This window comes from Rattus rattus, chromosome 11 (genome assembly GCF_011064425.1).
Source record: "Rattus rattus isolate New Zealand chromosome 11, Rrattus_CSIRO_v1, whole genome shotgun sequence".
Lineage (NCBI taxonomy): Eukaryota > Metazoa > Chordata > Mammalia > Rodentia > Muridae > Rattus > Rattus rattus.
In genome coordinates, this window is record NC_046164.1 from 69,968,328 (window position 1) to 70,029,275 (window position 60,948).

Genomic DNA, 60,948 nt, shown 5'->3' on the forward strand with positions numbered 1-60,948 from the left:
AATATGTTTTCAGTAATTGCTGTTCTGTGTCAAGTTTCAGCCTGGTGGGAGTTTCCTGTCAGAATTACTAAGTAGGTGTTCCTAACAGACAAGATAATCACCCCTGTGTAGGGGTGAGATGCTCAGCACTGATCCCTGATCCCCATGCCCAGGTGAGGTGCCTCCTGGGTCTGCTAAGACAGGAGGCTCTGGGCAGGGGGAGGTGCCTGTGTGGGGCAGAGGAGGCAAGGGCTCTGAGGGCAGCTACTCACCACAAGTGGAGGATGCAGCCCACACCAGTCCCTTCAGGTCCGCCATGTCGAGTCTACAGCATACTAGAGGGGGAGGGCTATCTGTTCTGAGAGGCCTGGAGGGGACTTCTCTCCCTGACCTCAACCCCATGGCTGGGTGACCTCTGATGGTTAAAGGAGACACTCGTCTTCTCTCACTGTCACTGGGGGCTCTGGGATTTTGTTTTATTTTGCTGAGATTTATTTTAATGTGTATAAATGTTTTGCTTGCATGCATGTATGTATACTTGCCTGGTACTCAAAGAAGTCAGAGAGGTCATTGGATGTCCTGGAACCTGAGTTATAGATGGTTGTAAGCTACCGCATAGATGCTGGGAATCGAACCCAGGTCCTTTTCAAGAGCAGACAATGCTTTTGACCCCTAAGCCATCTCTCCAGCCTCAGAACTGGGGGGAGGAGGGTTGGTTGTCTGTGGGTTTGTTTGTTTGTTTGTTTTTTGTTGTTATTGTTTGTTTTGTTTTTGAGACTGGGTCTCACTATGTGGCTCTGGTGGTCTACGAGCTTACTATGTAGATCAGGCTGGCCTCAAGTTCACAGAAATCACTTCCCTCTGCCTCTGGAGTGCTGGTGTTAGAGGTGTGTACCACCATGCCCAGCATGGCAAGTTATTTTTGAGGAAAAGCAGCATACTCTGTGACAGAAGTGGTAACAAGAGAGAAATTGAAAGTCTGTCCTGCCATCTCTCCATCTACCTATCTATCCACCCACCCACCCCCTCATGGATCCATCTATATATCCACTATCTATTCATCTATTATTTATCCTTTTATTTATTCAACTACATATCTATTCATCAACCAGTCAACCTACCTACTATCCACTACCTATTACCCATCCATCCACTCACCATCTGCCTACTCATCCATGAATCCATTCACCCATGAATCCACCCATGCATTTATCCACCTACTCATCTATCTACCCACCCACCCATCCATCCACCCACCTACCCATCCATCTATCCATTCACCCATGCATCCGTCCATTGATCCATCCATCCATCCATGCATTTATCTGCTACTCATCTATCCACTCACCCATCCATCCATCCATCCATTCACCCATGTACTTATCCACCTACTCATCTATCCATCCATCCATCCATCCATCTATCCATCCACCCACCCATCCATCTATCCATCACCCATGCATCCATCCATTGATCCATCCATCCATCCTTCCATCCATCCATGCATTTATTCACTACTCAATCTATCCACCCACCCACCCATCCATCCATCTATCCATTTACCCATGCATTTATCCATCCATCCACCCATCTACCCATGCATTCATCTTTCTACTCGTCTCTCAACCAGCTCTCCATTTCTGTACTCATTTATCTACTCATCCATCTGTCCATTCACCCACTCATCTATGCCTCATATCCCTTTCTGAGCAGCAGGAAACATCTATAGAAACATAATCCATGGGATGCTGTCAGAGAACACACAAGCTAGGAGGAAGAAGACACAGACAGAACCCACAGAGGAAGATACATAAGCGAGGACCATTAAGTCTACTGTGTGGCTGTTGGAGAGAACTGAGTAGCTTTCAGTTCAAACTCATCAAAGGAGAGCAGATGAGGGTTTTAGAGGCATCACCCAGGTGAGACTTGAAATCAAGGGTCGAAACGGTGCTAGAGAGAGTGACACTGTCTTTTGTATTTAGGTTTTAGGTTGTTTAGGGGCTTTTGTTGTTATTGTTGGTTTTGTTTTGATTTTAGTTTCTTTGAGTCATAGTTTGACTCTATAGCCCGGACCAGTCTGAAACTCACTCTGTAGTGTCCAGGCTGGCCTCAAATTCACAAGCCTACCACTTCAGCCTCCCAAGAGCTGGGGTTACTTTACAGATGACATCTCTACCCATAGCTTGTCTTTGAGAGATAAGACAGTACCAATATCCAGGTATAACAGGGTCAAGGGGGGGGCAAATGTTGGGGATATAGGAGATCATGGCTGGTCATGAAGAGTGTGGAAATTATAGAATACCACAATGTCATATGTTATTATAAAGCGGCCTATGATGTCCACCTGGGGTGCAATGGTCAGCGGTCAAAAGAGACATACAGGGTTGGAGAGATGGCTCAGTGGTTAAGAGCATTGGCTGCTCTTCAAGAGGTCCTGAGTTCAATTCCCAGCAACCACATGGTGGCTCACAACCATTTGTAATGGGATCTGATGTCCGTCTGGTGTGTCTGAAGACAGCTACAATGTACTATATAAATAAAATGAATGTCTTTATTTAAAAAAAAAAAAGAGAGAGAGACATTCAGAGCTGTGTGAGTTGGGGCGGGGGTAACCTTGAGGACCTTTACTTGACATACAGAGGGAGAAATGTCCTAGGATAGTCTGGAATGCTAAGTGGTGAGAAGCAGTGAGGGTCCCAGGTTGCCCATGAGGGAGGTCAAGGGAGGATAGCCTTATTTCAAGGATGCTCTGGGGTCCTGGTGGAAGGATGGAAGCTGGAAAGTGGGTAGTCAAGACGTGAGTCCTGCCTGTCTCCAGATGCTGGAGATGGCTCTGGATACTTCTGTCAGCCAGAGTCCCTATCCCCAGCTGCTCACAGCTGTCCCTCTGGGGAAACCTTGGCCAATGTCTAATCCTTCCCCATAAGCCAGTGGAGCAGCAGCATAAAATACCTAACAGTCCGGCCTTGAGGTGGGGAAGTGGGGAGTGGATTTGAGTCTCCTGCGCTCCTATTTGATTAGACTGAAGCTGGGTAGGTCACAACCTGGAGGGAATCTGAAGTCCTTTTTACTTCCACACATCCTCATTCCTCCCTCTCTTTCTTTCTTCAGTACTCTCTCTCCCTTACACCCCCCCCCACTTTCTTCTTGGGGAGAAATGGGCTTTGCAGTAAGGAGCTAGAGGCTAACTTGGGTATTCTTTCTGCAGGTTTAGGAATACAGCCTAGTGGTGATGCCAGTATTTGTTCTGTTTGTCCTTTGAGTCAGCTCTCTATTGGGCCACTCTCCCATTACTACCCTCTAAAAGATTCCTTCTACCCGTCTCTTCAGTTCTTTCTACACTGGGTCCTATACTTGCCTGCTTCTTTTTTGGTTTATTTTCCTACTTTGGGTGAGCACTTGTGCCTCGAGTTTATTAACCTTCTCTCATGACATTCTCTCCCATTTTCTCAATAGTTTAGCTAGGTATAGAATTCTAGGTCAGAAGTCATTTTCCTTCTAATATAAAATTGATACTCTGGTCATCTTTCTTTCATTTTATTTTAAAGGCAAAGTCTCATGTTTCCCTGGCTATCCTCAAACTCACTATGTAGCCGAGGATATCCCTGAATTAATGATCCTCTTGTCTGTAACCCTCAAGTGCTGAGATTACAGATTCTGCATGCCTTGGTGCATGCCAGGCAAGCACCTTAGCAGCTGAGCCCCTGCCTCTCACCCACTGTCTTTCTATTTTAAGTATGGTTGTTGGGAAGCCTAAAGACAGTTTACGACCTTTCTGTTATTTATCTTTCTCCTTTAAAAGAGTCTTTCAAAATTATTTTGCCTCCTGCATTACATACTTTTACAGTAATGTGGGTGGCTGTAAGGTTTATTTTCATTCATTCTAAGAGTCGCTTCATGGATTCTTCTGACAATTGTTCATCCCTTTTGGGTGTAGAAATTGTCTTAAATTATTAATTTTGTAGTATACTAGTTTCCACTTCCCCTGTGCCTTCTTGGGGGATAGGTAGGTGCAAACACTTTAAAGGGCACACATGGCCATCAGAAGACAACGTATGGCTAGATCCCTCCTCTCACCATGTGGATCCCATGGTGGGTTTGAACTCGGGTAGTCTGGCTTGGCAGCAAGCACCCTTACCTCCTGAGCCCTCTCACCTCTATGTTGTCTGAAACTTCTAGTAATCAAATACCAGGTCTCTTGGGTTGGAGATCATCCTTTTCCCTTTCTGCTGACCGTCTCCTTGAAACTTCACCCCACTTTCTCAGAGTTGTCTTCAATCATCTTATCATTGCTTAGGGTTGTAGGTAGATAGCTCTTTTTGCTTCCTACCATGTTTATATGTTTCACATCATTGTGTGTTATATGTGCCCTTGACTATGCCTGTGACTATGTCGGTGGATTCAATCTACGGTCTAACAGTTTCTGTTGTCTCTCTAAGGATACCATCTCTTGCCATTTTCTCTCACCGTGTGTATTTTAGTTCCTATTTACTCTTGTGTTTGCTTGTATCGCAGAGGACAAAAACCCAGGCATGCAAGCCCCCGACTTTGACCTTGCCACAGTCTTACATCCTTGCTGTTTTCTCCCAGTTGCTTCTCTGCAGCTGGCTGTTTCTCTCTTTCCCACCAGGAGCATCCCTTGGGTTTGGGAATCCTTATCTGATGGCACATGGTAAGGAGTGTGACGTTTAGAGACTGACAGGAAGCTACTTCCATGGTACCCATTTCACTGTGGGTTCTCTTCAGACTAAGAAAAGGACTCGCAGCCCTCTGTCCTTTCACACCCTCTCCCTTCAGAACTGCTACAGCATCCCCAGCCTACAGCACTCCTGGGAAGGATGCAGGCAGTGAATGCTGAGCAGAGGTAACAGGCTGGCCTTTCAAACACCTCCCTCGGCCTGTGGGAGGCAGTCTTGTGAGGCTTCAGCCCACACCTGCAGTGCATCTGCCTTAAGACTGGAGGAAGGTCAAGATGAACCTCTGTCCTCTGGGGCCTGTATGCATTGCGAGGCTTGTCACAGTTACACTAATCTGAGCAAATGAGCAAGGCTAGAGCATTAAACATTAACAGTCACGCAGCTGGGAGCCTGTGCTTCTGGAGAAGACAGACGGCTGGGGACTGGCTTCTACACTCCTATCTGAAACAACAACTGCCCTTAAGATCTCAGACAATTGGGAGATAGCAGCAGGTGGGTCTCTGAAAGTTCAAGGCAAGCCTGGTCCACACAGTTGAATTCCAGAGCTACTGAGTAAGATCCTGTTTCATCTAAACAAACAAACAAAGCCTAAAGCCATAACAAGAAACCGGAAAAACAAACAAACAACAACAAAACCCCTCTCCTATCTGAAAGGGAGACATTTTAGACCAGGCATAAGGGAGCACACCTTTAATCCCAGTACCTGGGAGGCAGAGGCATACAGATCTCTATGAATTTGAGGCTAATTTGGTCTATAAAGTGAGTTCCAGGATAACCAGAGCTACACTGCGAGACTTTGTTCGAAAATCACCAAACCAATCCCCACCCCCCTAAAAAAACAATCTCAGAAAACAGATGCTAACATCTGCACACCACCAGAGTTCCAAACCTGAACCCTTTCTGTGTTAACCCAAGATACAGCTTAAAACAAAAAACAAAAAAAAAAAACAAAACAAAAAAAAAACAAAACAAAAAAAAACAGCCAAAAAAAGCACTGACTCCCCCAAATGTCCCCTACTCTTGTCCTCCATGTCCTTCCCCGTTGGAGACCCTTTCGGGCCATCCTCACCAGATGACTCTTCTGCCTGTCCCTCCTAGGCCCAAACTGTGCTGGTGCCTGTATCAGAACCCTAGGTTCCTCGAGCACCAGGCTATCTCCAGGTCTGGCCACGCCCCCAACAGGCAGGCTGTGCCTCATTCTGTTCATTGGATTCTCTCTAGGGCTTCAGGTGGAAAGAGACTAGGCAGGTGCACAAAGACTTCCGAACAGAAACCGCGCGGAGGGGAAGTGTCTGGGATGTGTCCCAAAGACGGAGCTGAGATAGCTCCTCCTGTCTTTAATGGCAAAAAACATCTCCCACCGCGCTTCTTGCGTGATTTTAAGAGTTGGGCGGTGCGTAAGTGCGCAGATGAGACGGAGTAGCTCCAGTTCGGCCGCAGGTCCCGGCTTTCTCAGCGCTTCGTCTCCTTAGAGAAGCCCAGGAGCCCGACTGGTGAGCTCTAAAGGTTGCAGCCCCAAAGTGAAAACGCCTTGGGATCATTGCTCTCTGCCAGAGGTGGGCAGGGCGGAGCCAGAGACCGAAAAATGGGCCGTCATATGGGCGGGGCCTGCGGTGGGCGGGATCGGACGAAGAAGGGAGGCGAGGCCTGGAGAGGGCCTATTTGGTGGGCGGGGCTGCAGGTGGGCGGGCCTACAGGATCCAGGCCTGTCAGTCTGCTAGCTCTGCAGAGGAAGATGGCGCCTCATAGAGACAGGGTCTCTACGCTGCCCCGGCTCCAACTGCTAGTGCTGTTGTTGCTGCCGCTGCTGCTTGTGCCCCAGCCCATCGCAGGTCATGGCGGCAAGTACTCGCGGGAGAAGAATGAGCCCGAGATGGCCGCCAAGCGTGAGTCCGGGGAGGAGTTCCGCATGGAGAAGCTGAACCAGCTATGGGAGAAGGCCAAGCGGGTGAGCGGTGCCGGGGAGATGCGCGGGGATTGGGGTGAGGAGTTGCGAAGGAAAGCAGGCCCCTGATCAAGAAGCCGCTGGGACGGGGGACAGCCTACGCTTCGTACTGCCTCCCTTTAAGTGTCAGTTGGATCATCTTGACCTCACTTGTAATAAGAGATCCAGAAACCTAAAAGGAACTTGGTGCTGGTTGTAAGGGGCTGTGGTGCCTTTAGTGCAGTTGGGGACCCCAAAGAATGAGTGATATCCACCCTTCCTAGCTGTGCACACCTTTACCCAAAAATCCAATTTTTCAAAGAGCCAATTATTCAGGTGGAGATAGCTGAGTGCTCTCTATGTGGGGGCCTGGCTTGCAAGTCTTTTATCTGTATTTACCCCCATGAAAGAAGAAAAGCAGGTGACCTGAGATGAGACAATGCAGAAACTGCAGAAGCCCCAGTGGCTAGTGGAACTGGTTAATTAGGTAAAGCATTTCCCAAGGGGGTTGGAATTCCTTAGTACAGGTAGACCCTACACAAGACCTGTGGAATGCAGAAGTCTGAGTTAGCAGCCATGCTAATCTCTCTTCCTTTTGGAAAGAGATATCCAGAGTCTGAGGGGTGGCCTGGAACTTGAGTCCCTTTCCTAATTACAATGGTAGACCAGTACTTGGGCTTTTGTTTAGGTATTTACTCATAAACAGACTGTCAGAGCCACAGTATCTTCCTGGCTAGATTAAAGAGGGTCACCCTTTAGCCCTCCAGCTTAAACATTCCTGAGTTTGGGAGGAGAGTAAATAATTTGCAAACTAAGAGTGAGCTTTTAAAAAAAAAAAAGGTGGAGAACTTTGGCCCTGGAGGACTAGGATGGAGAAGTACTTGAGAAGTTGGCTTCTAGGAAAGGGGAGTGGTAGCTCACAGACAGCCCCACAGTTTAGTGCCCAGCCAGTATCTTTGAGAGGCTGCTGCAAGCGGGGGACAGTGTGCAGTGTCCAGCCTCAGTTTTCTGGAGAAAGGGGCCAAGAGCACAGCCGGGAGTGGATGTGTGAAGCGTATCAAAGCGGTGGGAACCATCTAGAGTAAAAGACGTGCTGTCCCTGACAGCTGTTTCCAGGTACCCACTGTGATGAGTGTGCCTCTCCTGGGATTACCCAATAAGATGAGAATAGGGCCAGGACGACATTAGCAGATATTGTCAAAGACTGTGTTGAGGAAACATAATCTGGTGTCCATAGATCCTGAGATCCCTTTTGCTCAGAAGGTGGCCCCAAGACCTTCACACGCATGTCCAAGTGACTTTCTCAGACCTACTGTGGCAGGTCACCAGTCCTCACTCTGTGCCTTCATGGTCCCTGGGTCCTCTGCCATATCCACTGATCTGTGGCAGCATCAGATTATATTTCTCCTGATCGTCCATGGTTCCGTATCACTGTTAGGGTGGCTGCTCTCATCCTGTCTAAGCCTTGGGCTGCATGTCCTTCCAGCCTCTAGCCCTAAAGTTCTGCAGGGGATGTGTGGTCACTTTTCCTGCTGAGCGGAGGGGACATTCTTCCAGTGGCTTCGTGTCTACTCCCTCACTTCCACGGAGCTTCATCCTTGAAGTCATAGGTTGAGTTTTGCTGCTTTTCCTTCTAGACATGGAGGCTTCCAGCTAGGTCCTACCTGCTAAGTCACCTCAGCTCAGGGGGAGAGCACCAAGTTCTTATCTTTCATGTAAACGGGTAAACGTGTGGGATGGGCCTTCTGTCCCTCAGGGTAAGGCAGTTATCAGCGGAATCGGCTCCCACCCCTACTGCTTCAGGTAGATAAGGTGCTTATCTAGGCCTTTCCTGGGTTGTAGCCTCTTGGTTCTCTGTGTCCTTCCTTCACCATCCAGGGGAGGCTTTATCCTTTAAACAGTCTGTTTCTTTGTTTTCCAAACACAAATTAACCACAGTGAATGGAATGTAGGTTATCAGGTATGAGTTGGGGGGCGGGGGGGGGGGAGCCATTTACCTTGCCTAATTCCCAATCCACCTTTAGAAGAACTGAGGTCTGTCTTGATACTCCAGGGAGCGGAGTATCACAGTCGGGTATGGGAGAGCTCTGCAAAGGCATGGAACCCACCTCCATCAGTGAGATTGGGCAATTTGAGATTGTGGGGGGGAGGGGACATTGCTTCCACACCCGTCTAACCCTTCATGCCCTTACTCTGGGATTACCCAGTTCCTGTTTCATAGCCATGCTTAAGACAATGAGTTGTGAGCCATTCAGTGGGGAACTTGACTCAGCGATTTGACGCGCCTAGTATGTTGCAAGATGAAGACTCCTGGTCAATGTGGGGAGCAAAGGACTCTCCTCAGAGTTGGGGTGGGGAAACCTCTGCAGGTTACCATGTACTCTCCGAGACCCAGTTTCATCCCCTTGGACAGAGCATCTTCGGGATGCAGGAGCTGGTTCTCTGGTTCCCTGGGAGCACGTCCTTCTGACTGATGGATTGAATTTGAGATAGGATCTCTGTGGTAGAATGCCTACTATGTATGCACAAGGCCCTGGATCTGGTCCTAGTACCTCAGGGGAAAAAAATGTAAGATTAGATTGGCAAGTTTTTGTAAATTTAATCTTCTACTATGATACTTTTTTTTCTTCTCCCTACTTCTTGAAAATTACTCCTTTCCTCACGAGAGTCCAGCCCTTCCCTGGTGTATCCTTTACCTGGTCCGCAGCTCTGGGTGTCAGAGTCAGGAAGGTGTAAGAGGCCGCAGGAAGCTACTGACAGCCCTGGGCTTCCTCCTGGGCCTGGGATTTCTAGACTGTGTCTCAGGCTAGGCTCCTGACATAGGGCATCAGTCTTTGCAGTATTCGTATGTCTTGTGAGTGACTTCCAGCCCTGTCCACTCTGAACTCCCAGTCCCCCCTCCCCAGGTCAGACTTGTCGCCCATGGTGTGTCACACAGTGGCTTATCCCATGTCCGCTCCTTTCTCCTCGGACAGCTGCATCTGTCTCCTGTGAGGCTGGCCGAGCTGCATTCTGACCTGAAGATACAAGAAAGGGACGAACTCAACTGGAAGAAGCTGAAGGTGGAAGGCTTAGACGAGGATGGGGAGAAAGAAGCAAAACTGGTCCACAATCTCAATGGTACCTTCTTATTCTCATGTCGGGTGCAGCCACCAGTCCCCAGGCCAAGTTGGGGGAGCAGGGGAGGGACATTGTGACAGCAAGTGTAGCCTGTGAGGTGGCTCACCTAAGGACAGTTGCCCTGGGTTGCACTCAAAGTTCCTGTGCTGCTTTATGAATGTTGGGAGGGAGTCAGGGCTAAGGACTTGGTACATTGGTGCCCAGGCAGCCAAAGGCTCTCGAGCTGTTTGGCCAGGAAGGAGACATAGAATGCTGTCGGCCAGATGAGGGGAGTAGGTCCGATCTCAGAATGAACGGACTGTGCTGGCAAGGCGGGTTGTGAGCATTTCCTTGTGTGGACACTGAAGATGGGCAGAGTCTCACATGCTCCATGCATTGCACATGCTCAGTGCACACATGGATCCTTAGGTCTAGAGGATGGGCGTGTGCTCCACTTGGATTCTCCTCACGTCCTCCTCACACCCTCAGCCCACAGTCAGGCATCATGTGCCACCTGTGGCATTCAGGACATAACCCATAAATTGACCACCAACCCTTCTGCATGCCCTGGGCAGTGGGGTTCTATCCCAACTCTGCCACCCACTGGCTGACCAGCGGCACGTTTGACCCCCCGTCACCCGCTTACCTCCACTCCTTGTGCTAACACGCTGCTTTCCACATGACATGGGCACGCCCTGCTTCTCGTGGTAGTTCCAAACTGAGTGTCATGCCCCCCATGAGGTACCACTGGCATACAGGGTGGGTGATGGGAGTTAATGCTGGTATAAGCAACTGAACTGTAGCCAGGGTTCATACAGGAAGCTTCCTCAGAACTAGTCCTCAGTGCTGTGACAGGAGTCGTCCTTTATAGAGACCCTTCCTCAGGCTTGGTGCTGAATGTGGAGCTGGCCCCCCAGGGGAGGAGGCCAGGAAGAGAATTGGTGACCACCATCCTCTGCCTAGCCAGTGTTTTAGGTGGACTTTAGCTTCTTCCAGCTTGACAGGGTCTGGCCTGCATAGAGCAAGGTTTTCTGTTTGAGTGATGCTTCCTCCTCACCGGGGCCGATGGCCCCGCAGCAGACCTAACAGGATTAAGAGCTGACACATGAAGTTGACTCTTCTGAGCACTTGGTGGAGCTCTTGCTGCTGGAGATGGATGCTTGCTGATGCTGGCCACCTTCTGGGTGTGGTCCCTGTGGGCCCTCCCTTCACTGCTCAAGTCATTGTCAATACTGGCCCTACATCTGGGGGACCGAAATTCAGAGTCCAGACCCAGAACCTGGTTGTAAGAAACTGATGCTGCTGGTAATCATATGAAGGATTGGGCCCCTAGCTATACCAGCTCTGTCCCAGGCCAGGCCAGATCCTTAAAGCCTAGTCTCATGGGAGGTGCCTCAACTAGACGCTCAGTTCCTGTGCAAAACCCCTAGATTCAGTCCTGTGGGGCAGCTGTTCAGGGACATGCCCACTGTCATCCTCAGGGCTACCTCGCTCCTGGGCCTGGGTCTGGATACTGCAGGGAACTATGTGAGATGTTCAGCTCTCTGGGATTCTATTTCATACAGTGATTAGCACTCCAGGATCCAGAGTCTTGCTTGGTCTTAACTGAACAGTCTTGAGCCATTCGCCTATGGGCCCAAGTCTGATGGAGTTTGTGTTCTCTTCTTCCCAAGCTCTCCTCCTACCCCGACCCAGCTCAGGCATTGGGGCTGCCTAGGTTGGGGGTGACAGTGATAGCCCTTTTCCTTGGTAGCAAGCAATGAGCAGGCTTAGGCTGGGCGGGAAAGCTGCAGAGGCAGCGCCAGCAAACTGGTTTTACTGTGTTGCCCGGGCTGCTCCCAAACTCCAAGACTCAAGCGTTCCTCCTGCTTAAGCCTCCCAAGGATCATAGATTATAGGCTCAAGCCGCTGCCCGCTTTTAAAATAGCTTTGTAAGATCTAAATTAGATCTAATGGAGTCCAGATCAAGTCACAGTGTGTGCACCCACAGACACCTCCTGATCTGTCAGTAGAAGTGGCTTTCTGTGGTCATCAGGAATGCTACAGCCCAGTCTGGGAACACGTGTGGGGCAGTAGGAATGCATGCCTCGCAGCACATTATCCCAACTCCGGGGATAGAGGGGTGTTCAAGCTTCCAGGGAGAATGAGGCACCATCGTTCTTAGGCAGGAGAAAAGGGTAGCCATCCCCTAAAGACAGGTGCAAACTAAGCAGCAGGGACACTTGCAGGGTTAGCTATGACTGAAAGCGGAGCCCACCAGAAGGGACGGTGTGGGGAGGCTGCATTGTGAGCTGAGTGGCCCCTCATCTACTAGGGCATGGAGACTACAGTGCCTTGTGGAACTGCCCAATGAGAGTTGTTGGATAAAGGCCCCAAGAAAAGGCTGCAGAACAGAGGGTCAGAGCTTGGATATGACAAAGTAACACAATAGAAGTTCTGTACCCTTTCTAGAGAGGACAGCGTCACAGGTGAGGGACAGATTCCTAGCAGATAAGCAGAAGTTAGGAGACTCAATGCCCTTAAGAGCAGGGATCAAGCAAGCCCTCTCACCAAGCAGGTATGGGTATACACGTGGCACGTGGCATACAAGTTCCAAGGTAGCCTGCCTGGCAGGGGCATGGTAGTTACAGAACAGTCACTTTTGAAGTCAACTGGCAGGTTTGCCCATGATGTGTTGGTGACAAAAGGTGCCAAGATCTCCAGAGTGGAAGGGCTGTGGGCCTAGAGCCTGAACACCTCAGAGGCTAGGCCTCTCCTAGCCATCCCCCTGCCACCCAAGAGACTGTTCAGTCCTGTTTGTTGATGTTGGTTTGGTTCGATGTGGGTTTGGTTTTTTTGTTTGTTTGGTTGGTTGGTTTTTTGTCTTTTTGTTTTCTACTGGGGTTTGGCGTATGCCAGAAGTGGGAGCATCAAGATACAGTCCAAACGTCAGCCCACACCCTCACTGCCCATGAGCTCCTTATTCAGGGGGACTGAAGCAGGGAGCGTCTGTGGAAGGTCCCAGGATGCCTTGCAAGCCCCTGGCCTTGAGCACCTAAGCTGCTGCATGTCCTTCCAGGTCTTGAGTAGCCACTCATGAGAGGGCTGAAAGGAATCTTCTAGACAATGAGAAGCAGACTCGCAGGCTCCTGTGGCAGGAGACAGCATCCAATAAAAATCAATGTCCCCTCTCTAGTCATCCTGGCCAGGTACGGACTGGATGGGAGGAAGGACACCCAGACGGTGCACAGCAACGCCCTCAATGAAGACACCCAGGATGAGCTGGGGGACCCCAGGTTGGAAAAGCTGTGGCACAAGGTACCACTTGCCATTTCCCCCCTTCTGAAACTTGTGCTGACCTGTGGAGAGCTACAGTGTGGGACTGGGATGCTCTGTCTCTGCTGTCAACCTTGCTGCCTCTCCTGCACCAGCTCAGGCTGCTGGCTGAGACATGATCTGTGTGCATATTGTCCTTCCCGTGAAGCCCGAGCTGTCCTGGTTGGTTGCTCTTGCTCAGCAGAGCTGCTCCCAGCTGTCAGGACTCCAGTCTTGGATGTGATCTTCACGGTGTGTGGCTGTCACACAGGTGTCAGGTCAGGTAGCTGTGTTTTCTTTGTCTGGCCTGTGGTCCTGCCTCTAGGCTTGGGAAAGGGCCATCAGCTGTGTGCAGATGTTGGCGTGGGTTTCTTGATACTGTGATTGGGAAAGTGGGCAGGACTGGGTCTGGCCCATCTTTGCTCTGTGGTGAGAGCCTAAGCAGAGAGCACAGGTGTGGGGTGGGCATGGCATGGCAGTGGTTCAGAACCACAGGCTTCCTTGGTCCAGCTCCTGGGATAGCCTGTCTGGGTTACACTGATCCGGTCCCTGCTGGACCATCAAGATGACCCTGCTGTTGTCAATATCTACGCAGCAGATACGGAAGAGTTACGCAGATGTAGGCACCTTCCTCAGAGTCCTTCCCTTTTCTTCTCTGGCCAGCACTGCCAAATCTGGGGACATCAAGGAAAAGAGACACTGCGCATCAGGAGCTTCCAAATTGATTTTTCTTTTCCTGGTGCACACCCCTAGCAGAGGGTCACAAGACTTGCAGGAGAACAGCCCCAAGCTCTCTGCCCTGGAGCAGGGATGCAGCCGATAGGCGGCTGAACTCCTTGGGGTGTGCTGATGACGGGACAGACATGGTCAGCCCAGGCTGTTTCCTCTTAGGCAAAGACATCAGGGAAATTCTCCAGTGAAGAACTGGACAAGCTGTGGCGAGAGTTTCTGCACTACAAAGAGAAGATCCACGAGTACAACGTGCTGCTAGACTCACTGAGCAGAGCTGAAGGTCCGTCCATGCCCGCGTGCTCTGGGCACCGTGGAGCACGGTTGCCTAGGGTTGTGGGGAGGCAAGGGGGACACTTCTTGTGTTTCCACCCATGTTCATGAATGCATATGGGTTCTGTATCCAATGTGACGTCAGTACAGATTACCTCTGAGGTGACTGAGGTCCCCTGATGGAGCAGGCCACCCCTCTAACGTAAGCCAGCCACCCTGAGTTCTGACTAGTGTGACCTTGCTAAGTAGGGGACCTGAGAAAGTTGGAGCCGTTAGGGACCATGGAGGACCCCTGGGCAGGCCTTTGGGTACAGACGCTGAGACATCCACACTTAGGTGTTTGTTTGAGAAAGCACAGCCATCAGCTAGCTCCGAGGGCTGCAGAGGTACGGCTCATGGGTGGCCCCTGGGATGGCGGTTCTTGTCAAACACTCCGTGTCTTGTCCCACAGAAGGTTATGAGAACCTTCTCAGCCCCTCTGACATGACCCACATCAAGAGCGACACCCTGGCCAGCAAGCACAGTGAACTGAAGGACAGACTGCGTAGTATCAACCAGGGCCTAGACCGCCTGAGGAAGGTCAGCCACCAGGGCTACGGCCCCGCCACTGGTAAGCCCTGGGGACAGGTGCATGGACCCAGGAGTACCTAGGAGACTTGTCACCCTCAGTCACTGTCCTGGGCCCCACTTCCTGAGCTGCAGTATCTGGGCCAGGAGCTGGAGAGATGGCGCGGTGATTCAGAGTACTGGTCTATTGCAGGCAACCCCGGTTCTATCCCCAGCACCCCCATACATAGCAGCTCACAGCTATCAGTAGCTCCAGTCCCAAGTGATCCAGTGCCCTCTAATGGCCTCGGTGGGCATTGTATGCCTGTGGTACACATACCTGCTGGCAAAACGTTCATGCACATAAAGTAAAGGTTAATTTTTAAAAAGATGCTCTGGGCTGGCTAAAGTCCCGTCACCAAAATTATTTTGAAGTAGTCGCACGCAGAGTGGCCCTCCGTCCAGGCTGCCTTCTCAGCCTTGGTGATCTCACACAGAACTGTCTCTGAATCCTCTTGCCAGTGGAGGCCAGCTTTGCCACTGATCCCAAACTGGCCCATGGCCCTTGTATCAGCTTCTGCTGCAAGCGATAGGGCCAAGTTCACTGTCCATCGGCAGCTTGGGGGTGGTGGCACCTAGTTTTGTGTCCAGCAGTGGACAAAGTTCTACATGCACAGCCTTATACAGCGTGGGCCCAGGCAGAACCCCCTTCTATGAGGCCCCTGCAAGGCCTTGCAGGCATGGTGTGCTCTTGTGGGGGCTGGACTCCAGGACTGCTGGAAAGTCATTGCTCCCTCTCCAGAGACTGCTTGCTATGGAGACGACCAATCTATCATACAGGCCAGCTCTGAGGAATCACTGTTGTTGGGTTAATGGGGCTAGACAAGGGAGTCTGGCCATGGTCAATGTGTTGGCTGTCACCTGTTTCTCTAACCACCCTCCTGCCCTCCATGGGCCATCTCCTGGGGAGCTACATCCAAACTGTCCCTTGGCTTCTCCCATGGGCCTGCCTGAGCCATGCTACCTACCCAGACAGACAGCCCTTGCTCTCTTGCAGAGTTTGAAGAGCCCCGAGTGATAGATCTGTGGGACCTGGCTCAGTCTGCCAACTTCACCGAGAAGGAACTGGAGTCGTTCAGGGTAAGGAAATTGGGAGGTAAAGCTGTATCACCTTCTATTGTATTTCCAATGGGATCGGGTTCTCTGTTCCTTTTCCTCATCCCACAATGCCTTTGTGCTTTTGTCCTGACTCTTTTCCTTCCTACCCTGGCCTCTGCAGTCCTTGTTATCCTGTCAGTCAAGTGGTAGCAGGTGGGCACACGCCACTCACGCCAGCGGTCTCCGGGCCTCCTGTGTGTAGTAGCATGGTGGGGTGGTCTGCCCAGTTCCATGCTGTGAGGTACTGAGAGGGATATGTGACCACACACCTGACCAGGTGTGCCGTGCGGGCAGAGCTCCAGGAAGCTGATGAGTGGATGATAGGTGGAATATCTTCTGAAAAGGATTGTTGAGTTACTTGCTATTTAGGGTAGGATAGGACAGGCTTGAGACCTGTATGGTTTGAGGTTCCCAAGTCATCCAAGGCTTCTCCTGTGTGTCTGTGCCCAAGTTGCCCCAGAGGTGGCATTTCTGGAGGTTACCACTGACCTCCCAGTGATCACTGGACCCATAGGTAAAAGGGAGCAGGCAGGGAAGGTTCCAGCAGCAGACAGCCTGTGAGAAGCAAAGGAGTCCTAAGGGCAGGGGCAGTGAGGTAGACATGAGGCCATCCATCCTCATGGGGATTTAGCCTTTGTGGCCTTGGGAAGAGACCTTAGAGCCCCAAATCCAGACTGCCTCAGTTGTGATCTCCTGACGGTGAAAATGGTGTAACCACTTGGAGTCAATGGGAAAGAAGGTATCTAGGGATGGGAGTTCAGAGCTCCCTGCTGCTACCAGGTTCTGGTGGAGCGTTCCTGTTTAGAGACTCTTAGCAGTAAGTATGTGCCAGTTCTCAGTGTGCAGCCTGGGCGCTGCCAGCAGCGGTCAGTACCATCTCTGGACGAGAGACAGGCACCTCAGGGCTCTGTGCTGGGGGAGACTAAGTTCCGGATGCCTTCTAGGAGGAGCTTAAGCACTTCGAGGCCAAAATCGAAAAGCACAACCACTACCAGAAGCAGCTGGAGATTTCCCACCAGAAGCTGAAGCACGTGGAGAGCATCGGTGACCCCGAGCACATCAGCCGCAACAAGGAGAAGTACGTCCTGCTGGAGGAGAAGACCAAGGAGCTGGGCTACAAGGTGGGGCAATGCCATCCTTACCCCTCTGTCCTTGCACCCAGTCCTGTTCAGCTTACGCTTGGGCCTTAGACACATGACTTCCTGACTCAAGGAAACACAGATGCAGTCCATTGGAACCGCGAGTGGCCGGGTACTTGGCATGGGGTACTGGGCATGGGAGATGCTGGCACTGCCAGCACACATCATGCCTGTATACAACACATAAGATGTACATGCCTGTAGGCATGAAAGGCAGCAAGCATCTGGACAGGGAGCCTCTGGACAGGGAGCTGTTTCCTGGGCTGCCGAGGTATGGGCTTGCATCCCACACTGGGATGTGGCACAGGTGACCTGCAGAGGCACTGGGGTCACCAGGAGCCCTCTAGGGAATAACCTCTTTCTTAGCTGAAGCAGACCAATTCGGACAAGCAAAGGCACACCAGCTGTGTGACCACTGCCCACAGAGCCGGGAAGCCCCGAGGACCCAGCACACCTTGCCTCTGGAAGGATCTGGGGCTGTGGCCAGCATGGGAGATTCCCTCCTATACCTTCCTAAGTTTGAGCACAGGATGTTAACGATGCAAAAATAAGTAAACTCTGAGAAGTGGAGTAGAGTTAGAACAGCAGGAGCCTAAATCCCTGGGGCTCAAAGGCCATTGATGTGGTTACCCTAGGATTTGGGGGTTTTCACAGGGCTGAAATTCAAGCACATTTGTGGCTGCCCCTGGCCACCAAGAGACTTGTTGCAAAGAAGGGCCCTGTGAATCTGGTCAATAAACGAGGGAGCCAGGACCACGTGGTATGCTCTGCCAGCGACTGACGCCAAACCACGGGTCTCATATGAAGGGTAGTGCTAGCAGCTGTTACTTTGTGAGAACTCACAAAAACCTGCAGATCAAGCCTGGTCCGCGTCTGATAGGGTCCCATATGGTTCTTTGTACCCTTGTGGTATTAAGGGGTCAGAACTGGGGTTCTCTGTGACCCACTGTGGGCATCCACCACTGTGAGGAAGAATCAGCGTTTCCACAGGTCACCATGGGTCTCCACAGTGTCTTTTGGGGTGATCTGCTTCTGGCTGTGTATTTTGTAGTATCCCTTCAGTTTTTGAGTCTGCACTGAGATGTCCTTAATTATGACATGTCCTGGATGGCTGTGTAGTGGGAGATGAACCAGAGTGTTTTTAACTAATTTTCAGCTGGCTTGCCATGGTGTCCCCCACTGACAGGTGTCCCCTTATCCAGGTGAAGAAGCATCTGCAGGACCTGTCCAGCAGGGTCTCAAGGGCTCGGCACAATGAGCTCTGAGACCAGAAGCCACCGGCAGTAGCCTAGAGAGGCTCTTGAAGACACTGGGAACTGTCAGCTTGTCATCAGCTCACATGCTGGTGTGGCTGTCCACAGTGGCAAGGAGAAATACCGATCTGATCCTGCTGCGGCTGGCAAGGACTAATTTTCTTTCAAGCAAGTGTAGCTGTCACCGCCCTAGTTGAGGGCCTTGGGTACATCTACCAATGAGATATGACCGGTCTCCATGCTGCAGCAAAAGTTTACATTGAAATTATATAAATCTGTCACTGGAAATGTTATGTACAGAGTCCTTAAATACATGGCAGGGTTTTGAGCCATCTAGTCCTTGCCTGGTATCTCGAGGGATGGGTCCACTTGAGCCAAAGGTAGCACCGTGGCAAATTACAAAAAACAGATGAAAGGCGGAATTACCCCTTGTAGTTGATATAGATGACTGGTCTACCCCCTGGAAGCATTGCCCTCCCCCCACTTCACTCACCCCCTCTCTCCCCAGGGATCTGATCCCAGATAGTTTTAAATCAAGAGATTTCAGGACAAAGATAGCAGAGGTGAAAGCCTTCAAGTCTTGTCGGGCAAACATTTTCTGCCTCCCCAAAGACCCCAGTTGGTTTCCATATCAGATTTAGTATCTGATCTCTCACACAGAGTAGCCAAAAGTTTGTCTGACCCCAGCAACTGATCCTTCAAGATCATGGCGTTTATTAGCTGCTGGATCTTGGCTCAAAACTCTGCCTATGAGGAGTACGCAGTCAGCCATGTCTGTAGGAATAGCAAAGCTGCAAAGACACTCGGTGAATAAAATGCTCACCCAGCATTAGGTCTCCAGCTGGGATCTGCAGAGCCGTGTGAATGCCTTGCTGTGATTACTTACCTGTAGTCCCAGCACTTAGAGGAAGGACAGCAGGGCAAGCTGGGTAGCTATCCCAGCCAAATAAGCAAAAGGAGCATGACGGGAGAAGGCACATCATTCTGATGTGTGCACACACTCACATGTATGTATACCTATACACAAGGGAACACTCACACACACTCATGGGCAAAACCCCCAGGACATCATGCAAGAAGCCCGTGGGTTAAGGACAGCAGCAGCATAGAGCAGCAGGCAGTGTGGTTCCCTCACCCACGCTGTCTGCCACCATCCAGGCCAGCTGGGAGATGTAAGTATCTTCCCAGAGCCCTCAGCAGTGTCTGAGGCCCAGAGAAATTCTTGTTGCTAGGGTCTCGGCTCTGCCTTCCTGGTTCACCCAACACATATACTCGGGTACCCACCAAGGCCTCCCGCGCCACCCAGCCCAGGGGACTGGGCTCACCATTGGGCCCTAGACATCAGGCTCAGAGTCAAGTGCAGGAGGAGCGCCTGGCTATCCGTGCATCTTCACCAATGTTTGCGTCCCTAGAGCCAGAGGCCGCGACTGCATCCTAGGGCTTAGAAATAGACATGATGACGTAAAATGTGTTTGTGCCAGTACACAGCCCAGCGAACCCTCTCAGTGTGAGTGACATAGAGCCCACAGCTGAGTTAGGGAGCGGGTGTGACCTGTGTACGAGCTGCCTGCTGGGGCTGACTTCAGTCATGGGGGCCACCCTGACCCTGCAGACTTCCCTGGGTGAGTGTGACTTCTACGGCAAGGGAGCCTCAAGCTATAAACCTAGATGAGGTTCTGGCTCGTCACCTAGCAAAGGTGGCAAGATCCTCAGGTTGGCAGGTCAAGGTCTTTGCTTAAGCCTAACTTCAATCCATATGGTGAAGGAGAACAGGTTCGTGCAGCTGTCCTCTGATCACATGTGCTGCGGCATGCGAGTTAACACAATGAAATAAAATGTCTTCTAAAGCATTCTTTCTGGGGAAATGACCTGTGTTCTATTTTTCCAACCCAAAGGTAAGGTCCTATGAGCCCAGGATGGGAAAATTTGACATCAGAAAGGAGCCTCAGGTTGGTGGGTAGATGGCATTGATACTGGATGACCTGTGGTGAGAGAGACAGAGACGCAGGGATCTCGGTGGCACTTGTAGACTCGAGAGAGGCATCAAGGTTGAGAAAAGAGTGTCTTCATAGTAAAAGGAACTGGAGCCACTTGGCTCACTGGGGGACGATTAAGTCCCCTTGCATCAGACACAATGCAAAATGGGTCATAGGCTAAGTGCAAACCATGCTGATAAGAACTAGAACATGGGGCTGGAGAGATGGCTTAGCGGTTCTAGAGGTCCTGAGTTCAAATCCCAGCAACCACCTGGTGACTCACAACCATCTGTAATGAGATCTGATGCCCTCTTCTGGTGTGTCTGAAGACAGCTACAGTGTACTCATATAGAACAAATAAAAACAAATCTTTAAAAAAACAAACTAGAACATGATGTGTGTGTGGGGTGGGGGGGTTGCCTTTGATCCCAGCACTCAAGAGGCAGAGGCAGCCTGAGCTCAAGGCCAGCCTGGTCTACAGAAGGAGTTCCAGAAAACCTATCTGCAACAACAACAAAAACTGTACCAAGACAGGCCAGGAAAATGGTTTTCCTAAAGTTAGGCCACGCCCTTAAATGAGCTGAATGGTTACTTGGGAGAAGTTTGTTGGACTTCGTCAGAGGTTGAGATCCTCTCAGTGAAGTTTCCACTGAGAGAGTCAGCTAGGGCTCAGTTGCCGGAGACCTGTTGAGCACGCAGAGCCCTGCAGTTGGTCCCCAGCACCTCATGAACTGGGTGTGGTGTACACACCTGTAATCTCAGCACTGGGGAAGTGGAGGCAGGAGGATCAGACGTTCAAGTTACCCTGAGCACGGGAGATCTTTGTCCACAAAGGAAATATCTGTGGTACATCAGAAATGGCTGACCCGAACTGCATAGAGAATTGTCCAGCCAGTTCTTTTTAAAGAGCAAAAGGGTCACACATAGACTCTTCCCCAGTGAGGATACCCACATGGCCAGCGGTGTGAGAAGGGACAGCCGGCTTGTGTGAATGGTGGGGAAGTCCAGATTCTTCCAGTGAGATGCTAGATACCGCTCCCCTGAGATGGCTGAGTATGGAGTCCTGCAGCTGTGTGTGACTCTGTGTGTGTGTGTGTGTGTGTGTGTGTGTGTGTGTGTGTGTGTGTGTGTGTGTGTGTGTGTTCGTGCGCGTGCACATGCACACATGCGGTGGGGTGTGCAGTGGTGGAACCACATTGGCACTATCACGTATGTGTGTCCTAAGACGAGAATATCAGCAAGTTCACTCCTAGCTGTCCTAGTTGTGAGCAACCCGACTGAGCAGACACGTTAGAGCATAACGTATGGCGTGCTTGCGTGCCGGGACAGTATCTAAATGTGTGAATCTCAGCACTGGGCTGAGTTAACACAGCCGAATGCAAGACAGAATTCATCTCTAGAGATGGGTGCTAAAGCATCAGGCACGCACTGTTTCTTCAGCTGCCGACGCGCCTGAAGATGAAGGCTTAAGTCGAGGAAACATGGGACCCAGCCCAGGAGAGGTGCCTGAAGGCTGTGATGCCTACCAATGGCAGCTAACAGCTCTTGACTGGGGTAGTTCAGAAGCTTGGAGAAGAGACTCACCACCAGTAAAACATGGTCGCAGCCTGGTTTGGGACATTCCAACCCGGCACCAGCAGACATGCCCATCCCTCAACCCCTGGGCTCAGCATCTAGATGTTCCCATTCGGTCCGGGGCCCAAACCACACGTGAAAACCCTCACGGCTTTGGAAAATAATATAAATTGTTAAAAATATAACAGTAGGGATTTAAGACAATTTACCCAGCTACTGGAGTAGGTCCCAACACGATGACAAGAGGGAACAGTCCTGTCCCCACCGTGCCTTCATCCTAAGGCACAGGATCTAGCTCAAGGGAGACACCGCAGGAGAAGGTAGGGAAGGCTGCAGTGTCCCAGCAGCAGAGCCACTCAGTGGCTCATCAGTGGCAAGTCACAGGTCCCTCTGGATATAGAACCAGCTTTAGAGTGCTCTGCTGTCACCATGGTCACCTCGTCCAGGATGGGTAGTACAGCTTGCATTCCAGGCCTGGGGGACTTCCCAGTCCCACTGGGTGGCTTAGCAGTGCTGTTTGGCCGACACTGAGGCTACCAAAACAGGGAGATGGGTCTGTTGGTGGCCCCGTGGCCTAGGAGAACTTGTTCAGGTCAAGTCTTAGGCACCAGTAAGGCAAGAGCCCCTGCTGGCAAAGAGGAGGCTGCTACACGGCTTTCACACATTGGAATGGACTGATATGGTGTGGGCCCAGAACCTACGACCACTCATTCCAACGACGCACAAAGGCCAACCATCCTGGCTCTGTTGGACAGTCTGGCTGGCCAGGTGTCCAGCCAGCCCCAGCCTGAGCTGCAGCCTCAGCTCAGGGTCCCTTCTTCCGCTGCTCCAACTCCGGCAATCGTTCCTCCCGGTTCTGCGCGTGCTGGACCCCGACACGATGTGCCGTCTCTGTAGCTGTGATGTCAATCTGTGCATAGCGGGAGGCGCTGACCCCTGAAAAGCAGCCCACAGTAAGTGGACCCAGCGAGAATGTCCCCCCAGCCCAGCTGCCCCTGCTCCAGCCTGTGGTCCCTCCTCTCTTCAGGTGCCTCAGGTAATGGAGCTAGCGGGCGCTCTGATCCATCGCCATTCCCACCCCAGCAATCCTGTCAGAACTTGGGCAGCAGCTCTCAGGGAGTGAGGGGCCGGAGCTGAAGGTCTTGACTGTAAGGTCACTTGCAGGCTCTGAGAAAGGGCTCTCTAGCCAGGGCTGAGGCACCTGGGGCTCAGGTCCAACGCTAAGGTCACAGCTAGCCTGTGAGGCCCCTGGTGTGACCCACCTCGCACACCCCCACTGGCTCCCGAGAGCTCTAGGTCCATGTAATGCAGCTGCAGTCTGGAGGTGGGGCTGATGGGGATATTCACATACGTGGGCGTCTCGCTGTGTAGTCGTTCAGGCCCAGGGCTGTCAGCAGCCACGGGCCCTGGAGATCCTGTGGAGAGAAGATGCCCGAGATATAGCTTGGAGGTATAAAGTACCCCCAAAGGCCACTCAACAGAGCTTCCCCACCCCTCACGGGCCAGTGCCCTCCTCCCACATCCCACCTTCTCACCTTGGAGACCCTCCCCAGTTCCCCCATTCCCACTGGGATCTTGGGACTCAAACACTGCTCCCTACCTGGTCCAGGCACCCACACCTATGGACCCTACAAGGCCTGTTCTCTGTCCCTTCAAACCTCATCTTACATCCATCCTCCCAGGCACCCTCTCAGTGCAATGTCTCTTCTCCTGCCTCTCCAGGGCCAGCATATCCCTGCTGTCTCTGCCTGACCCTCTTCCCTGCCCTGCTGCAGGCTGCTGCTGGAGGAACTCCCAGTAGATTGGGTAATTCCCACCAGGACCCATATGTGGGTGGAGCATAGCCAACATCTCCATCTGTGAGCCCAGCAAAATGAACACCCCCTCCCTCCAGGATACCTCAGCAGTTTGAACTCTCTTTTAAGAATCCACCCCTACCCATGTCCCATATCCTTGCAGCTGATGGGCAGTGTGTGCATAGTCCAAGGAGCAAGAGACCCTCCATGCCCACCAGGTGGGGCTCATGGTAGACTCCCTGCTAAGTGAACTGTTTCGATGGGCCCCAACCCCTTCCCTTCAAGGCCAGAGGACCCTGCACACTGTTGGCAAAGCCAAGACCTTTCTCTGGTGACACTCTTGTAATTATGTCCCTATGGGGTGGGGACAACCATAGAGAATGAGACACAAAGCGCCATTGCAGAGTTCTAGGTAAGAGCAGTCACTCCTTTGTCCTCTGTTCCAAGTACTAGAACACGGCCTAGACACAGAGAGGCTGGTTAAGTCCCTACCCCATAGAACTGCAGAATCCAACTCAGGGCCCTGGGCTCAGATTGGGGACATTGAGATCCCCTCAGGTAAACTTGTTTCTGCACCCCACATTCAGAGCGAGGCCTGGCTCTGCCTGTCTGTCCCATGGATCCTGACCACCCTGCCATGACCACTCTGACACAGCTCTGCCTGAAGATTTCAGTCAGGACCTCCCAACTTCCTCCCCACCCCTGCTGCCAGCATGGCAGTGGTAGGAGGTGGCAACGGTTTGCTCTTCAAAGAGAGACCTATGCAGAGAGGCACCAAGTTCCCAAGTCACATATCCATCAGCCAGTACAGCTAGGTGAGACCCCAGGGTTGTGGGGGTGCATGCTCTGACTGAAGCAAGTGAACAGTTCCGTCCCAGCCTCGAGGACTCCAAGGCAGACTCCCTACTACACAGTGTGCATCCTCGGAGATCTTAAAGTTATGTGCTATCCAAACTGTGGCGAGGCTCATCTACTGCACAGGGCCACGTGGGACATCCATTTCCTGGCCTCAAGTCAGGGAGCTGGCTTTGCCTGCTCACAGAACGTCCTGTCTTAGCCCTTGGCAAGCAAAGGCAGGCTCAGCATTTTCAATCCCCAGGAAATCTCTGATCTGAGGCGAAGGATTTCTGAGAATCTGGTGCATTTGTAGCACGAAGAATCCATCACAACAGAAGAAAACCTCCCCAGGGAGGTTCAGCCAGCAGGGTGGAGAGAGAGCTAGTACCACCCCGCACTGCCTGTCAGGCTGCAAGGAAGTGCTCCCAGGACTGGGTTGGCAGGCTGGATGAGGGGCATGGCTGAGGGAAGGAGGAGAGGGCAGGGCAGGTAAGATCTGGCTGGGGTCTGGGTGGAGCCCCAGTGTCTAAGAGTGAGACTGAGAGGCCAGGCCTCAGCATGGAGCCTGTGTATCTCAACCAACTGGCATCCAAAGTCATAGGCCAGAGGGGAGCCGTTTGGGCTCCATGAGGTGCCAAACTCACTCTCTCCCCAAGGAGCACAGCCAGCTGCTCAGGAAGGCGTGGGTCTCCTATGCCCCATGTCCTTCCTGGTACTTTAATACAGTTTTAGCTTTGGCCAGTATCGTTTTAAGACTCACATACTTAAGAAGAACACAACAGACAGTGGGATGTTATTGCCTGACCTTCCTGCAGCTACAGGCCGATCGCCTGCTGTCACCTGGCACATCTCTGGTCCTAGTCTGGTCCAGGGCAAACTCACATGCCCCTCATCAGAGTCAAGGTCCTACCTCTCATGTGACCCCGCCCTTTGTTCAAGTGGTGTCTCCTCCATCTCTGCCCCTTTGATCCTGGGGTGGAGTCCCCACCATATCAAAGGCAAATACTGGCAGCCTTAGAGACGTGGTAAGCAGAGGTAGATGCCTGAACAGTGAGGCCAGCCATGCTACTCCGTGATGTCGGGGAGAACTCTGGGCCAAGGACACCACATGGACCCAAAATTCAGGCTGAGCAACCAAGATATAAAACCCCAGCTGTGGATGGGACTGGGACCCTCCTGTTGGCCAGTGTGCTGACCCTGCCTGCCTGTGGCCCCACTCACTGCTTCCTACCTACCACATTGCTTTCTTGGGTCTGATTGGGCTCTATCTTACCTATAGGGCTTGACCTTCCAAAGGCAACACTCAACTCTGAAAAAGAGACCCAGGGATCTGCGACCCACAAGGCCAGGGGTATCTCTGGCCTCCAGCCATCTGACCCAGGCCAGCTACCCAGGACCTATAGCCTCTCCCAATCCTCCGGGGTTGCCCTTGTCAGGGCCACACCCTCCAGCTTTCCTCTGCTGGCAGTCACGATTCTTCCAAGGACTCTCCAGTCCTGGTTGAGTCCTCTGACGTTCTCACCTCTTCCACAAACCCGTCCTGAAATGCTGGAACCCCTGGGCCAGTTCCCTTGTCCTGGGTTCTTTGCTGTCTGGTACACACTTAGGGCTTGGACTTAACCCTTCAAATCACTCCTGAGCTACAGACCCTGAGCCGGCTGTCTACTGTCCACTCCTATCGATCCAGTCATGCCCCAGAGCCATTCGTCTGTCCTCAGCTCACCACCTCCCCCTGCTCACCTCTTCCAGGCTCCCCAAATGCCACTGTCACCCCACTACTTACACCCTTGCCCATCCAACAGGGATATCCCCTTAAACCCTTCATCCCTACACTGAATACCAGGGTCCAAAGCCAGGTAGGTGCCTACCTGGATGCGTCACAGTGAGTCCAGTGGATGAAGTAGCTGTGACCTAGACCAAAGACAAGAGGGTCAGTGTGTACATCCCACTCACCCTTTGCCCCACCCCCTGAGACCCAAGAAATGAAATGGTAACTCTAAAAATGACATAGGTCTGACGATCTGGACCACCTGTAACCCGGAGGGACACAGCGTCATTACCCAGAGCCCTTTGTTCTTAGACCCCCATAGCCCTGACAGTCTAGGAGACAGCTGAGGCCTGGGGTCTTCTGAGGAAGTTTACAAACAAGGGTCCCCAGGCTCTCCCTTCTGGCTCATGGTTCAGCTAGACCCCAAAGCCTCTCACCTGAGTAGCACGTGCCTGTGGAACAACATGACCACATGGCTCACGGTGACCACAATATTCACTTTCTGTCCCTGGCCTGCTGTCTCATGCCCTACAAGAGCCCTCCTGGGAGCCCTGTGATACAAACAGCCCCCAAGTCCAGAATGAGTCCCAGGCCCCTGCTTCAGGCAGAGCCTGACTGGGAGTAGACAGAACAAGAGAGGAAACAGTTTAGAGTAGCTGCACGGGAGGATGGGAGGGGTGGGGGATAAAGGCCACAGCTGGGCACATTCACCCTCTCGTGCACAGACCTCCCCTCTCCAGCTGGGGGAAGGTAGAGGTTGACAGCCCATGGCTCCAAACATCCCAGGTACCTGCTATGAAAGGACCCGTCAGAGCAGGTAACCACAGCCACCCAATCCTAGTGACTCTGAAGGAGTTACTTGGTAGTGGGACTCATGATGGCGGAAAAGAAGAGTGAACTTGACAGCCAGCACTGTTCAGGTGTCAAGAAGGATGGTCACCTGCCCAGGATACAGGCATGGATATCCCTGAGCAGAACACGCAGATCTAACTGCATCACCATTTCTAATAGTCCTGTGCAGCCTTGGGGACTCAAAGAGGTGTAAGAGTCCCCAGCATGAGAGTTAGACACCCTAGAGCCATCCACATAAAGCCTCTGAGGGGTGTACTTTGTCACGAAGCAAAAGGCCAAATCCTCAACAGTCCCCACACAGGGCATCTGCTCAGGGAGGGCCATGGCTACAGGATCAATACTAGACCCTAGGGGTGGGTGAATCACAATGGGACGAGAAAACATGATTAGCTTAGACCTCTGGTGGGCTGTGTGTGAGGAGGGAGGTCTGAAACCAGTGTCGAGCCATCTGCAGACCCCTGACCTGAGGGAAAGCCCCGCCCCATCTCATGAAGAGCGGTCATGACTGGCGACCCGGGGTTCCGCATGGAGCTCTAATGTCTTTGCAAACTGCTGGGACTTATGTATATGCCTCGAGGGATGGACTGGACAGAAGGGCCTGGAATGGCCTTCCCCTGGGGACCTTCCACCTTTTCTCAATGTGTCATGGTGCTTCTTGCCCCCAGGCCGATCCCCATCCACCCAGGTTCAGGCCTAGGTCAACTTTTCTCAGGTAGCAGGTGGACATCCAAGCTGTGACAGCAAGGATTCGATCTTACCAGAACTGCCCACCTGGCTGCCCCTCTTCCTGCCGAAGGAAGGACCTTTGGAAGTATAGAGAGAAGTATAGAGAACAAAGGACTCGGGCAGAGCAGTGCCTGCCCCTCTGGCTGACCAACCTGAGGGCCACCTGGTCCCAGGATCTGCAATCTCAGACCTCTCGCATACTTGGCTCCCTCTGGTAAACACACATCAGCTGGATGCTTATATAGGAGTCCCACCAGACCCTCAGGCCAGCCCATGAGGTGAGATGATTACCCATCAACCGAGGAGGAAACTGAGGCTCCCAGAGGTATGGGGACTTGCAGGGCCACCCAGTCAGTGGGTAGTGAATGTGGCCAATCCTCAAACCCTGTTCTTCCCTACACAGAAGCTTGGGGGAGCCAGGCTCCTAACTTCCAGCAGGGCTGCCAGCAAGAGCGAACCAGGCAGGCAGGGAGGAGGGAGGGAGGGAGGGAGGGGCTGCTCCCTGGAGCACTCGCTCTCTCTGCACAGGGAAAATGCAATGGGTTGGGTTGGGTTAGGGGCTGGATGAGTCTGAGCTCAGAGCAAGCCCTGCATGGGAAGATAAAACACTATATGGCTATTTGCCCCTCCCCCCCTCCACACCATGTCTCCAGCCCCGGGGCTATCCAAAGCTACCTGTCCTCTTTCCCACATCCACAACACCCAGTCCTCAGGCTGAGGGCCAGGCCCCTGGAGTTTCCTCAGTCCCAGGCCTGGTGGGGAGGGCCAAATGGAACAAGGCGAGGCAGTAAGAAAAGATAACTTTATTTCCAGTCTGAGAATGTATTACAAACAGATTTTTGAAACGCAGTAGAGCAACACGATTGGCCGCAATGCAGGTACAGATCGAGGCTTTTACAGGTGGGTTGGCCTGCCAGTCGGAACTGTAGGTGCCAATGGAGGGACGCCTAAGGGGTGGGCACAGCCACACCGCCCCTCTGACGTGGGGAAGTGGAGCACCTCTGTTCTGTGCAAGGGAGCACGCAGCCTGGGGAGGTAGACAGCCCAAGCACAGAGCCAGGGTGACCTGTGGGCAGGGCCAGAGCCCTCCTTATTTCTTCCACCTGGTCCTGGCCACCAGCTTCCTGGTCCCAGCAAGGAGGCACACAGGGGAACGCTTTTGGAAGGCTCTGCAAGAGGCCCTCCAGCCAACTGATCTCAGGACCCTGGGCAAACTCAGTGTCTGGGGGGCGAGGCACACCCCTGTCAGGCAGCCCACTTCTCAGAGCCCTCCAGGGGCCCAGGAGCAGACTGATCTGCAGTGTGAGTGTGTGTGTGGAGTGGAGGGGTCAATGTCACAGACCCCGCAAGTCGTGGAGCCTCCTGAGCGTCAGTTTCCTCCTCGTGGGATGGGACACCGATCCCACCTGTGGGTGCCACAGGGTGACGTGTCAAGCAGATCGCATATAGACTGTGCCCAGGCCATGGGCTACACACACAGAGCTGCTGGCTCGCAGACTAGGACGTCTAGAGGAGCCGTGGTAGGATAGGAAGTGTGTCTGCATACTGCAGAAATGACCAGTTATCCAGGAAGAGGACTGTGGCCAGGCCAAGCCTAGTCACTGAGAACTGACCCAATGGGGTGGGCACAGCCCCCAACAGTGCAATAGATAGCCTATGAGCATGGCTTCCTTCTGCCTGATCCAGGGGCTGAGATGATCCTGGAAAGACTGGGTCAGGAGCTCTTCTGACCTCAACCTGACCTGCCTCCAGCAGCCATAGCACCCACCTAGGGGAGGACAGCCCTGTGTTTGTCACCCTGCCCCTGAGGCCCTTGCTACAGGTCTGGTGGCTTCTCAAATCAGCACAGGGCACCTCCTCTGCAAAGAGGCTCTGGGGTCCCTCCTCCCCTCCGTGGAAGGGCGTATCCAGTTCTTGGCAGCAGCGGACAGCCTGCTATCTCAGGGAGGGGGCTTTACCTTGAGTCCGCCACAGATTGAACAAGACAAAAAGAAAGCTGGAGGTGGCCCAGTATGAGGGCTGCCTGCTTCCCAGGACTCGCCAGGGGATGGACTGGGCAGCACAGCTTCACTGCCTGGGCCTTCCGTTGCCTGCCCCCGTCTTCGAGCTCCCAGACAACTGGAGGGAGACCCCGTGGGTGCCTGACCACCCGAGTCTGTGGCTGAACTGTGGTCAGAGCCGCCCTGAGAGGCGGGGCTTGGGTCTCTGGGGGCCTGGCGTAGGCTTCGAGGTGTGTCGTAGTGGTGTCGCAATGAAGTGGGCACCTGGTACTCGGCCGCCCCAGGTGGGCAGGCGCACAGTCTGGGCTCAGGTGCGCTGGCTCCAGGGGGCAGGCTGAGCAGAGAACCGAATTCCTCGCCAGCCCGCCACACGTCCAGGTTGCTGCCCGCATAGGATGAGAAGCTGCCAGAGTAGGAGGAGTGGCTGCCTGTGGCAATGCCACTGTCAGAGGAGCTCTGGCGGCCAACCTCCTGTAACTGCCGAGGCCGCAGTGGCTTGAGGGGTGGCCTCGAGGCTCCCAGCATGGCTTCCCCTGGGCCCTGGGCAGCCACCAGCCCTGGTCCTTCTTGCGATGTGCTGGCTGAGGACGAGGACTGCTCTGGCCATGCAGTGAGCCGGCTGCTGGCGCTGATGTCTGAGTGGCTGGCCTCAGAAGAGGAACTGGATAGACTTCGATCATCCCCTGAGACAAAGCAGAAACTGAGGCTGCTGTGGGGTCCAAGCAGGTGAGGAGTGGTCTCTAGTTAGTATGCTATGGCAGTCACTTCTCCCTAGCCCCTACTCCTGGAAGCTGGACCGGCAGATGAGAGTTCACAGGATAGACCCCTTCCTCATCCAGCCCCTGCCACTTTCAATGCCAGCCCTTTTAGAACCTCTAATCCCTCCCGACAGCCACTTCCTTGGTCCCCGTCTGAGTCTTTCCATCTGAACTCCACCATCTCCTCTTCAGTTCCCCTGAGGCAGGTACCTGCTTACAAACCCCTTCATGCTGTGGATCTGTGACCCAGCTCCTGGGTTCTCCCCTCTTCTCGTAGCCTAACTATGGTGACTACCGTCCTGACCACCATCTAGCACAGACAAGGCCTGGGGCCACCCAACCTACTTCATCATCCCAGTATGTTCACATGCCAGACTGCCCCAGCCAGCTAGCCTTCCCTCTGACCCCATCACTGCCTCCTTTCATGGGGACTATGGGTCTTTGAGGACAAGAACACGTCTGGGATCAGATCCTGTCCACCACCCTCCCCTCCTGCCAGGACTGCCTTACCTCACCCTACATGCATGGGAAAAAAAATAACATGGCACCACTGCTTTTCCTCTTAGCTTGCCTGGCCTAGCTTGAAGGTCTTCCTAAGCAAGGCACCAGAAGCAAACCTTCCAAGGAGATAAGAAAGCTTATTGCAGACTTGAAAACCCCTTCTTCTAGAGGGAGGGGTTGGGAGGGGAGAGGGCCGCTGTCCGCTGTGCAGCCCTGGGAATGAGGACAGGCACCAGACGGTACGTCTCTGGCCTAGGAAGACCTGGTACAGTCCATCTGCCAAGCCAGCCCCCATCCCTCAGCCACGGTTGCTCCTGGCTGGGCTTCCATCCATGTTCTCACTGACAGTAGCTGTAGAAGGGCCTCTGCTCCTGGGAAGTCAGCTCCGTTAGCCCCTGAGCAGCTAGTTTGTCAGAGAAACAGTAAAACTAAATAACAGAAGGCTTGGGGCTTGCCTAGGCAACATGGCTAGCATGTGAATGAATGAAGGGAAAATAAATGAATAAATAGGAGGGAGAAGAAAGAAAGAGAAGGGACAGGAGCAATGAGTGGCTAATTGGATGGGTGACAAAATGGATGAATGAGCAGGAGGAAAGATGGATGGATGGATGAATGAGCAGGAAGAAATTGATGGATGGATGGATGCATGGATGGATGGATGGATGGATGGATGCATGGATGGATGGATGATGGATGGATGAATGGATGGATGGATGGATGGATGATGCATGGGATGGATGATGGATGGATGGATGATGGATGGATGGATGAATGGATGATGGATGGATGGATGAGTGGATGATGGGATGGATGGATGATGATGATGGATGGATTCATGGATGGATGGATGATGGATGGATGGATAGATGGATGGATGGTTGGATGGATGAATGGATGGATGGATGGATGGATGGATGGATGGATGGATGATGGATGGATGGATGAGGATGATGGATGGATGGATGGATGATGGATGGATGGATGGATTCATGGATGGATGGATGCATGGATGGATGGTGGATGAGTGGATGAAGAATGGAATGGATGATGGATGGATGATGGATGGATGGATGGATGGAAGGGTCATGATGGGTGGATGGACACATGGGGATGGAACAGTCCATGGAGACAGATTGGATGGACAGCCCAGAGTGATGGGGGAGGACAGTACTTAGAGAGAGGTCCCTGCAGCCCAGACAAGACCAACCACTGACTCTGGACCTCCACTGCCTGCATGGATGGATGAATGCAGGATGGATGGATGCCTCTTCTCTGGATGGATGGATGGGGCCTGTGCTTCCTGGATGATGGATCTTCTGAGGCTGAGGGTGGAGAACTTGGGTCTGTGTGGAGAAAAGGATCTGTGAGGATGAAACAATCACCCCTGCATGTCCCCCCTGCATGTCACCCCTGCATGCCACCCCTGCATGCCACCCCTGCCTGTCCCCAGAAGGGCCTGTCCCCCTGCCTGTCCCCCTGCCTGTCTCCCCTGCCTGTCCCCCTGCATGCCACCCCCTGGGAGGACCCCCTGCATGCCACCCCTGCATGTCCCCCTGCATGACCCCCTTGCATGTCCCCCCCCCCTGCATGTCACCTCTGCCTGTCCCCCCTGCATGTCCCCCCCTGCCCCCCCCCATGTCCTCCTGCATGTCCCCCTGCATGTCACCTCTGCCTGTCCCCCCCATGTCCCCCCTGCCTGTCCCCCCTGCCTGTCCCCCCTGCATGCCCCCCCTGCATGCCACCCCTGCATGCCACCCCTGCCTGTCACCCCTGCATGTCACCCCTGCATGTCACCCCCTGCATGTCCCCCTGCATTCCCCCCTGCATGTCCCCCTGCATATCCCCCCTGCATGTCCCCCTGCCTGTCCCCTGCATGTCACCCCTGCCTGTCCCCCTGCATGTCCCCCTGCATGTCCCCCTGCATGTCCCCCTGCATGTCACCCCTGAATGTCACCCCTGCCTGTCCCCCTGCATGCCCCCCCTGCATGTCACCCCTGCCTGCCCCCCCTGCCTGTCCCCCCTGCATGCCACCCCTGCATGTCACCCCTGCATGTCCCCCCTGCATGTCCCCCCTGCATGTCACCCCTGCATGTCACCCCTGCATGTCACCCCTGCACCACCAGGACACCTGGTAAGAACAGAACCTTCAGAGTCAAACATCCTGAGCCACCCTCTAGCTGGCCCAGTCCTGTCCCATGCCTTCTCCCAGCAGCCAGGCATCAAATACAGGAGGCCTAAACCAGCCACTCTGGCCCCCTAGATACCAAGCCCAGGTCTCCATGTTTGCCCAGCCCATGTTCTTGCTCCTGTGGACTGCCCAGCCTGGGTCCCTGTCCCTGTGACAACCTCCACTAAGACAACTAGATCGCTCTTCCCCACCCTCAGCAGGGCAAGGGAATCCCTCAATCCCACAGCGGGAATCCCTCCCCCTGATCCAGGAGAGGTTTGCTTGGCCCTGGCTCGACACACCACTCCTCAAGAGCCCCACTTTGGTCTGAATAAAGTGCTTCCATATCTCTATCACTGCCTGTGGCTGCCAGGCTAGGTGGGACCTTTTCCTGGCCCCTCACCTGAGTCATCCCACCGTAAGTGACAGCGAGAAGATTGTTCCTCTGTCTTCCCCATGCACCCTGTGTCTCTGTTGGGGTGCTCATGTGCGATCCTCCTTGCCCATATCCACACTGTCTATCCTTGCCAATGCCAACATTTGGCTGAGAGGCAGCCAGGATGCATGCGGTGGGGACCTGCCCCTCTGGCCACGCCCTTCTAGCTCACAGTAACCTCCCTCCTTCCTACCTTGGAGCACAGGTGGCCTCAGGGAGGCCTCTATGGTTAGCATTCGCTGCCATGGGCTTCCTGAGCTCTGAATGCCAAGCCTCCGGCAGTAGCCCTCCCCCAACCCCTTCCTCCAGTCAGAAAGGGCCACTAGAACATCAGAATGCTGTCTGCAGAGCAGGAGTTTCCAGAAACCTTGATTCTTCCCTTCCCGCCTGCCCCTCTAGGCTCTGGGTCCTCGTGTGGAAGACTAAGGCCTCGGTGGGTCTGACCACAGTGAGTCCACACAATAGCGCACCCGCAAACCTAGGCCGTGGGGCACTGCTCAAAAGTGTGCATCCTAGGAGCCTCTCACAGCTGTGGGACATTAATGTCACACCATCCCCAGAACCCCTGTCCTCTCACAACACCCCCCTGCATGGGGCCAACCCTGTAGGGCTCCACACTTGCCCTAGCTTGACGATGACCATAATCCACAGTCAGCATGCCGGGGTGACCCTAGGCCCCATATACCGAGGCAGGACATCTAGGTACAACTCCTGCAGACTCAGGCCCCAGCAGAGGCATTTTTTGAGCAGTCCCAGCTGATCTGACAGGGGCAGTTGTGGAGCAAGTCTGAAATGCACCAACAGTCACCAATGTCCCTTATCTGGGCACAGCTCACCCCCTACATGTATTGGGGTACAACTCACTTCCAAGATGAGCCATCTATGCCTTCCTCTGCCCAGTGCTGCGTCCAATACTCCCTTCACCCAGAACCATTTATAAAACAGGAAGGAGAGTGGGTTCCCCGAAAATCCAAGTCCTGCTTCCTGGCACCTCGGCAGTGGCACAGGTCCTGCTTCCTGGCACCTTGGCCAGGGTGAGTTGTGGAGTGAATATGCTTCAGGGAATCTCTAAAAATGTGTGCCTCTGGGAGAAAAACACAGCCCCATCCCCACCCCCACCCTCACCCCCACCCCCACCCCCGACATTCTGGTGGCCTACTAGCATAGCCCCTTCACAATGTACATCTGCAACTGCAATGTGAAAAGCTACCAGAAGGGGGCGATGTCACATTGCCTGGACTACTGGGCAGCAGGAGCGCTCAGACCTCAGGGAAGACTTCAGATTTTCTAGCCACTATCTCACGAGCTGCTCCAGGGATGGGCAGCCGGATATGGAGGGTCTGGTGCCCATGGACCTGTCCCAGCATTTGAAACCATATCCCTGCCCTGGCAGGATGACCATGTAAGGACACAGGAGATGAGCTATGACCATCAATGTGTGACCACACCTGGTCACTGTCCTTATTGAGAATCGTCCACATGGGACCCACCAACTCAGGGCCTGCCAGAATCTGGGGAAGCCCATTCTGCCCTGGGTCCCTCAGTGTCAGGGCCATGAGCCCTTTATCTCTAGCAGTATACCTGGCTAAGATACCCTTGGCCACTGCAGGGATTAGGGGTAGGGCAAAGAAGCATGTTCGGGGTTGGGGATTTAGCTCAGTGGTAGAGTGCTTGCCTAGCAAGCGCAAGGCCCTGGGTTCCGTCCCCAGCTCCAAAAAAAAAAAAAAAAAAAAAAAAAAAGAAAAGAAAAGAAAAGAAGAAAAAAAAGAAGCATGTTCCGTGGAGCCCACACCAAATACACCTTGAACCCCCCCACACACACACACACACATACCAGATTACTTCACAGAGTACCTCCTGTGCCAAATGCCAGGCTCAGACACCCTGGTCCTGACCCCTAGTTGCAGAAACAGACCAGCTGCCCACACGCCAGTGACCTAGGACCAGGCTCTCTCTGCTCTGTCCAAGGTCTTGGACCTCTTACTGCCCAGCCACTGCATCTGTGGCTCCCTTGGACCAACCAGAAGGCTGCAGTGTCTACCTCTAGTGTCCTCGTGGTTCATGTCCAGGAGAGCCAGGCCTGAGACCTGCCAGCTGCCCCCTTAGGCTGCAGTGTTAAGGTCCCAGCCCAGTGGACTCTAGGATTCTCAGTCGTGGATAGGAAAGGACACACTAACTCACTAGGCTGATGGAGCAGGTTACCCGTCTCTGGACCAGCAAGTGTACCTTCCCCGCCACATTCCCACACACACCTGGGAGAACTGGCCGAAGCCCAAATGGGCCTTTGGTTGGGGAGATGCCTCGGACAATGCAGTCAAACAGGAAGCTGATCTGCTCTCCCTCAGCTGAGGACAAGAAGAAGACTCCAGCCCCTGCAGAGGAAGAACAGAGAGACATGAGGGGGGAGGGAGGTCAGCCAGCTCCAGCAGGGGTGGGAGAGAGACCCAGAGTAGGCCTGGCCATCTGGTATGGGTACATGAAACCTGCGAAATCCTCAGCCCAAATCCAAATGACTAATACAACTTCATGAAGCCACATTCCCCAGGGCCCCGGAGCCCCAGAGCCCCAGAACCCCAGAGCCCCAGAGCCCCAGAGCCCCAGAGCTCCAGAACCCCAGAGTCCCAGAGCCCCAGAGCCCCAGTCCCAGAGCCCCACACCCCCAGGGCCCCAGTACACCAGAACCCCAGAGCCCCAGAGCCCCAGTCCCAGAACCCCAGACTCCCAGAGCCCCAGAACTCCAGAACCCCAGAGTCCCAGAGCCCCAGAACTCCAGAACCCCAGAGTCCCAGAGCCCCAGAACCCAGAACCCAGAGTCCCAGAGCCCCAGAGCCCCAGAGCCCCACACCCCCAGAGCCCCAGAGCCTCACATGCCCAGAGCCCCAGAGCCCCAGTCCCAGAGCCCCACAGCCCCAGAGCCCCAGAGCTCCAGAGCCCCACAGCCCCAGAGCCCCAGAGCCCCCACCCCCAGAGCCCCAGAGCCCCAGCCCCAGAGCCCCACACCCCCAGAGCCCCAGAGCTCCAGAGCCCCAGAGTCCCAGAGCCCCACAGCCCCAGAGCTCCAGAACCCCAGAGTCCCACATCCCCAGAGCCCCAGAGCCCCACACGCCCAGAGCCCCAGAGCCCCAGTCCCAGAGCCCCACACCCCCAGGGCCCCAGTGCATCAGAACCCCAGAGCCCCAGAGCCCCACACACCCAGAGCCCCAGAGCCCCAGTCCCAGAACCCCACACTCCCAGAGCCCCAGAACTCCAGAACCCCAGACTCCCAGAGCCCCAGAGCTCCAGAACCCCACACCCCCAGAGCCCCAGAGCTCCAGAACCCCAGAGCCCCAGAACCTCAGAGCCCCGGAGCCCTACACCCCCAGAGCCCCAGAGCCCTTGCATCTCTACTGCTGCTTAGCGAGCCCATCAATGCTTCCACACAGAACCAGCCTTGGGCACCAGGTCCATAGCACCCTAGCCTGCCTGGAACTGGGCCAGGGCAGCAATCTTCTATACCTGTAGCAATTTGTGCCCAGGGTGCTGAGGTGGGTGCTGTCTCTCTAGTGATGCCTCGAGATTAGCTGGAAAACTTGTGCCAAAATGCCAGCTGGGTGTCCTTCCCAGACAGCGCTGCACGGCCCAAGCAGTGGTCCCACACCTCATAAGCTGTCCTGTCCTGACTTGCCAGGACTGCTCTCTAAAGGGATGTTGACCAACCCACTGCCTCCTGTGTGGAGATGCTCAGGCCAGGACACCCTCTGTCCTCCAGGCTCCCTGCAGACTTCCTGAGAGTCTTCCCCAGCCCATGCTAATGACAGGGGAGGCACTTCTGGGAGTTCTCCTTGTGTCTCCAGCTCCTCGGCCTGTCACCATCACTCACTCAGGGCTCTGCCAAGTCACCTGTGGATGGCTGTCCCATTGTGGCACAGTGTGGGGTGCCCACCTCACAAATGATCAGCTGTCATTCTGAGCAGTATCCCCAACACTGAGTGACCTATCCCCTTTCTGGAGGTCAAAGGGTAAAGATGAACCCCTGAGGTAGCACATATGTCCCAGGGCTGACTCTGCTCCACCTGTCCACTCAGCAGAAGGAAGGAATAGCATGCAGTCAGCCTAGGGTCACTTGGGCAGAGGGACCTCATAGGTGCTCAGAGCTCTGTGCCCAGAGAAGCCCAGAGCAATGAGTCAGCATGGAGGACACCCCCAGGCCGGCTGCCATCAGGCACCAGGCCGGCCCTCCTGCTGGGCCCTGCCTCCACCAAGGGTGAATGAAGTCCACCCCGCCCCTGGCTGGGTGAATGAGCGCCTAGCCAGGCTGGCTGCACCCACCTGCTGAGCCAAGGCCATGGGCATAGACACTCGGTGGTGGTGTGTCACCACACAAGAATCTCTCTCTGCTCCCGGCCTCTGCCATTGCCCAAAGAAAGTCAGGCAGGGTCCATGCAGGAGGACTGTCAGGAACAGAAGGCAGGGATAGCTCTGTACGGCTGGGTGAGAGCTGAGGAGTCCCCTCGCTGAAAGCCCTGCACCCAGGTCACACTCCATCTTCACTGAACACGAGGCTCTGGATGCCAGGGGCTCAGCTAATCCCGAGACACACAGGCTGCTGTGTCTGCCCCTGCATGGCCACCCCAGTGACAGCATCTGTGGCTACTAAAGCTCTGTGATGTCTTAGACCATTCTTGTCTTAGAGATAAGCAGATGGAACCCACAGCAAGCCAGAGACGGACTCAAGCCTAGGGTAGAGGCCACTGGGATACTGCCTAGCACCTCAGAACCGGGGTGCTGCGGACCAAGAGAGACATAGAACAGAAGTGAACCACTACCCTGATGCCCACCTAGGAGGTCACCTCCAGAGCTCACTGGCTCCGAAAGGCCCTGGTGGATCTGGTGGGTGGGCTCTGCAAGCCAAGACCGTGCTGGGCCTTGGCTAAGTGAAGTATGCTGGCCAACATCTGCTGGACAGCTCACACAAAGCATCCCGTGCCTGCTTCTGTCCCCATCCACCACCCCACCCACTGCAGGGCTCAGTCAGTCTGGCCCCAGCTCTCATGGAAGGCCAATCCTCTAATCCTGAGCTTACAGGCAGCTGGCAGAAACCGCAGGACAATCAGTCCCCCGACTATAAAAAACCACATTACCGAAGGGAGTGGAGCCGGCCCTGCATTCCACCACGGCCGCATCTACAGAGTATCAGGCTCCCCCAGGAAATGCAACCAGCCAGACAAGGCCCAGGAACCTAGCAGCTACCAACCTGGGCCCCAAATGCCCATGTGGCATCCCCACCAGCCGACTGAAGGATATACCTCTTCCAGGTCCCATCAACCTGGACCCTCAGAATCCAGGGATAAGGCCTCCCCAGGATACATTTCTATCTCCTATCCTGTCCCCTCTGTCCTCCCTACCTGCCCAAAGTTCTCAGAATCACCCAGGGCTCCCTAAACATGGCTTCCCCACCTGGCATGCCTCCACATGGGAGATGCCCATCCACACTCCTCGGCATGTAGCAACGACCTTTAAAACAGCATCACGGTGCTTCTCAACTTTCCTAACGCTGTGACCCTTTAATACAGTTCCTCATGTTCTGGTAACCCCCAACCATAAAATTATTTAGTTACTACTTCATAGCTGTAACTTTGCTACTGTTATTAATTGTAATGTAAATGTCTGTGTTTTATAATGGTCTTAGGTAACACTCCCAAAAGGGTTGCGACCCACAGATTGAGAAACACTGTGATATCACCTCTTATTAGTTCCAAACTCTGATCTTTACCCCCATTCCAGGCAGCCAGATGCCCACTCTGAGGTGTTTTCACCTCTGCCACAGTCCTTGTGATGCTTACTCTGCCTTACATCCCTTTAGCTGTCTGCCGCACTAGACCCCAGACCAAACACCATGTGACCCCACTGACCTCCCGGGGCCTGATGCCAGGTCCCTTAGATAAGAATAAAAAGACACCTACAAGGTTCCTTGCTGCTTGCTAGCTTGTATGTTGCAAGAAAGGGTGGAGCCCAGGTCCCCTGCCCACGCGACTGCCCACCCATGAGGCTAGGTCCTATTTCCTTACCTCTGGCCATCCTGAGCCTCCTCAGAATAGGATAAAGTGGCCAAGGTGACAATCTGCTTCTCCAACTCTGGGATTCGGTCACTGAAGGAGCCTGGAGCCACCCACTCATGTCCCCTTGGAACTGCCCACCATGCAGAACAGCCTGACTATGCTGCTAGAAGAGCGATGATTGTGACCTCCACACCAATCACAGCCTCCGCCATCAGTCTGGCTTCCACTGTTTGAGCGACCTAGTCTGTGCCTCGTGGGACAGAGATGGGCCACCTCAGAACTCTGACCCAGAACTATAAACAGCAGAACAGATGCTGGAATTGGGGTGTTTACTACAAGGACCCAAAGGTGGGGTGCTGGAAACTCCAAGGATCTATCGGGTTTTTTTTTCTACCAGAACGTGTCCTTGAAATTGCTATTATAATGATCTCTAGATATACGCACTCTTTCAAATGTCTCAGGCTTGGCCCAGCAAGGACCAGCACTTCTTGAGCAGAGTACAGAGACATTAGCCAAAGACCCTGTCAGCTTGTTCCTGGGCACCCTCGAGAGCACCTTTATAGACCCATAGAACCCTTTTCACAGGCCCAGATGAAACCACTCCTTCGTTCCCCTGCCTGCCTCTGCTCTCGGGGTTCCTGCTCATCCACACAGCCTACACCAGTACCGGCCTCCTCCTAGGTCCTGACTCTTGTTTCTTGATGACCAAGCTGAGGTCCTGGTCCTCAAGAGAGTGAGCAGCCAGGCCCCAGAGAAGGGAGCCCCCAAGCCCAACCTCAGGCACACTGCAGGTGCACAGGTCACCTCAGGAGGGAGTGGCGTGGTGAGAGGTGACACTTGCTCTCCTGTACCACTGAGGAAGCCAAGGCGTTGGGCTCCATCACAAGCATTCTGAAGAACTGCAGTCAGTCACACAGTAGCACTGACATTCCCAGTGAGGTTTCAGTCTGGGAACCTGCTTTCTCTTATGTAGCAGCCCGAGCTGAGGCACAAAGACGCCATGTACCCCGGGAGGTCACGTGACCTGTCTCAGAGGTCAGAGGACACTGTGCCTTTCCTCTCCCTCTTCTGTCCTGAACTAACGGCTTGCAGCAAATCAGCCCCGGAGGACACAGATGGTAGGTGTTGACAGCTGGCAGGGTCTGAGTCACCTAGCAGCTGGTCCTGCGCCCTGGCTCCCTGCTTGGTGCCCACTCTGCCCAAGAAAGCCTTTTGTTCCTCAAGAGGAAGAAGGGCTGGCACGTGCCGGATGGAGGCCTGGGGTAAGCAGCCAGCCCCACCCTGCCTCAGGAACAGGTGCCTAGACAAACTGCAGTACATGAACTGGGCCATTCCTGCCACTGTCCCCACCCGGCCACCAGCAGCCATGGCAGCTCGTGCCTCAGTCTCTTCTTCAAAATAGAGCTAGGGTGACAGCCCCAGGCGGTGAGACCTCAAGAGCTAGGGCACTCGAGCACTTAGACGCATCCCTCTCTGTGTCCAGTAGGGTAGCTCTCAAGAAGCTTACTGTGGCCAACCTGGGCCTTGTGTGACAACAGGTTCCACACTGATGGGGCCTGGACCCACACTGAATGCAGATGTCACTAGATGACTACATAAGAGGGAGGAGTCCTCTCCAATCCAGACTGGCAGAACCCACAAAGCCAACAGAGCTGAGACCACAGGCCTGGAGAACGGTGACAGCCAGGGGCCTGACTCATTACCTGCTGCTGACTGAAGGATCTCCTCTGGAGGCCACAGAGAAGTTCTCACAAATGGCCACATCTCTTGAATGTCACTCCACGACTACTGAGTCAAAGGGCTTTGTACTGCATGTCTGGGACGTCTGCGTCACTGTCCCTGAGGCCCATGAACAAGGCATGAGAAAGGCACGGAGCTAGCTCCACAGAGCCCGGAGTCCTAGTCCCGCCCTGATCCCACTGCCCCACCTCAGCATGGGGCCCCGCCTCTCCCACAGTCAATCTCCATCCAGAGGGTGCTCCCAGAAACCACTGGCCATGCTGCCACAGCTGCGGCATAGCTAACTAAGGCTTCCTGTCCTTGTCTGGAGAAAAACCAGAACCTGCTAGGTTCTAGGCTCCTTGAGGCCTTCCTCTCCTGGTCTACTATCTCCTGGGTTGCCTTTCTGGGTTGCCACTGAACCTGTCTCAAAGGGCCCAGCACTTCTCTTCCCCACAAGGCCCCTGACATCCAACTAAACCAACAAATTCTAGTAGATGAAAAGCAATCTTGGGAAGGGGTCATCTCTATACTGTCTGGGGAGCAGGCTAGGGCAGAGCCATGGGGCGTGGCTCTGGAGGGGGTAGGGGCAGGCCGGGGTCTGTCCTTGGGGAAGGAAGATGTTAATTCTATATACTTGAGATCTTCTAAGGCCTTCTGGTATGGCCCACCAGTCATCTGTCCTCCAAGATAGACCTCCAAGCACCATGACTCAAATTTTATAACCATCATGGTTAAATGTTGACTCCCAAAAGACCTGACCTCGTGTATATGTAGAAGGGTCTTTGAAGATGGGTTGGGTTAGATTGTAAACACAACACTCTCCTGGCTAACCCAGGTGGCCCTACAGCCGGTGACAGTTCTCATCAGAGACAGAGGAGACACCCACTGGAAGACCAGGAGTTCAGTTAATGAGGAAATCAGACATAATCCCAAGGGTCCTAGAGGATGGCCATACTGACCCTCTCGTTGGGGACTGTTGGCCCCAAACTGAAGGAGGCCATTTCTGCTGCCTTAACGACCCTGTTTGGTTGTGGTGACTCCAGATGCCTGCGGCTCCCTGAGCCTCAGAAGGCTGCAGCTCCTTTCCATGCCTGCCCATGTGTAGAGCAGATGCATGGGCTCCGTCACCCCTTCTGCCCACCTGCCTTGTGCTCGGAGTTGCAGCTCGGCTGCAGCAGTTTCTCAGGCCAGCTGGAGCAGAGCCAAGTGTATCCACCCCTATCAGAGAACCTCGGGGTACTGTCAGGGACAGAGGTAGGCTTGCCTAGTCAGTGTCTCCATACGCCTTCCCAGAGGGAGGGAGGCCTCCCTCCCGAAACCCTGCAGCTACACCTCCAATCAGGTCACTCTGAGCCTGACTACGCTCTGCAGGGGCTAAGCCTCACCCTCTTATATCTTACACCCTTCTCACACCCCGGCACAGGTCAGGGGTACACTCCTGAGAAGGGAAGGAAGGGGGGCAGGTTGCGGGAGTCTCGGCCGCCTGTCCTAGGAATTCCACTGCTCAAGGTCTAGGCCTCTAGACAACTGGGGCTCCCTGTCCCCAAATGCAGCACCTAACCATGGTCACCACACAGCCTTTTCCAGCAACCAGTGACCTGTAGGCCACCGTAGGATTTGGGCCAAGTAGGATTTGAGCTGGAGAGAGAGGATTGCCAGCAGTGTTAGTGCCAGGGCTGTGAAGCAGGACCCAGACTAGCCGGCTCCAGGCGCAGTGGTTCCAGGCAGCCTCCTGCAGTTGACGAGCTAATTCAGGACCTTGCTCAGAAGCCTCAGGGAAAACACCACAGCCTAGGTCAGGTGCTCGCTTTCTCAGCAGAGCTATCATGCTGCAAGGCCCAGGATGGTGACAAGCAGAACAGAGCCCACTGATACCAAGAAGCCACGCTGTGAACTCAGAGGCCCCAGGAGAGAAATGTGTGTCAGGCCCTAATACCCTGGTGCCTAGACACAGAGAACAGGCCTCCTTGGAAATGGGTCCCCCGGCCCGGCCCACCTGGGGGCTGGAGAGCATGTGGGCCAGCACCACACCTAACCTGTACCCAGGAATCCCACAGATCTTGAAGCAAGGATTCTGCCCTGCTCCATCAGAGCGATTCTAGGAACTCCCAAATCGAGAGGCTCCCAGGAAGGAGAAGCCACTGTACAACTGATTGGCTGAGGTTCCCAAATATCAAATGACAGAGGGGACCAACTGGCTATCCCACCACCACAGCCGCAGGCCATGCTGGAATCCTCTGCTCTTGAGACCCACCAAGGAAGAAGGCTCAGCACCATGGGAAATGGCTGTGCTTGCCCCAGCGCCATGACGTCACACTGCCTCTGTCTTGGGAGGAATGTTGTCCTGCCTCATCTCCCCATGTATCCCCTCACTAAGCATCTCTATAAACCACACCTTGTCTCCTCAAAGGAGCTCCCACTCAGAGCCCCACTGTGTGCTCCCAGCATCCAGCAGAGACTGAGGCACGGTATCCACCCCCATACAGCCCTTTGCAGAACATGAGGTCTAGGCAGCCAGTGACCAGCACAACCCATATCTATGCCATCCCAAGGAGAGGGGGAAGTCACTCCAGGAGCCTGTGGCTACACATCCAACCAGGCCATGCTGAGCCTGGCTATGCTATGTAGGGGCTAAGCTCAACCTCTTACCTCTCGCACCTCAGCAGAGGTCAGGGGCGTATCCCTGGCAAGGGAGGACAGATGGGCAGGTTGCGTGAGTCTCCACTGCCTGATCTAGGAATTTTACTACGCAAGGTCTGGGCCTCGAGCCAACAGGGGCTCCCTGGCCTTGACACAGTGACTCCCCATAGGCACCTCAGGCCTGGCCAGGTTGCCAGGAGAATGGGCACCTCAGACGGCAGCACACTGTGTAGTGCAGCTGGCCTCTCAGGAGAGGAAAGGGGCTCTGACCCTTCGGTGACTGCAAGTCTGAACTCCGCAACATTGTACGCAGCCCCGTAGAGAGCAGCGTAGGGGGAGGTCACTGGAGCACCTCACTTCTGGTATGAAAGGCCTCCCTGTCCTCCAAACACCAACCAAGCGCCGAGCTCCCATCCTGGCCACCAGAGGCCAGCCCATCGTGGCTGTTGCATGGCGACCTCTGCACTCACCTCACCCTGGTCACTGTGAGTGGAGACAAGCATGGTGTGGCCCTGGGGACTCGGGGTAGGACGTTTCCACCTCCCAGGTCAGATCCACCCTTCCCATTCTGCCTCACTGTTGACATGCAGGCAGCTCTGGGCAGCACAGCAGTCATGGTAGTTGGTCTGTCTAGGGCACTGCTTCTCAATCTGAGGGTTTTGACCGGGTTGGGGATTGAATGACCCTTTCACAGGAGTCACACATCAGTTATGGTCCATAACAGTAGCAAAATTACAGCTATGAAGAAGCAACAAAATTAATTTTATGATAGGAAGTCGCCACCACAGGAGTAACTGTACTAAGGGGTCTCAGCGTTAGGAAGGTTGGGAACCACTGGGCTGTTGGACTTTTGGGTCAGTGAATGTACTTCTCTAACTGTGGCATCCACAGGACCCCAGTCGTGCCCCACACTGACCTCATACACATGCCATAGAGTGACACAAAGCTGCTCTCTGGGGTTTCCCAGGATCCCTCAAGCTCCCTCCCATCCCCAGAAACAGCCAGCGGGCAGGTCAATGCCCGACTTAAGCAACTGCAGCCCTGTTGCTTGGAGAAACAGCCCACAGCCTCCCGTCAGGTGCCCAAGCCAACATGCGTAGGCCAATCAGCTCAAGTGTCCCCAGTGTCCCCCACACACATCGTACTTACAGTACCCACACCTGGTCCCGCCTTCGAAGATGAATCCATTTGGCACAGCCCCGTAACGCCGGAGATCAGACAACTTCCACTGCCCCGTGACAGTTGGAGGGATGTCTCTGGCCAGGACCAGGATGTCATTGCAGAGATGAAGAGTGGCTGGACCACTCTCCAGTTTGGTGCCAGGAGCGACCGTCACATGGAACCGATGCACTGAGGACCAGACAGTGGAGAAAAGGGCATTACCGGGGTGAGTGAGCTGGGAGGAGATGGTCAGGCAGGGGCCGTGCTCTCACGGCCACTCAACCAAGAATGAAGGACACATGCCGGGAAGTACTAAGCTGTCAGAGGGCCCCACTTATATCCCACCCGTATTCCAGGATCTTCCCTAGCCAGAAACAAGCAAGTTCTCTGAGGAGACTGCCCAGCTCTGAGGACACTCCTTGTGGCCCCTTTCCATCAAGGCAGCCAATGTGCTCCCATTTCAGAGATGGGAAAGTTAAGTTCAGGAGTGGAGTATGTTTCATCCTGTGTCTAGACTAGGAGGCAATGATTGGCAGGTCTGTCTGGGACTAGCATGGCTCAGAGGCAGCTAGATGCTGCCATGGTTATGTCTACAGTCAGTGCAGCCCTTTGCCTGAAAGCCCTTAGGGAGCACAGCCAGAATTCCAGTCCCCCCTTTCCCCCATCTCCTAGAGCACCCCACTTCATAGGTCTTTCCCTGTGAACCACAGCAGCCTCTCCCTGTAGTACCCACGTGCCAGCCCCCTGCCCACTTCATATCCAGACCCCAGAGCCAGAGGGACCCTAGCAATGACGTCACCTTGTCCTCTTTCAAGCTGTGGCCTTGGGTTTGTCCTGCAAGCCCACCCTTCTACAGGGGTCTGTCCAACCACATCAGCTTTCTCTTAACATCTACAGAGGGACCTGGGAAGCCCACCATGTTGTTGGGAGGACCCCTGTCCTGCCTGAATGGGGGTGGGGGTGCAACCACGCTATGAACCAGCACCAGAGAACTCTCTAGAAAGACGAGAGCTTCTAGCAAATATTGCCTGCCCTGTACCTTCACTGCACTGTCCACACCACGACTCTAGGCTAAATGTCCACCAGGCTCTGCTGTTCTTGGATGGATGAAAGCAAAGCTTCCTCCTCTGCTGCCTAAATCTCAGCATGGGTAGGCAGCGGGCAATGTGTTCATTTATCACCATCGCCATCACCACCATCACCACAATTATCACTACTGTGGACACATCATTGTATTATCACTGTGGGGGGAAGGGGAGGGGAGGGGAAGGGGGAGGGGGAGAAGATGGGGGAGAGGGAGAGAGGGAGGGAGATGGGAGAGATAGAGAGGGGGAGGGAAGGGGAAAGAAGAGGGGAAGGGGGGAAAGAAGAGGGGAAGGGGGGGAAATGGGGAAGAGAATGGGGAAGGGGGAGGGAAGATGGAGGTGAGGAAGAGGGGAGGGAGATGGGAGAGAGAGGGGAGGGAGGATGGGGGGGGGGGGGGAGGGGGGGGGGAAGGAGGATGGGGAGGGGAAGGGAGAGGGAAGGGGAGGGGAGGGAGAGGGAGAGGGGAGGGAGGGAGAATGGGGGAAGGGAGGGGAGGGGAAGAAGGAGTTGATGGGAGGGAGGGGGGAGAAGGGAAGGGGAAGGGGAGGGGAAGGGGGGAGATGTGTGGGAATGGAGATGCACATGTGCCTCTGTGTGTCTGTGGAGATCAGGGGACAATTTTCTGAAGTTGGTTCTCTCCTTTTACCCTGAGGCCTTGCAGGTCAATCCCATGGCTCCCATGGGTCCCTCAGCATGGGCTCTGGGATAGTACAGAACAGGTGCTACCCAAAGGGTGGGGTTAGGGAGTGCCCTTCCTTAAATGGCTTGGGACCAGCTTGGTTAGCTAAGGGATCCAGTTTTAACAGGGTCTTTTAGGGACTTCAAAGAACCACTGCACCGAGTTCATGCCTAGCCCTGGCCCGAGCACCCATGAGGGCCTGCCTGGCTTTTACTCTGAGACATCTACCCGTATGCATCATTTCTACAAGATTCCCTGGGTCCTTACTCATCTCTGCAGTCCACAGTGGTGATGGACCCTGGGGCCTCACCTCAAACCCCACCCTTGCAGCACTCACCCTCGCCCAATGCATAGCGGATACGAGTGTCCCAGGCACACATGGCCTCGTGGCTGTCAAAGCCCAGCATGATGGCCTGAGACAGGCAGATGATGGCCAGGGTGTGGGCCAGGCCCTCATAGGGCAGGGCAGGCTCCAGTCCACAGATGTCCTCCAGGGTGAGGCTGCTGCGCTCCCGCAGGCCCTTTGAGCGTTCACACCTGTCCTTGTAGACCAGCATCAGCAGGCAGTCTGTTCAGACAGGCAAGAGGTCATCAGGACACTGCCCATCCTGCTCACTGCCCTTACCACTGTTCCTAAAAGGCCTCATCACTGCCTTCTAGGGCTGAACAAATGACTTACCCACCCCACAGGACAAGAACGAGCCTTGGGCGTGTGGAGCTTACCGGGTGTCCATTCTATCAGGTCCCTGGGCCCACACATAGCCCCATGCTTCTGGCCTTTTGCCCAGTCTGTGTAGTGTGATGTTCGAGTCTAATCTGGCTGTAGCAGAGAGGACTGAGTCTTCACTCACTCCCAGGCCCTCCAGAGAAAAGGTATCTGGGAATTTCACCCAAAGCGCATTTCTCATCTGCCTTGGAGTTGTAAACATTGCCACAGCACTACACCCCAGGGGTGCCACTAGGGAAGCTAGGTAGGCTAGCACAAGCCATGCTCACACCTCCCGGCCCTCCAGACACCGTCAGCCTTAGTCAGAATGTCCCCTGAGAGTCAGTCCTTCACACCTGCAGCACCTGGACCTCAGAGCCTACCTGTGGGGGAGGGTGTAGGACTCATGCACCCAATCAAACACCTAAACACTTTTCATTCAGGGAAACCCCAAATAGCGGGTGGTGCTAAACCAAGGGAAGACTGGAGAAAGCCCCACAAGGACCTCAGCGCAAAGCCAGACCGTCCTGCAAACAGCATCAGCAAACCTACACAAGGACCCAAATCCCAGCCATGCACTCCCAAAGCCTCTGTGGTTTTCCTTCCTTCCCTAACCAAAGCCTGAGAGCCAGGATCATGGATGCCAGCAAGCTTTCCACGAGGGTCAGAGCTTTGGGGGCCACAAACTCTTCCTCTGGGGCCAAACTGGGTGGGTAAGCAGCCAGGTAGCACGTTCACCAATAAGCCCAGCTGTGTGTCATGTACAAAACCAAGGGGAGGTGAAGGCAGGAGGGCCAGGAGCTGGAGTCCAGCCTCGGCTACCTTGCAAGTAGGTCCAGACTACATGAGACCTTATCTCCCAAAGAAGCTAGGCTCTGTTTCTTGTTTGTGGACCAAACTCGAGTCCTCAGTCACTGCTCCCGTCACCATGCCTGCCTGCCTGCCATGCTCCCCCATGAAGTTGATGGACTCTTATCCCTCTGAAAGTGGGGGTACAGTTGATAGACTGTGTTGAGTCTCAAGTGAGATGCTGGAGTTTTGAACAGTTGGGACTGACTGTGGAGACTCCTGGGTCAGACCAAATGCATTTTGTATCACAGTATGGCCACAAGTCTGTGGGGGTTGGAGAGCGGGGTATGGTGGCTTGAGTGAGAACGTCTCCCCCCTCCCCAATGGCCTAGATGATGTCATACTTGGTCTCCAGTTGCTGGAGCTATTTGCATTCTGGTTAGGAGGTGTGGTCTTGCTGGAGAAAGTATATGTCACTGGGGGCGGGCTTTGAGGTTTCAAAAGACACCTGCAGCCATTTTGAGTTAGCCCTCTGCTGTGGATGCAGTTGTGAGCTCTCAGCTTCTGCTCCAGCACCGTGCCTGCCTGCCTGCCTGCCTGCCTGCCTGCCTGCCATCTTCCCCACATGATGGTGACGGGCTGGAACAGTGAACCCCAAAAGAGACACTTCCTTGTACAAAAACAACAAACAAATAAAAAATGGGGGTGGGGTGGGGGGCTCCAATCCCGGTTTGGGAGCCTGCTCATTGTTTATAACCATTTAAAAAAAAAACGGGAAATCATCCTCAGTCAGGGGTGAGGGGAACGGAGATTCTGGCTCAGTTTCTCTCAGACATTGGCGAGAAGGGCCTGAATGACAGATCCACTGGCACAAAGCAAGAAGCTGGCAACAAAAGCATCCAGCAAGGTAACAAAACCAAAATGTCCCTCAGAAGCATCCCCAAAGATGTCAACTGATAAACAAGAACCCCACAGACACACTAGGGGGCCCCACAAAGGAAATCACGGGAACCAAGGGGGTGAGCATAGTCAAGGCCCTAATGTCAGGTCCCCTGCGTCAGGATGCCGGTGGCAAAGGACACCCTTCCCTCCGGTGGTCAGCTCCAGTGTCCTCCTCTGTCACACAGGCACCGTCCCCGGGCCCTGAGAACTGAATGTGGGAAGGTGTAAGACCCCACATGTGCATGCCTACCATGCGCTCACTCATTCTCATACCACTTCCAGCTGCAGCCTACCTGGCTGTCTGCCGATCTTTGTGAGGTGTGGTTGGGAAGTACCAATGACTGGGCCCGCGGGGGCCAAATAGCCCTGTCTCCTTTCACCTCTCAAGTCCCCAGCAGGCAGGACTCAAAAGTCCCAGGCCCTTCCTCCCCTGAGAACCCACCACGACAGCGGTAGGATCTGAGCCAATGTCCTGCTTCTGCTGCTGCCTGTTGAGGCTGACATGGCTACCCACCCAACAGACACAACGGCCACCCCAGTCTGGTCCATAAATCTGCCTGTCCTTCAGTCCTCAGCATCACCATCCTGGAGAACTGCCCAACTTCTTCCCATGCTCACCAGCAGGCCACCCTCAGGCTAGGGTCCTTCACTATCCCCCCCACATCCCATTCCACCTCTGCAAGTCCAACATCCTTCAGCAGGGCTATCAAGGCCAGCATCTACACACTTGTCTAGTTCCTTCAGCTCTAATGGTGGCCCAACCTCAACGTGTACTAGCATAGCAGAAAGTCCGATACTCATCCAGGATCAGCCTGCTGCTTCAGGGACAGCAGATTGTCACCCCTTCATTCAGAAAGTTACTATTCCCAACGATAGGATCAAGAACAGTGTCAATAAACTTTTCCTTAGAACACCAAACAGTAAATACCTTAGCTTTGCAGAAATGTCAGCTTCTACCACAACCACTCAACCCAGAAGCCCACGGCTCAGCATGGGGAGGCTGTTGGGGCTTCCGGTGACACCTCAGAAGCAGGCGGTGGACTCAGTTTGGTCCATATCTACCCTAGGGTAGAATTTGCTCACTTCTGGTGCTAAGCCTGATGTTTGACTGGTTTAAAGAGCCACAGGAAGGACCCCATATTTGACCCTGATCCCTGATAAGGTCTGACGCTACCCCTCAATCTATCTCATCTCTAGGGACACAAAACTGTGCCTCGGGACAGTGAGAGTCAGTGATCCCTTCTTGCATCTATGGGAGATGAATGGTGGCCATTTTCAGACTTAGGGACCAGGAGGACAGGAGAACCAAGTCACAGGTAGGTGAGCCAGGAAGTTTTGGTGCCGAGAAGTTCGCTCTAAGAGTATTGAGCACGGAAGGCTGGCCCGGCCTTGGCTACTGGATAGAGAACAGAATCCCAGGAATAGGATGGCTTCAGACGCTCCTGTCCTGTTCTGTCCCATTAAGGGATACCGTAGGCCTGGGCTGGATGGGGAGCAGGGAAGGAACATCCTCAGCACCACTATCTGACCCTGCCCCAGTCTGGGAAGGAGCCACTGGAGTGTCATAGGTTGGCAGGGGCCAGTGAAAGCAAAGGGTGGCTTGGGATGGGGGCAGGAAGAGGATGTCTGAGGAGGACTGTCAGGGATACAGCTGAGACTGGGGTCTTTCCTAGATGGACGGAGCTGTGAAGCCCATTGGACACTGAATGGCCATGTGGGCAGGCAGCTGGAAGGCATCTGAGGATGTAAAAATAACCATGGAGTTGTCATGAGCTCACTGAGGCCTTTTAGCTACGGCCCAGGGCCACACAGAGGGCAGGAGGGACAGGCAGAGCTGAAGCCTCTGGGTGGAGGGACACACCACAGGGAAGACAGAGTGATTGGGGCCTGGAGGGGGACAGGGAGGGTAGAGTTGGAAGGAGGTAGAAGAGAACCTTAGCAGATGTGGGGCAGGTCTAGCCCTGGAGGTCACAGTGACCTTGAGGCACTAACTGCCCTCAGAAGTTCGGTGGATAAAGCAGGCAGCAGCCTGAGATCACCCTTAGCCTGGGGACCCACGGGGACAAGATGGAGTGTGAGACCTTAGCCCTAAAGTTTATCCAGGAAAGACACCATGTATACTGCTCCCTACGAGTGAGGGAGTCACAGACATGGGTTTGCCCAAGAGTGTGTGGCCGGGTCTCAGCGCCAAGACTCAGGCAGGACAGGGTCGACCTGTGTCCTCTTCTTCAGTCACCTTCCTGGCAGATGTGGGAATAGGCAAGCAAGGACCGACCTACAGCATCTGGCTAAGTACAGTTACTCAGGGAAGATGTGGCTGCCCGGGTCACACAGCACAGAAGCTCAGTCGAGCCTTGAACCAGGTATTCCTGTTCCTTGTGATACTCCCATGAAGAGACAGGTCTAGTTGCCATCCTGACCTGTCCTCGGCCTTGGGCTGAGGTGTCGCTGAGGAGGCAGAGATCTAGATAACCCAAAGCCAGAGGTGCCAACTCAGGAAGTATTGGGTCACTGACCATGGGGTCTCAGTCTTAGTGAAATACACCTGTCATTATCAGAACCCTAACTTGGACTGAGCACTGGCTGGCATGGGACTCCAGCTTCAAGGCTCCTGTCCCCACGTGTGGGCTTGAGACCTCTGCTGTCCCCGTGAGCATCGGGTGGGGTGTTCTCCTGCAGGTAGGGCCATTGCACCTCTCTGGGACAGTCATACCATGGCTGCCTAAAGATGGTGCTGAGGTAAGGATCCCTAGCCCTCAGGAATGAAGGGTGAGGCCCTGGAGAGAGACACGGTATACCTCCCTTACCCCTGTGTGCAGACCTAGGCTCCTCTGCCAGGTTCAGAACGTGGGTCCCTCCTAGTGGATTTCCCAAGCTAGACGAAGCCCACATGGGAAGCAGCAGATTAGCGCCTGCTGAAAAACGGTCCAGCTGTCCATAACGACTGCCGGGGACCCTCCAGGGCTGTCTGGAGCGCTCATCAAGAGACCACACCACAAAGAAGATAGACTGAGACCCAAAGTTCTCAGCGAGCCACTGGGCAGGGCAGAACCAGAGCACCGGTCTCCTGAAGGTCTGCCCAGAGAGGGGACCCAGATATACATCCTTCTCCAGCACAGTCCCACTCTAAGATCCCACGCCGAGACAGGCCTGGCGGGAAGAACTTCCCACCAGCGGGCCCTTCGGGGCACGATGGCTCAGCAGCTGTGCTGGGCGGGAGACGCTTTCCTTTTTGAATAACCTCTTCCTTCCACGAGCTCGTCCTGCCTACCAGAAAGCTAGCACTGTGGAACACACCTCCGATCCAAGTGTTTCCCCTTTTCTGCCAGCTAAATCCTTCCTATAGGACAGCTGCCGTGCTGGCGGCACACACGTGAGAGAAAGTATGCTGACAGAGAGCTCTGTGCTCCTGCTCCCCCTCAACTGTCTCCCATGAGCCTCCACGAAGGAAGTCACAGTCTTAAAGCCAAGGACCCATTGGTTTCTCAGGACAAGAAAACAGAGCTGTCCTCTCGATTCCATACCAGATCCACAGAGTCCAGACCACAGGTCCTCAAGGACACAGATGTCAACTCCTGTCTAGAGGGAGGGAGAGGGTGGGGTAGAAAGAACTGGTCTCCTGTGGTTTAAGATGGGCAGGTGGGAGGAGAAAGCCACAGTGGGGCTGGAGGCTATGGGCTGTGTAGATCAGGAAGAGGCCTTGGGATGGTGAACAGTTCAGGATGGACAGACCCAGAGAGGCAGGGACGTACCCTCCACTCTTGACTCAGTCATCTCCTACCCCTAACACATTCCAGCTCAACTTCAGAGCCCCATCTGGGGACAGCTTGTAATCCAGGTTCCTTTACCAGTCCCATCCCTCGGGACCTCTGGCCTGCTCACTACCCAGCATCCAGGAAGCTCTTAGACCCCAGCAGAGTTGGGGAGCACACTTCAGGATGCTCTCTGGGATAGACCTAACCCGGTAGTCTTCCCCAGACAGACTGGTGCACATGGACCACAGCTGATCAAAGCCACTTAAATTCACTGTGGACTTTACTTCTCTACTGCTCCATCCAGCCCCCAAGCCTGGTAGTGTCCAGGGTCCCTTTCCCTCCCCAGTCTCCAATCATCCTCTTCCAGATATCCTGAAATGCCAAGCACAAGGACCCCCAGGCTTTGAGCCACAGCGCCTCTGGGCTTGAAGAACTGAGTGAAGATACTGGAACCAGGGCCCTTGGGGAGCAAGCTGAGACCTAAACAAAAGGAAACTGTTCACTAAAGCAGCTAGTGAATTGTGACACTCCTCCTGACAGGCACCGGCATCCTGGAAGTCACTGTGGCTGCCTGCACATTTGTGAGGCTGCCACACACGCCCCCACCCAACTTCCTCTACAGACCCCTGGGTGCCTGGGCCAGCTCCAAGGCACCTGTCTCCTGAAACAGCTGCAGTCCCAGGCTGGAGCTGCAGAGCTGCCCTGACTCCTTGCTGGCTCTCCCCATACTGAGGGAAGCAGCCCCTGGTACCACTTTCCTTTCCCAGAAGTGTGTCTCCCCCAAACAAAGTCCCGGGACACAGAAGTAGGACTCTTCCTACCTGGCAGCCCGCCTATTCTCTACCTGAGAGTGTGGGGTTGGGGATGGGTGGTGGCACTGCCTGGGATGCGGCTTGGGAATTCCTGAAGCATTTTCACCAGGACACCTATGTCGCTGAGGCACATTCTGCCTGCTCCTTCTTGGGAAGGCTGCAGCCCCTCTGGGCTTCTGCTGGTCCAGGAAAGGGGTTGGCCCACACAATAGCTGGGACACGGCCCCCCCCCCCAGCACCACACTAAGGGACAGGTTAGGTCTGTGTTGCGGGTGGCGAGGACCCAGGGTCCGGGCGCCGGAGCGGCTGCGACTCTCCGATTACCGCCGCGGGGCCGGGTTTCAGTGGCTCCCCCGGGGCTATTTCGGGCGAGCTGGCACCTCAGCCACGCGTTGCAGGACCGGCAGGGTCCCGATGGCTCGTCGAGACCGGCCACCCTCCGCCCCGCCCGCGGCCCGGCCGCTCACCTGCCACCGGCGATGGCTTGCGCAGCACCAGCCACCTACTCTTCCACTGCGGAGACAGGACAGCGTGAGAAGCCGCCCGCGCGCGCCCGCCCCGCGCCCCTGCCCCAAACCGAGCGCGCGCCCGCCCCGCGCCCCCGCGGCGCCCCAACCTTCTTGCCGTCCCGCAGCTTGACCTGGCCCTCCACCAGCGCTGCCTCGGTCATCTTCTGTCATGGTTCCCGCCGCCCGCTGCGCCCTCTCCACGCGTCCCGAGCGCCCGAGCCCAGGGTCACTTTCAAAATAGCTCCGGGAGGGCCTTGGGCTACGCCAGGAGGGCGGGCCCGGCGCGGCGGGCGGGGCTCAGCGACACCGGGACCTGGATGCGGGGGAGACTGGGCGGGGCACCCCGGGGCCTCGGTCTTTAAGACCCTAGCAAAGTGCAAGCCAGTAGGTGGCAGTGGCCTTGGGCAGCCTCTATCCTCAGCAGGTTGCCAGACTGCACTGTTCCTGCCAGGTCACCGGACCACTGCTTAAGACCACCTGAAGCAGACTCTGGAGAATGAAACTCAGTCTGAGGGGAGAGACTGAGCCAGGGCAGTTTCCCAAAGGGAAGGAAATTGTCCCAAGACAACCCCACAGAAGGCTTTGTGGCCCCGTGTCTGCTCAGTCCCAGTTTTAGTTTGACTTCAACGGCTTCATCTTTTGCACCTGCCCTTCCCCCATCTCTTAGAGCCACGACGTACTCCTGACAGCAGGCCAACTAGAACAGCCCAGGCCCAATACCTTCTCCAGTCCCTAGGCCTTCTCCATGGCCAGAGGTGGCCACTCTCCAGGCAGGTAGAGGAAGTGGGCATATCTACTCTCCAGGTCGCGGTCCCTCTCATTCAACTACCTGGCACAGCAGACTTGGCTGCTAGGACCAGGGCCCACTATGCCAACTCATTGCCCCAGGTCTCCCACTTCTGAAGGCCAACTTGCACCAGCCTTAGAGCACGGAGGGCCTAGGGGGCTGTGCTGCCTGGTAATTGCCTTGCCTAGTGTCTCCCTGACCAGCCAAATGCCCTCTGAGCCTCTGGGCTTCTCTACCTCAGCCTCTTGCTCAGGTTAAGGTTGCTTAAGGCCTGTGCTGAGTTTTCTATGAGCACCCAGGTTACTGTGGAGCTGAAGTGTTTGGTTAGGCCTAGGTCCTAGGCTCTCCGGACACATGGCTTAGCATCCCAGGAAACAGAGAACGCCCACAGTTGGCAACTCACTGCATCCAGCGAAATAAACTCAGACAAGCAACGGAGTCCTATGCATTTGCCCATCCTGATCCGCAACCCCAAGGAGCTCTGATCCAGGTCAAAGGGGGCTACGTGTCAAACTGTATTCTGTCCACGCAGTGTGTGCTGGCCTGCACTCTACACAGTCTCTTCAGGCCACTTCCTGTCTACCCCAAACCAAGAGACTAAGGGTCAGAGTGGTGTCAGGACTCATGGCCAGGATTGACCCACATGCATGGACTCCAGAGAGGTGCTCAACCTGAGAGCCCTTGCCACAGCCTCTCTAGGGAATCTGGAGGGCAAACCTTCAATGGATAGGGTTCATAGGGCTGATTTTAATGTTTTTCCGGTCTCTCGCTGGGGAGAGGGTACAAGGTCTAGGAAGGAGCTCTGCGTGTTCCTCACCCTCTACCCTGCATCACCTGTGTGGCACTGAACAGTTGCTGGCCATAGAGCCCCATTCATGCTACCCACACATCGAAGGCCCCTGGGGACTGGCTCAGGACAGCCGGTGTGGAGTCAGTTGGGGGTTGTAGCCATGACCACATCCTCCAGCCCAGGCGCCTGGCACTTGCTTTTCCCTTCAGGGAGGGGCCACGTCCTGCTGCATTCCAAGCGCTGGCCTTGGCCCAAACTCCTGCCACGCCTGGCAGCTGCACCTGCTCCCGCACTGGCCCCGGAAATGCGGGCGCCACGGGGATAGACAGCTTTCTTCTCCCATTCCACATGACCTAGAGGACAGCACTGTGGTCACCGAGTGTGTCAAAAGCCTGCCAATGGAGGAGGAGAATTCCTGTGGCGTTGGCCATCTTTGTGCCTCAGTTTCCCCAGATGTTACAACCAGAGTCACTGGGGCTCTCTACATGACCACAGAAGCAGCTGACCAGAAGGATGTTAAGCCTCTTGAAGAATCAAGGCGACAGCTGGAAGGAGTGGGATAGCAGGAAGGCCCAGTCACATGTGAGACAGGATGACACTTAGTCCTACACCCCTGCCTGGCACCCCTGGACACTGGACACCACAGGAAGCTTCCAGCTGTGGTTACAGCTGCACCGCTGTCTGAGCTCACCGCCACAATGTTGCTCTAGACACTGTGGCCAGCCAGACTGCCAACACCACACCCATGATCTCAGGATGCTGCTGTCCCATCCGTGGCTCTGCAGCCACAGACCTCTGGGAGATGCTGTACTTGCCACCTACCGGGCAAGAGCAGCCACACCACCATGTGGCCTCAGCTTCCTGCTGCAGCCTGGCTTGTTAACATTGGCGGGGTGATTGCATATGCAAAAGACTTTCCAAGGATCTGTTTGCACACACAGAGAAAGGTGAGACTAGAGGGCATCTCTAGGTAACTGGAAATGCTGGACATTCACACCTCAGTGGGCTGTGGCAGGCACCATGCCCATGTCTACTGATTCACATCCCCATTATCCCCTCCACTGAGGGAACCAGTACAGATGACTGTAAGCAGTGCCCAGTGGATAGAGCTGATGACCACTTCGGAGCCCAGCCATTATGCAAACTCTACTGTCATGCAAACATGGGTCACTAGTCACATGATGAGAGGAAGGGTATTATGGACTGGATCCTCTGCCCCGCCCCCACCACCCCCAGCTCCCTAGCCATTTGCTGATGTTCTCAGGAGCCCCATGTGACCATGAAGACATGGAGCCTCTAAGAGAGTATTTACGGTAAATGAGGTCATACTTGAGGGCCCTAATCTGTTAGGACAGGTGTCCTTATAAAATGACAAAGCGATCCCTGAGAGTGCTCTCTCTTCTGCACACAGGAAAAGCCACAGAAGGGTGCATCAAAAAGGCAGCTGTCTGCATGCTGGGAGGACCTGGGGGCTGAATTTGACAGCCTTGATTATGAACCTCCGGCCTCTTAAATTGCCAAATACTAATTTTTATTTTAAGGAAATAGGTTTATTTAGTGTGCTGCAAAGAAACCAGACATGGCAGTAACGGAAGAGCAGCCTGCTTACATGCCTGCTCTTTTCTGGGTTGTTCTGCCCAGGCAACTGCTGTCCTTTAGACCTGGAGCGGCTCCCACATCCCACACTGCCAAACCTTTGTCCCAGCCCCTCTTGCTATTGGAAGTAGTGGGACCTTTACGAGGAGGGGCCTGTGAAGGGTCTTCAGGGCGTGGCCGGGCACACCATGAAGTCACCCCAGTTCTCCCTCTTTCTCTTTTGTGTCTTAGCCTTCAAGTGACAGCGTTGCTTTGCTGCACAGGTCTGCTGCAGTCTCAAAGCAAATGAGGGCAATCGTAGCTAAAAGCCCTGAAGCCATGAGCCTGAGAGCCTCTCTCTATAAGCTAATTAGTTCAGATGGCCAATGGCTGCCCTTGAGTAACTGCAATGGCAACAAATGCCACAGGCAGCAGAGGAAGAAAGTGGATGCCATGCTGGGGTTCACATGTGCCCCCTGTGATCGCCCTTTGGAAACTTAATACTTGAATTCCCAAATTAATAGTATTTGGGGGCAGGGGTTAGTGTGATCATGGGAGTGGGACCCCTTGATGGAATTAATGGCTTTACAAGAAGAGGAGGAGCTCTGTCTCAAACTGTGACATCTCACAACACACTACACCGCAGCATAAGGCCTCAGCAGACACCAGCAGATGCCAGAGCCACAATCTTAGATCGCCAACCCCCGAACTGCAAGCCAAAGGAACTTCTTCATAAATTATCCAGTCTCCGGTGTTCAGTTATAGCAACACAAGACGACCTAAGACACCTGTAAAAAATTCCTTCCCCACTCCTACCCTCCTTAAAATGTGGCCGTGCACCCCGTCACCCCAAGAGATGGAAGTCTCCGCCCTCTAAACCTGGCTTACTTTGATTAAAGAAAGGACAAGGAAAGCTCACCCCCACTTTTCTTCAGTGTTGCCTGTCATGGGAACAAGCCCGGGTGAGCCCGCTAGGTGATGATGAGGTTCATGTGGTCCTCCCACCTGGGCTTCGGTCAACAGCCGTCCATTCCTGAGTGTAAAAGCCTACACTATGGAGATTCTAGTTCGACACAGAAAAAAAAAAAAAAAAAAAAACACCCTGCACTGCAGAGTTGAGCCCATCCCTAAAAAGTGTGAACTCAATAAATGGCGGTTGTTTTGTGTCCCTGAGCTCTAAGTTCACCTGTGACACAGGAAAGACTTCTTGAAATAACCAGTATGGGGCTGGGTGACCTGTGGATCTCTGTGATCACTGGAGAAAGGAAACAAATCCCTGGATCACCATGGGAACCCTAGGGGAACCTAGCACACAGAAACAGGATCCCATGTGCATCCTATGCCTTGAGCGTCATACGGCTCAGAAACCATCGAGGTAGGGGATAGCCTACAAAACAGTAATGGTGATAGCAGAGTTCCCAGTGGGAGCAATGGAAGGCAGGAGCCAGTGGTATAGATCCCAAATGGTGACAGAGAGTAACTTCAGATTCACAGTAACAACTGCAATTTGGCCGTAAAAGAATCCCATTGTCGTGGTCAAATGGGTACCTCAGTGTCCATGCATTAGAACCTACTCCTCAAATTCCCACGTTTGTGGTATCTAGAGGTAGGAGAAGGTAATTAGGGCTAATGGGTAAATAGTGAGGTCACAAGGACAGGGCCCTCTAATGGTCCTGGTGGCCTACAAGAGGGGAGACCGAAGCCAGCAGCTTGCTCTGTCTCACCACATGATGTTCTGTCCCATGCTACCATGCTGCACAAGGCCTCGGCCGATGCCTGCATCATAATCTTGAACGTCCAGCCTCTATTCTTTAGAACTTAGCTAGTGCCAACTTGACACAACCCTAGAGTCAGCTTGGGAAGAGGAAACCTCAAGGGACCTCGACTGAAGAATCTGGCTGGCTTGTGACCGTGTCTGTGAGGCATTTTCATAATTCCTAATTGACATAGGAGGGCCCCGCCCACAGTGGGCAGCGTCAACCCTAGAAAGATGGGCCTGAGCTGCATGGGAAAGCTCGGGCGAGCAAGTGAGGGAGGCAGGCCAGTTCCTCCACAATTTCTGCTACCTCTCCTGCCTTGACGGCCTACACTGGGCCATCTCAACAATGGACAGCAACTTGTGAAATATAAATCCGTTCTCTCCCAAGTTGGCTCTGGTCAGTGTTTTTTCACAGCACCAGAAAGCAATGAGGGAATGGGTCATTTCGTGTCTCAACGCTCAGTTACAGCTACAGAAAATGCACTGAAACAGCCATGTACAACTCTGATAATAAAAGTGAGATCTCTTCAGCTCTTACTTGATGCAGGGTTCGTCTTCACTGTTACCCAGATTTGGAATCACCTAGGAGCTGTACCTCTGGCCATTTCCAGAGAAATTTAACTTAGGAAGGAAGACCACTGTGATGACTGTTCTTGGTCATTAACTTGACTACATTTGGAATTAACTGGAATCAAAAAAATGGAGAGTACATCTGTGAGGGATTTCTGCTTGGTTTGAAGTGGGTGGGTCCATTTCTAGTGTGGGTCTTGAGGCCGGAAGAGACACCTTTAATCTGGGCCACCCCTTTTGCTGGAAGCCTACGTAAAGGCACGGGAGATAGACGCTTTTGCTCTCTGCCTGTTTGCCCTCACCTGGCTGGCACGTCCATTCCTTCACTGGCATTAGAGCCTACTTCTTCCAGATTCTAGCATCTACTGAAGACCAGCTGAGACATCCAGCCTTGTGGACTGAGCCACTCCTGGGTTCTTGGACTTTCCATTCACCACTGCCCACTGTTGGATTAGCTGGACCACAGGCTCTAAGTCGTTTCTCTAGATGAGATTCATTCTGTAAGTTCTGTTACTCTGGAGATCCCTGACCAACACAGTCATGTGTGGACAGCGCCAGTCTGTGGGCTGCGGCTCTAGACTGAATACAAAAAGCAAAGGAGGGACTGGAACGATGGCTCAGCAGTTAAGAGTGCAGGCCGCTCCACCAGCAGATCCAGATTTAACTCCAGCATCCACATGGTGGCCAGAAACCATCCTGAACTCCAATCCAAGGGATCCAATGCCATCTTCTGGCCTCTCTGGGCATCAGGTGTGTACGAGGCACAAAGACATATATGCAGAAAAAAACATACACATAAAAATGATAATAAAATAAGTACCCAAAAGAAGAAAACAGGCTGGGTACCATCACCCTCTCTGCTTCCTGATTGTGGACACAGTGCAAACAGCTGCCTCAGCTCCCACTACCACACCTTCCCACCATGAGCCACAGTGCATCTTTCTGTCTTCCCTTAACTTGACTCTACCAGGCACGCCAGACACATTGTCACAGCTACAAGAAAATGAGACACTCAACTTAAAGTCCAAATTTTGGAGGACACGTGCTTCAGAAGAAATAGCATCTAAAACTATAACATTAAAAACCATGACTCAGGAGAAACCACCCTAAAGAAAAGTCCAGGCCAAGTAAGATCATAGATTCTA

The 60,948-nt window shown here is 54.1% G+C and overlaps 2 protein-coding genes across 2 annotated transcripts; one reads left to right on the top strand and one right to left on the bottom strand.

The window, feature by feature from the left end:
- The first annotated feature begins 6,369 nt into the window (after positions 1-6,369).
- On the top strand, positions 6,370-19,941 carry Lrpap1 (LDL receptor related protein associated protein 1). Its single transcript, XM_032916239.1, has 8 exons — positions 6,370-6,624; positions 9,576-9,720; positions 12,875-12,996; positions 13,885-14,005; positions 14,447-14,605; positions 15,599-15,681; positions 16,644-16,820; positions 18,041-19,941. Exons 1-8 carry the CDS (start codon positions 6,412-6,414, stop codon positions 18,101-18,103), a joined length of 1,083 nt encoding a protein of 360 aa, XP_032772130.1. The 5' UTR covers positions 6,370-6,411; the 3' UTR covers positions 18,104-19,941.
- A 2,489-nt stretch (positions 19,942-22,430) lies between these two features.
- On the bottom strand, positions 22,431-54,558 carry Dok7 (docking protein 7). The gene is given in 11 exon segments (XM_032916877.1): positions 22,431-22,578; positions 22,905-23,057; positions 26,144-26,186; positions 29,580-30,304; positions 32,102-32,191; positions 32,194-32,223; positions 35,736-35,855; positions 45,033-45,233; positions 47,147-47,377; positions 54,281-54,326; positions 54,430-54,558. Coding segments are annotated over 11 exon segments (1,824 nt in total). The 5' UTR covers positions 54,484-54,558; the 3' UTR covers positions 22,431-22,447.
- Positions 54,559-60,948: the final 6,390 nt, after the last annotated feature.

Bases quoted from the DNA above. Each gene is read 5' to 3' on its own strand.
- Lrpap1 (XM_032916239.1), top strand. From the start codon at position 6,412: ATGGCGCCTCATAGAGACAGGGTCTCTACGCTGCCCCGGCTCCAACTG. The intron at 9,721-12,874 runs GTACCTTCTTAT...TCCCCTCTCTAG, and splicing joins ACTGGTCCACAATCTCAATG to TCATCCTGGCCAGGTACGGA. The intron at 14,606-15,598 runs GTAAGCCCTGGG...GCTCTCTTGCAG, and splicing joins GGGCTACGGCCCCGCCACTG to AGTTTGAAGAGCCCCGAGTG.